Genomic DNA, 60,948 nt, shown 5'->3' with positions numbered 1-60,948 from the left:
CTATCCCAGGACCCTGGGTTCACAACCCAAGCTGAAGGCAACCGCTTAACCGACTAAGCCACCGAAGCACCCCTGGAGAAGTTTTTCTAGAAGTGTAATGTCAGGATCCAAAGGAATACGTATTAAAGAAAAAACAAACAAATTGGATTTCATGATCTTTTTGAAGATTTTTAAAGTAATCTCTACACCCAACATGAGGCTCAAACTCACAACCCTGAGATCAAGAGTCCCACATTCTTCCAGCCAGGCGCCCCAGGGATCCAAAATTTAAGAGCATGCATATGTACATAGGGGGAACTCACACACAGATATGGAAATTCCCTGGTATTGCTAATCTTTTTCATCTTTGTTGATTTGGCAGGCAAAAAATAGTATTCCACTTTATTAATGAAATGGGCATCATTTCATGTTTGTAGCCATTTGTATTTCTTGTATTAATTGCCTATTTGTGTCATTAGCCTTAGCTTCCGAGTTATTCACCTGTTTCTTATTAATTTGGAAATGACTGTTTCATGTATTAGTGAGGTTGGTGCTTTCCCACATTTGTTGGATATTTTCTTCCAATTAAAACAAGGTTTTTTTTTTTTTTTTTTTTAAAGATTTTATTTATTCATGACAGACACAGAGAGAGAGGTAGACACACAGGCAGAGGGAGAAGCAGGTTCCATGCAGGGAGCCCAATGTGGGACTCAGTCCCGGGTCCCCAGGATCATACCCTGGGCCGAAGGCAGGCGCTTAAACCGCTGAGCCACCCAGGGATCCCCAAAACAAGGTTTTAAATGACTGCATATTTTACCCCAATAGTAATTCCTATTTTGGATATTTTGTTTTCATTTTTCCCATTATAAAAAACACCATGATGAACATCTCTTGTGGACACCCATTTTTTAAGGAAAATTTGCCACAAGTGGAATTTCTTGGGTCAAAGGTATGCACATTGAAGATACTAATACCTAGGTACAAAATATCCTATAAGATGGTACCATTTCACACACACTTTCCTATAGTACATGAGTCCTATATATATTTATATAGAATAGCATTTACAGTATCTCCTGTAGGAGTTTCAAGCCTCATGTTTGCCACCATATGCCTAGCAGCACCGAGTACAGTGCCTCACACAGTGGCCACCCAAATGTTTGTTGAATGAATGACCAGACTATGTTCCTTGAACCTCTCTTCTTCACAGTCCTGCTGCTCCATAGCCTACCGGCAGTCTTCTGGTTCTCCAGGTCCTTAAGCATCCCATGTGTCTCTACCAGCAGTATGTCCATGTGCCAGGATCTGTGACTGTGTTAACTGCATTTAACTCCTTTAATACTCACAAAGAACCCACACAGAAAGCGCTTCCATTATCCCCATGTAACAGACCAGGAAACTGAAGCTCAGAGAGGTCAAGTGCCTTGCCCTTGGTTCACACAGCTAAAACTGGTAGAGTGAGGATTCAAACCCACCAAATAAGCACCATGATAAACCAAACTTATTAGAGAGGGGAACCCTGGCAGGTTGGTCAGAGATTTGGTCCAACTTCGTCATCAGAAGATGCGCTGTGGCCCCAGAGAGGTATGCCAGCTGATGCCAGCATTTAATGGCAGCATAGAGAGGACCCTAGGGGCAGGGAGTGGCCCAAGACCCTTGGGCTAGGGTTTTTCTACCAGCTGAATCCAGGGCTTCCCTATAGTTAAGCCAGTCAGCCTCCCTCTGTATGATTTAAAAATGGAATTAATGGGGTGCCTGGGTGGCTCAATAGGATAAGCATCCACCTTCAGTTCAGGTCATGGTCCCAGGATCCTGGGATCCAGCCCAACATCAAGCAAGGCGCCTGCTTCTGCCCTTCCCCTACCTCTCCCCACCCTATTCATGCACACGGACTCTCTCCCAAATAAATAAATAAAATCTTTTTTAAAAATGGAATTATTGGGGCACCTGGCTGGCTCAGTCAGTAGAGCATGTGACTTTTTTGGATTAAGTAATCTCTACACTCAACGTGGGGCTCAAATTCAACCCAAGATCAAGAGTCGCATGTTCTACTGACTGAGCCAGGCACCCTGAGCATGAGACTCTCGATCTCAGGGTTATGAGTTTGAGCCCCCACGTTGAATGTAGAGCTTACATTCAAAAAGAAAAAAAAAATAGAGAAAGAGTGGAACTACTGATTTAGAAGCTAAAGTGGAAAGTAACACCTTCAATTGTACCTCATGTTTTGTAAACCAGAGTTCTTTGGAAGTTAATGGGGAACCCAAAATAATGGAATCTGCCATTCAGATGTTTGTAGAGGACTCTGAAGTGGTCTCAACCGACAAGTGAAGATCAGGTATAATTAACAAAGCACTAGATGCAGAAGCATGTCTCAGGATAATTTACATTTATTTATTGATGACTCCCAACATACTTCAAATGTGGCAGAAGTCAAAGAGTCTGTCAGGTGAAGCTGTTTCTTGCCAACAGCTAAAGGTGGTTGATGAAGAGTAATCTGAGCATCATCTTCAAGCTGAGGCCCTGGTTCTGGGCAAACAGCTGGTGCGTGGATCTGGTCCTTTCAGCGTGGGTAGGGGTGTCCAAGGAACTACTCCTTATTCTCATACTTGTGCTTGATGTGTTTCCATAGCTTCTGCATTTTAAAGGCAAGAACCACAAACTTTTAGCTTTGTCTCTCATATTTTACAGCTACTCCGACTGTTCTGGTCTCTAAAACAAACTTAAGAGAAACAGGTACCATGTCTGGACAATTGGGGAGGGCAAACTGGAAGCAACACTAGGCTTGATGCATATACTTAACACTTGTAAACTGCTTTGATGTTATCAATCCCATGTAAAGTTAAGTGGAAAAGGATGATCTTTCTTTTATGGGAAACTGAGGTAAAGAGACTGAGGTAATTACTCAAAAGTTCACAATCATTAGGGAACAGAGCCTCGAAGAGGTTGTCAACTTCCAGGTATTACTCAAGAGGTCCTAAATGCATAGCCCCAAATAATTCACATTGAACCATTTTTTATTTCCTTAAATCAATGATCCTTGGGTCAGGGATTAGTTGGATTCTCATCCCCACCCCCTTTTTAAAGATTTTTTTTTTTTTTTAAATAATCTCTACACCCAACATGAGGCTCACAGGGAAGTGATATCAAGAGTTGAGCACTCTACTACTAAGCCAGCCAGGTGCCCTTAATTCTCATTCCTAAAAGCACAGATTGGTAAGCTGACAGCATACTTAAAGCCCTTTCCCGAAGACTGGGAATGGCAAGCGGAACTGCTTGCAAGAGATTGAACAGTAGTAGCAACACTTTCATGGCAGCAAGTGGTCCTGGCCACAGGCCGAACAGCATTAGTGGACAGGGTCGGCCTGGGCTGTAAGGTCAGAGAGCTTCAAATTAAAAACACAAGTGAATGGTGAAACAAGGTTATCTGCAGGAGACCTTCCCTAGTATGAGCCACAAGTGTAATAATAAAAAGCATGTACAACAGCTAGCAGTGTCTGCACACAGTGAGTCTAAAAGGTGTGGTTATTCCCTATCTTCCGCTTTCACTTTCTCCTAAGGAATGTAACAAATGTTATTTTTTTGAGTACATCACCAACCAGGTACTGAGGCACCTTGCCTGCATCTCATACAATCCCCACAGTAGTTCCCTACTCTAGTTACCATTATCTCTAGATCACAGATAAAAATGAAGTTCAGAGAGGTTAAGAAACTCGCCCAACTGAAAGCCACAGTTACCAAGGTGACAAGACCCAGTATCCTCATGCAGAGCTCTCGGATTTTATATTGTCTCCTAATCGTTGTTACTACCACAATGTCTGCGTGGGAATCCTTGGAAAGTGAAGACTGCTGTATCTGAAAAGGCCAACCACAGTACCTAAGAAGCTTTCCTTTTCATGACCCCTGCCCTTTCAAATCTGCCCTTGAAACCCTCAGAGGAGACTGGGTCCGGGTTCCAGCCCAGACTCACCCTGATGGTGTAGCCCTAATCAGTCCTTTCACTGGCCTTTAGTTTTTGCTTCCGCAAATGGACAAGTGGGTATATGGGGTGTGAGATATCAATACTTAGAACCCACCTACCCACCCCCCATAGTGGGATCATTCAATGTTTTGGGATTCACATCCTGCGGAGAGGACATATGCCAGTCGACTAACAAAGACGCCCAACGTTTTCCCTCCTCTTAGTAAAGGTAGACTGGGTCCCACCCCACCTCCACTCCCACTGTCACCCCTCAGGCAGGCCCAAGGTCAGGGATGGCCCAGTCCCTCACCCCCTGGTTGATGTGTTCGTAGATCGCATCCGCGCCTTGATCGAAGGCGCGCTCGAAGAACAAGGCGCCCACGGCGATGGTGAGGGCGAAGGTGGAGGTCCTGCGGAACAGCAGCGAGTACAACCTCGCAGTAAACGTCGGGCCCGCCATGTTTCTCCGCTGTCAAGCCTGCGCCTGCGCCGCGGCCGACCATGCGCTCCAAAAGTCCTCCACGTGCAACACTCTATGGGATTTGTAGTTTTTCTGAATCTCAGTGCTTATCGTTCTGAAAGACAGAGGTAAGTGATGGCTTGCGGGGGTAAAAGTCTCATAGGATTCAGATCAGGACAGCCCAAATAGTGTGGTAAGACTTGTTACCCAGTGTTTCTCCTCAATAATTTCTTGCTGAGTGGACCAACCCAGAACTACAACACCCAGAAGGCCACGCGCTTCCCTTACCCGCCCCCCACCTCCCGCGCCGTCTCCCCCCGCGTCGTCTCAGCTACTTTGATTCCCAAAGGTTTCTGGGAAGGTCGGGCTGATACTCAAGGAAGGACTACGAACCCCAGCAAGCAGTTCGCGACACGAGGGCGCAGAAGGAGGAGGAGCTCGAGCCGTGGGGCCCTACGGAAGCAGGTACTCTACTCTCTCTTTGGCTGGACGTCGAGGGGCTGCGAGTGTTAGTCGTCTTCTCTCCACGGGAGAATAGGGGCTCTTCTTTCCAAGCCCCTGCCCCACTCTGTGGACCGCACCATTTAACGGAACGGGGAGTGAATAAAAGGGCGCCCAGGCCCCCGGCTCCTTCTCTGCGAGTCTTTTCTGTTATCCTCGAAGTCCAGGCCTAGAGTTGGAGCCTTTGGCAAAGTTGGGCCCAGGAACATTAACAGGCCTCTGGGGCAGGAGCGGTTCTGCACACGCTTTGCCCCCTAAAACTCTGGCCTAGAAGGGGCAGATCTGGGAACCACTCATTCTTTCTTGGGAATAGAAATAGGGGCTTTGGTATACTAGCGCCGTTCAACTGATGTTTTCGGAGCGCCACCTCTGGGCCATGCCCTGGGGACCTAGCGGTAAGCAAGTCCCTGCAGTCATGGAGCGCTCACCCAGTGTGTGGATAGATGCGGAGATGTGGTAACCACAAACAAGTAATACTCTAAAAAGCAAAAGACGGGTTGAGGAGAGTCTGGCGGTGCAGTTTTAGAGTGCCGAGGGAGACACTTTAACCAGAGACGGGAATGAATGGAAGTCGGCCAAACAGGAAAAGGTTGGTGCAAAGAAAAGGCTGCAGGAGTCCTGGAGTGCTTTAGGGGAGGTGGTAGGGCTGACTGTGAAGAGGTGGGCTTGGGTCAGCTCATATATGGCCTTGTAACTCATACTAAGGAGTCTTACTTATTTTTAATTGCTCTAGGAAGCCCCTGAAGGGTTTTTTTTTTTTTTTTTTTTTTTTTTTTTTTTTTTATGATAGTCACAGAGAGAGAGAGAGGCAGAGACACAGGCGGAGGGAGAAGCAGGCTCCATGCACCGGGAGCCTGATGTGGGATTCGATCCCGGGTCTCCAGGATCGCGCCCTGGGCCAAAGGCAGGCGCCAAACCACTGCGCCACCCAGGGATCCCAAAAGCAACAGAAATGCCTGATTGGGGAAGAAAAATGTGAAAAGCCCTAAAACCAGGATGAGTTAAACATAGCTGGGGTTATTTTCTATTTGCAAAGCATCCTGGTAGCTCCTTGGGGCAGAACGTTGTGAAGCTTCTAGGAAAGGATATCTATGCTGTGCTAACAACAAATCTGGCCGATGGGAAGTTCAGAGAAAGGAGGAATTACTTTAATAAGGATGAATTAGGAAAGACCACAGGGAGTTAAGTTACTTTATCGTTTTTTTTAGTTAATTTTCATTTTGGAGCAACAATTTTGAAATACCAAAATTTTCTTTAAGCCACTTACTCAACTTAGAAATTACTCTATACATATCATAAATCTAGAAAAATAAGAAAAATGATCTTTACTTTTCCTTTGATGTTTGAACTCAAGTTGAACTAACCTTAAATTCTTTTAAACAGCCCATCTACAGCTTAATTACATTCCCTTACACATTTATTTCACTTATAAATTTGATTTTCTTTTTCAGTACTTAAGATACATAACCTAACAAGTATGATTTCCTAAGAATATTTAAACATTACTAGAAAATCTAATAAATTAAACTTACAAACATAATGGATTTCAAGTTCTTGTAAACAGTTCAGTACTTTTAACAGAGACTTAAATTATTTTATGTCACTGGTTCTCAGTCTGGGAAGCTAAAAATATATATATACACGGGTGTCATCTCTGACACGAAATGAGGATATGGGGGGGGCGCCATCAGTAGCTTTCACAGCACTCCAGATGATTCTAATATGCAGCCAGTGTTTTTAATCATTGCTGACCATTCAACTTGAAATGATGGATCTAATATTAATTACTGATACATATTTTATCAATTGCCTAACTACATATATATATATATTTTGTCCATTCCTGAGTTTATTTTATTTAAATATTTTATTTATTCATGAGAGACAGAGAGAGAGATAGAGAGGCAGAGACACAGGCAGGGGGAGAAGCAGGCTCCATGCAGGAAGCCTGATGTGGGACTCGATCCCACGTCTCCAGGATCCTGCCCTGGGCTGAAGGCAGTGAGTGCTAAACTGCTGAGCCACCGGGGCTGCCCTACATATATATTTTTTAAACATCTTTTTTCTTTCTTTCTTTTTTTTTTTTTTAAACATTTTATTTATTCATTCATGAGAGACACACACAGAGAGAGAGAGAGAGGCAGAGATAGAGGCAGAGGGATAAGCAGGCTCCATGCAGGGAGCCCGATGCAGGACTTGATCCCAGGACTCCAGAATCACGCCTGGGCTGGAGGCAGGCGCTAAACCACTGGGACACTCAGGGATTCCCCCAACATCTTTTTTTCTTAGAGATTGTATATATTTATTTGAGAGAGAGACAGTACAAGCAGGAGGAGGGGCAAAGGGAGAGGAAAAGGGACAAGCAGACTCCCTGCTGAGTGCAGAACTCCTCCCAGGACCCTGAAATCATGATCTGAACTGAAGTCACACACTTAACGGACTGAGTCCCACAGGTGCCCCCCAACTATATATTTGAACCTCTGTATTTTTTTAAGTAAGCTCTGTAGGGTATGAACTCAAAACCCCAAGATCAAGAGTCCCATGCTCTACTGACTGAGCCAGCCAGGCACCCCTAACTTCTGTATTTTACTTTATATTTTTCTTAAGACTTTACTTTTAAGTAATCTCTACAGTCAACATGGGCCTCAAACTTAAAACCCCAAGATCAAGAGTCACATGCTCTACCAACTGAGCCAACCAGGCACCCCAATATATTTCTCAATTCCTAACTATGTATTTTATTTTATTTTATTTTATTTTATATTTTATTTTATTTTATTTTATTTTATTAAGATTTTGTTTATTCATGAGAGACACAGAGAGAGAGAGAGAGGCAGAGACACAGGCAGAGGGAGAAGCAGGCTCCATGCAAGGAGCCCTACATGGGACCCGATCCTGGGTCTCCAGGATCAGGCCCTGGGCTGAAGGCAGCGTTAAACCGCTGAGCCACCCAGGCTGCCCATAATTAATTATTTTATTTTTTTTTATTTTTTATTTTTATTTATTTATTTATTATAGTCACAGAGAGAGAGAGAGAGAGAGGCAGAGACATAGGCAGAGGGAGAAGCAGGCTCCATGCACCGGGAGCCCGATGTGGGATTCGATCCCGGGTCTCCAGGATTGCGCCCTGGGCCAAAGGCAAGCGCCGAACCACTGCGCCACCCAGGGATCCCAACTAATGTATTTTAAATTGGAATCACAATGCTTATCTGTCATACTCAACATGTCAGATTATCTTCAGTGTTATACTTTTAAATACGAAGTATTTAAAGCCACCTGGGTGGCTCAGTGGTTGGGCATCTGCCTTCGGCTCAGGGCATGGTCCCAGAGTCCCAGGATGGAGTCCCACATCAGGCTCCCCTTGAGGAGCCTGCTTCTCCCTCTGCCTGTGTCTCTGCTTCTCTCTCTGTGTCTCATGAATAAAATCTTTTAAATAAATAAATACCAAGTATATGCTGATTATTACTAAACTTAGGTTAGGAACATCAATACAATATGTTTGATTTATTTTACTACCTCTATTTTCAATTTAAACTTACCTGGAGCATGACAGGATATCTAACCAGTAAGAAAACAGCTTTATCCATTCTAATGAATTGTGTTTAGCATTCCAATCGAGTTGGGTTTACCCTTTCAGTGAGCTGAAGTTATTTATAATCAGACAGATTTCTGACTGAGACAATCCAAGAGTTGTGTCTACCTAGAGTGACTGTCCCCATCAGAGGCTGTCTTTGGGATACAGGGAATAGAGAGGTCGATGAGCAGGAGAAGTTTGTTCCCCCAGGCTTTGTGTCTTAAGGGCTACCTACTAGAGAGCACTAGATTCACTGATTAAAATGCAGATTTCTGGGCCTTGCTCCAGATCTGCTGAGTCTGAATTCCTGGAGATCTGACCCAGGAGACTTCATTTGTATGAAGCTCCTTACCAGAAGTCCTGAAAATCTTGAGCAGGAATCATTCTAAAAGGGTTGATCTGATTCTGCTGCTCAGGGTGGGGTGAACTGAAGAGGCTTGTTCAGATGCCAGGAGATGAGACCTAACTTGCCCAGAAGTGAGGGTGGTGACAGGACCAGACTGTGGGTAGAAGAAGGGGGAGGTAGAGGCAGTTCTGAGTCCAGGTTTCTGGTTCAGAAGTCTCAGACTATTTTTAACTTTCCTATTTGGAAGCTCTGGCCTCCTGGGACTTGTAACTATCTGATGAGAAACTCTGTCTCCGGCCTGCAATTCCCTAGAGCCCAGATTTGGGTTTAGCCACCCTGTGCTGACCCAGGTCTGCTTGGAATCATGGTGCGTTCTATCAGCCTTCAGCCAGGGATTGAGGGTGATGTCTATTGTAGATCTCTTTCAACACCACCCCTGACTGGTCCATCCAGGTGAATCAGGTCATTGGCACCATCCACAGCAGCCTCCTAAGGGAGAAGGAATAGTATTTATCCTTGCTTGGCAAATTTCCCACTTTTTTGAAGGGGATTTTTTGAGAAAATTTAAAACAATACACACTAAATGTAGAAACTTAGAAAAACACAAAGTGAGAAAAAATTTTGTACATAATCCTATTATCCAGACATAATCATAATACTCTGTGTCTGCCTAGCATTGTGTGTGTGTGTGAGGTGGGTGTGTTGGGCAGGAAGTTCTTTCTCCTTAAAAAGTGGTATCATATGGTATAAACTATTGTGATAAGGAGCCATTTTTAAATTTAGCTGTATAGGGAATGGTCTCTTTTGATTTGATTTTTTTTTAAAGATTTTATTTATCCATTCATGAGAGACACAGAGAGGCAGAGGCATAGGCAGAGGGAGAAGCAGGCTCCATGCAGGGAGTCCAATGCGGGACTCGATCCTGGGACTCCAGGATCATGACCTGAGCTGAAGGCAGATGTTCTTAACCGCTGAGCCACCCAGGCATCCCTCTTTTTCTTTTTTTAAAGATTTATCTATTATTTTGAGAGAGATAGAGGCAGGGGCAGAGGGAGAGAGAGAATCTCAAGCAGACTCCCCATTGAGCATGGAACCTGATATGGGGCTTGATCCTATAATCCTGAGATCATGACCTGAGTCAAAACCAAGAGTTGGACATTCAACCAACTGAACCACCAAAGCACCTCTCCTTTGACTTGATTTTTAATGGCTATGTGGTAGTGCATTGCACAGATGTGGCTCATGCCTTACTCTTGATCCTTGCAAGCTGTGGGCTCCTTCTGTCCAGTCGTTTTAGGATAAGATGAGGATAATGGGCTTTGTGAGTCATGTCATTGAACCCCTCACTCCTACCCTGTAGGGGAAACTGAGCAGCCTACCTATATTAGGCAATGTTTAACTGTCAACTGTTCTTACTGTTGGACATTTAGATATCAGTTTTAGGACAAGCTACATTGCACTGACCACCTTAGTACCTAGGTCTTTGAGGTCATCTCTGATCATTTCCTTGGAGGAATTCCTATTAGATGTAGGTGCCTCTCCTTGGTGCTCTCTGGCACACAGCTTATCACCTGGTATTTTTACTAGGGGCACAACTGTCAGCCATCCCAGCATATATTCACTGCCCCTTCTTGATGAGAGTAGAGACTTTGTGTCATGAGGTGTGAACCCATCTGGCAGAGAGAAAGTGTTCAGCAAATGTTCGGCTAGTGAATAAATAGCTGAAGGGAACCATTGAACTCAAAAGTTATGCCTGTGTGGGATGGCTCTTTTGACTCAACTCAGGAGTATTTTGGGATATGGGGCACTATGGAGCTGTGACCATCACATATTTTAAAGTGATTTAGTTTTTCCATTTATTTCACTGTATCAGTAAGCTATTGCTGCATAACAGAGTGCCCCAAAACCTAGCAACTTAACACGACAAATCTCTCATACAGTTTCTGAGGGTCAAGAATTTGGAGTGGGAGTATGGCTGGCTCAGTCAGTGGAGCATATGACTCTTGACCTCAGGGTTGTGAATTCAAGCCCACATTGGGTGTACTGCTTACTTTAAAAAAAAAAAAAGAATTTGGGGAGTGGCTTAGCTGGGTAGTTCTGGCTCAGAGATCCCATAAAGTGTCAGTCAAGCTATCTGCTGGGGCTGTACTCATCAGAAGGCTTGACTGGGCCAGAGAGTCCACTTCTAAGCTTATGCACATGGCTGTTAGCAGGAGGTTTTAGTTCCTTGCCACATGGGCCTTCCCATAGGGCTGCCTACAATATGACAGCTGGCTTCCCCCAGAGTAAGTGATCAGAGAAAGAGGCACCAAGATGGAAAGCATATTGTCTTATCACCTGATTTTGGAAGTGACATATCCGCATGTCTACTATGATGTTCTTTTAGTCACACAGTCCTGATATAGTATAGTTTGGGAGCAGACAACACAAAGCGCAAAGCCCTGAAGATGGCCACAGAGGCTAGCTACCACATCCAAATGTGTACTGAGCACCATCAGCATGCCAGCATCTAGTATCCATGATTTAATCTTCATAGTAATCATATGGAATAGGATTATTACTCCTACTTGCCAGGTGAGGCCCAGGGAGTAAGTAGTTTGCTGAGAGTGTCACAACCTAGAAATGGCAGGGATGAGATGCAGACGTGGGTTGAATGATTAGAGTAAGGACTGGCTTAGGTAGTCTGTGTGACGATGGGCAAGTTCTCACCCCCTCTGTTCTACAGTCCATCATCTTCCTTAGACCAGCATTTCTCTGAGTGTGGTCTGTGATCTGTGGACTGTACATCAGTTTTCTTAGATCCTGGCCCTAGCCCAGACCTGCCAAGTTAGGATTGCTGGGGGAGGGGAGGTGGCGGGCACTGCCTTATAGTGCTGGGAGTATGATGATATACATGCCTTACCCCAGGGGGTAAGGTCAGGATGAGAGACGTGTGTGGTCGCTCCTAAGCACTGAGGCATCTGAGGGAGACCTCTAACATAACGGGACTCCTATTAGGGAAGGCATCTGGAGCTTCCTGGCTCTTCTGTTGGAGTTGTGTTCTGAGTGGGTAGCTTGCCGGCCACCCCCACAGGCAGTTCCGATGCCATCCACTCCAGACGGCAGGCATATGTGGCTCTGGGACATTGCTGTGCTCCTAGCGGGTGTGCAATAAAGCCATCCTCTGGCTGCCGTTTACTGTTTACCTGGGGTCTGGCAGTGCCATAATTAGAAGAAATGACAGGTGAGCTTCAGGGCAGCATGTGGTGAGCACAAGTCCTGGATAATTATTACAGTGCACATCCCAGCCCTTGGCCACGGCCGAGCTGTTGGCTTATTTTAGCCTTGTGCCAAAGACAGCTCTGTACCAGAGACACACACAATGAAGGGAACCAAGAATATCAATGAAGCACAAATCTCTGCCCCACGACAGCAGACCAGTGGAATGGAAAGAGAAAGCGTTTGAGGCTCAATCAGACCCCAGAGGCAGTGCTGGCTCTCCACGCCTTGGCTGTGGGGTGTCAGCATATAGCTTCACAGCGTCAGGGTGGGGTCTCTCCAAGAGGGTGTGTGGTGGTCCTCTGTGCCACTGGCCACCAGCAGCACTCAGGCTGATAAGAAATGACTGTTACTGGTGTGTCTCCCAGTCTTGGCTTTGAGCAAATTAGGAGTTTTTTTTTTTTTTTTTTTTTTAATTAGGAGTATTTTTGAACCCGTGTCCTCATCTGTGAAATGGACACCTTGCTATCTACTCAGAGGGTCTCTGTGAGAGAACAAAAGCCAGGTGCCTAGCATGCAGGGATCCCATGCTATCTTCCCTCACTCCATCCCACTGCCGTTCTCTTTTCTTCCCTCTTCCACCCCAGATGTCTCAACTAGTAGGTAATCTTTTCGTTGAGCTCAGAAGACTGAAGTCAGGTGCCACAGGATGGCAGTGGTTTTAAGTCCGTAGAGCAGGGCTCTGCTGGAGACAGAAGTCCTGCGGGGAGGGCAGTGGTGGCAGCGAGAGACCCATATTTGGGGTCTTATGTGTCTTTCTTCTCTTCCATCCTTATCCTGGTCCCTAGATCCACCCTTGAGAGGAGGGCCTGGGTCTGGAAGCTGTAGGTGAGCAGAGGGTGAGAGGCCTCGGGTTCTGCGGGCTGCTCCTTCCACAAGCAATTGCATGCGTGAGGCCCTGTTCCTGGTGCTGGGATGCAGCAGGATGGACAGAATTCTTGGTCGCGGACAGTTCTCTGCCTTCATGGAGCCTGTAGTCTAGTGGGGAGGCGGTGCACATGACAGTACACCAGCAGGTGAGGTGAGACGAGCTATGGAAAACAGTGGGTTGTAAGAGGGCGTGAAAGTACCTGCAGCTGCCACTTTGGCCACAATTTTAAGTCCGATGGTCAGGGCAGGCTCACCAGGAGGGCGAGGGAGTGAGCCACCTGGATGGTCATAGTACCAGCAGTTATAACCTCTGTTTTTTGAGCACTAATTATGTGGTAGGCATCCTAATATACTACTGCCTTGGTCAATCCACAGTAGCAGTGGGATCCCTATTTTATAGTTAAGGACATATGCAGGGAGATGAAATAACTTTCTAGAGGTCACCTAGCTGATAAGTGGCAGAGCTGGGATTCAAACCCACACCTGTGTGACCCCAGAGGGCCATCCCACTAGCCTTGCCTGCTGCCCTTTGGCCATGAGGAGCCACCTTGTCACCTGGTGAAGCTCCAGGGAGCCAGCAGATGCTGTTGCAAACATGGACCTGGTCCTTAAGAGTGGGTGGGTGGCACTGCCTGTGTTCCCAGCAAGGGAGTGCGGCTTGATGGTTCTGTATTGGACAGGGCCTTGCTTACGTGCTGCCCAGTGCACCAGCCTCAGAGGATGAGGATGAATCATGGCAGAGCGGGCCAGCTTAGTCAGCACCCCATGCTGGTGTCTGGGCGCCATCAGAGATGTCCAGCTGTCTCCACCCCCCTTCCCTGACCTCCCACTCAGGGCTGCCAAGTGTGGTGATGCAGGCTGTGCCTTGTGCAAGGACACCTGGCTGAGGGGTGAGTCGGAGTGAAATACGCCCTGCTTGCCAAATTGCCAAATAAACTCTGGCAGGGCACTGTATCTGTCTGAAGGATTCTGCACCCACACCTTTTCCTAATGTGCATCAAGGCACTAGAGAGGGAAGCAGCTGGGTCAGGAGCTCTGGAAGTTCACACATGGCTGCTGCCTGGGTGAGATCACTCACTTTGCTAAAGCCCAGCTCCTGCCCAGGACCTCTACCTCCATGGGGATAGTCCCGTTAGGTGGGTAGGAAGCACTGGCTGCCCTGGAGCTTATCTGCTCTCCAGACACCATCCCCAGGAAGTATGGGCTCGGCAGAGCTGCTGTTCAGGGCAGGCATCCAGGTCCATTGTGAAGGCTAACGTTCCAGTCCCACCCCTGCCTTGTGCTATGTACTTTGGGCAACTCACTTCCCCTTTCCTGGCCTCACATTTCTCCTCTGTATATGGACCACCTGACCCCAGTGGTCACTTGGACACCGACATCCTGTTCCTTGTTCTGAGCCTCAGTTTTCTGGGCCTTTTGGAGACCAATAATAATGATGGTGATGGTGACTATTGTTTCTTGAGGGGCTCCTGGGGGCCATATGTGGATGATCTGATTCTCAGAACAATCCCTGAAGTGGGCACTGTTACTACCCCAGTTTTCATAGGAGGAAACTGAAGCCAGAAGTTAAGTAATTGCCCAAGATCACAGAATTTAAAAGAAGTGGCACCTGAATTTAAATCTGGATCTGGAGAGGCCCTTAGAGATCACCTTGTCTAGCTGCCTGCCTCCTGCTTCACATGTGGGGAGACTGAGGCCAAGAGTGGGCAAGTGACAGAGCCATAGCTTTACCTAGCAGAGCTGGGACTAGGGTGTGGGGTCCATTGAGCCAGCCTAGACAGCTGAGCACCTCCGCTCTGCCCGATGCAAAAGGGTGGTACTGCCACTGCACCTCTCCGCTGAGGCTGGTTTGTCCTCTGCAGTTTGTGCATGTGAGAGAGAAGGGGAAATGTGAACATACACAGAATCCGCTGCCGAGGGGCTCCTTATTTAGCTTCATGGAGGCTTTCCCAGATGATGGAAGTGTGGACACCATGAGACCTACCCGGTCTTTCCTGGAAGTGTGACCTGGGACACCCCACAGCATCCCTCTGAGCCTCAGCCTTCTTCGCAAATGGGATTATAATCCATATGTCTTGGGTTTTGAAGGGGCCATGTGGTCTGAGGGGTTTAGTGAGTGATTCAAAAGGAGAGCAGTTAGCAGTATGATTTGTTAGGAGGAGACTTTTGTAAGTGATTAGGGGTGTGGGCTCTAGAGCCATCCTGCCTGGATTCTGAACCCAGCTTGGCTGCCTTCCAGCAAGCATTGTGATCTCAGCAAAATCATTTTGCTTCTTAGAGCCTCAGTGCCCTCATCTGAAAAGGTGTAGTAGGTCCTACCTTACAGGTTCTCCTGAGGATTAAATGAGATAATGCATTATAAAGCTTTTAGCCTTGTGCCAGCACGTAGTAGGTACTCGGTAAATCAAATAGTAGGAAACATTTATTAAGCACTTGCTCAGTGCTGGACATGATTTGTGCCATTTGTATTTGCATTACTCTTTCATTAACAGTTCATTTGGATTAGCAAACTTCTGTGTACTGCTCCCCCTGCAATCAGCAAACCTGTCAGACCCATTGTCTCACCTTCCGGCAGTGAGAAGAGAGGCCTAGAGAGTTCCAAGGTCACAAGGCTGGCTTCCCAGGCCCTGTGTGGTTTTGTCCAGCTAAGTCTGCTGCAGAGCCACCGCTCCATCTCTCCCTCCGGGAGGGACACCCTCCCCTCCCCATTACTCTCCAGAGCCAGCAGCTCCTCAGAGCTTCAGGCTTCGTGAATGGCTTGGTTAAGCACTCGGCCGTTAAACGTTCATCTCTTACAATTTCAATCCAATTCCTATAAGTTTATTGGCAAGACGGGGTGTATTAGAGCTGCCAAATTTAATATATCAAGTCCGTGTGTCTGGGATGCGGTTTCTCAGCAGTAATAGGAGAAGAGAGGTTTTATACGTTTTCATTTTGAATGACTGTCTGTTCCTGATCCCATTACAGCCCTTGACTTAATGGCTGCTGTCCCTGGTGCCACAGGAACAGCCTTCTCCATCGGCCCACCTGGCTGCCTGAACTGTCCAGGAGGCTTGTTTGTCTCTGTCTCTCTCCCCCTTCTCCTCTTGCAAGATGCATTCTCCCATCCGTCTGCCCTGTGGTCAGGTCATGGCCATATCTTTAATTTGCCAAGTCCCGGGAGTCAGGCTTTTGCTGCTAGTGTTGCTTGGGGAAGTCACTTCCCTTCCTCTTCTGAGCCTCAAGAACCTGCTCTGGGAAGTGGGGAATCAGATTATAGGATCTGAAGGGTGAAGGGGCTGGTCTGGGCTCAGCCTTTGCAGATCCCACTTAACAGCCCAGTGTTGACCCATTCATCTTCTGGTCTTGTGTCAGCAAACTGGGGACCCCAGGGCTGTCCCTGACACTCATAGAATTGCCCCCTGCCTATGGCTGGAGAGCTCCTGGGTCAGGTATGGCAGCTGTGGTCACCATGGCTGAAGGGTCTTCAGAGGCTTAACACCCTGACACATTCTCATTTCCCTCTCTGATTGGTGGGGACCTGCCACCTAAGAGTTTAGCTAATCTCCTTGGGAACCTGTTTGCATTTCTGCCTGAGCCCTCTGGCTTCTGTAAGCTTTGAGCTCACTATGGAAGAGAGGACACCCAGCAGTGGGATTTTTAGGGCATCTAAGTTTGCCTTCTGCTTATCAGCTGTGTGACCTTGGGCAAATCACTTTCTTTCTCTGAACCTCAGTTGTCAGAGAAAAATTGGGAATAGGAGAATGGGAATTAATCCATTTACACAACAAGTAATGGTTACCTACTCTGTACCCTGCACCACTTTGAGTACTTGAAGCTTCAGCAGTAAACAAAACAAAAATATCCCCACCCGCATGGATTTATATTCCTGTTGGGAGAAAAAAGTAATAAACATATCAAGTGACTTATTACTTCAAAGGTGATAAAAATGAAGCAGGGAATGGGGAAAGCTAAGTACAGCATTCTGCAATTTTACATAAAGCCGTCAGAGGAGATTACTAAGAAGATAGTATTTAAATGAAGATTGAAGGAATCAGGTGAGCTGGGGTGGCAAGGAAGAGCATCCAGGCAGAGGGACCAGCAGGTGCAAACACAGAAGGTGGCTGTGTGCCTGGTGTGTATGAGGAGCAGGAATGAGACTGATGTGGCCAGATTGGAGAGATGAGGAGAGAAGAAACCAGAAGTGGAGTGGGGGCTGGGGGGAAGTGGCCAGTAAAGCTGTGGTTCCCCAGCCTCGCTGCATATGAGAATTCCCTGAGGAGCTTTGCAAAAATGCTGATGCCTTGGTCTCACCCACTGAGGTTCTGGGTCACTGCCTTTGGTGAGCATCTGCCTTTGGCTCAGGGCATGATCCCATGGCCTCAGGATGGAGTCCAGCATCCGGCTCCCCATGGGGATCCTGCTTCTCCCTCTGCCTGAGTCTCTGTGTCTCTCATGAATAAATAAGTAAAATCATTAAAAAAAAAAAAAAGAATTCTATTTCCTTATAAATCACTAAGATATTTGTAAACTGATGGAGACTCGGGTCCTACAGGACTATGATCTCCATCAATTCACCGCTTGTTTTTCCCTTCCCTTAGTTGTAGGGCAGCCACAAGGGCCCACGGCATGTCACATGTATCCCACCCGGGATTAGGGGGAGTGGACATTGTGGGATGTCAGCCTGTGCTTTGTCCTCAGCTTGCCTTCTGCTCACTCATCACCATGGGCATTGGTGTGGGGCATTTCCTCCATACCTTTGACTGAGTGTTTTGGGGTTCCCAGGCAGCTGCAGCACCTGATGTAGGTGGCCATGGGGAAGCATTACTTCTGTGACTACTGCAACCGCTCCTTCCAGGACAACCTCCACAACCGCAAGAAGCACCTAAATGGGCTACAGCACCTCAAGGCCAAGAAGGTCTGGTATGACATGTTTCGAGGTGAGTGCTGGCTGGCTAGGAAGCAGGGCCAGTGGAGGGCAGGTCTCCAATCTTTCTTATTGTCAGACAAGGAAATGCCATGGGCCAGTGCCAGTCTTGGTCTGGGCTCTTTGAGGAGCAAAAAAGAGAAGGGTGGGGCCACTGGCCCCTAGGGGCAGATGGGCCCTCGGAGGGGCAAGCTGGAATGTGAGCTCCTGCCCCAGTAATCTTGGCCCAGGTGAGGGTGCTGTTCTGCCATCCCCTGGGGATACTGTGGCCAGGAAGAAGGCTTTTCCAAGGAGATGTTGTTTGATCCAACAGTTGGAAAGATAGGGAAGAGCCAGCCACACCATTTGGGGCAGAGGGTATGCAGAAGCAGGCGGCCATGAGCAAAGTATCAGGTGCTCTTCCAGAAGAGGAGAGAAGGTATGGCTGGATACAGCAGGAGAGGAGAGTGGTAGGGGCTGAAGGCGGTGGCAGGGCTGGGGCCAGATTGTTAAGTCTGCAGAGGCCACACTAAGGAGGGTAGTTTGTCCCTGGAGTGAGGGCTGAGGACAGTCTTTGAAGGGCTTTAGGCAGTGGCCAACATGACCAGAGCTACATTTGACAGTGATGACTGCCTGCTGTGTGCGTGTGGGGTGCAGTAAGTGGCTGTTGAATGACTGGCTGGCCAGGTGAATAATGGAGCTGCCGGAGGGAGGACTTTTCCGGGAAAGGCTTCTCAGAGGAGGTGCTACCAAAGCAAATGAGCTCAGGCCATAAGCACCTAGCACAGAGCCTGGCATCTTCGAGGTGCTCACTACAAAGGAGCTGCTGCTGCTGCTGCCCTGCTGTTATCAGACATAGACATTGAAGAACAGCCAGGGAAATGTTGGCTGGCCAGCCAGGAGCCAGTGAAACAGAAAGGAAGCTTGGTGGTTGGGTCAGGGTGGGCCTGGAGCTTCTAGAATGAACTGGGGCAGGGCCAATGCTTCATGAGTTGGGGAGCAGGATTCCCAGAGCAAAAGGAAAGAGCTGAGTCTCAGCAGCCAAGAGGGGAGGAAAAGGGGAGACAGAGTCACCTGGTCTGAGACTCAGAATTCACCAGAAGGGAGTGGACATTTATAGAGTGCCTGCTGCATGCTGGGAGACTTTTGTGGTTTGTCATTTGCTTTATCAGCAGTTCTCTAAAGCAGAGCTCCACCCTTCAAGTTAGGATCACCTGGAAACCTTGAAATAAAAAACACTGGTCACCTGACCTGACCCCATCACTAGAGGCAAGTTTGGATGGGGCCTTGGCACAGTATTTTCAGAGCTCTCCCAGACTCCTTTCTGAGGAGGAAGCTGAGGCTCAGAGGCTTGGGTGTGGAGGATGGCCAGGCTGCTCAGCAAGCCAGGCATGGCTGAGGTCGCAAGGGACTGAGAGCGGGGACAGAAGGGAATTCAGTGGCGGAAGCGTCTCCTAGGTGCCTGGGAGGCCTCTGTCTCTGGTTTCAGGCAAAGGCTCCTTGCACGTCAAGTCCAGTAGGGACTGTGATTTGGCAGGAGCTAGGCCCCAAGATTACCTTGGTGTTCGCCCCCAGCCCCAGATTCTCAGGTGAGGACAGGTGGTCTTTGGGTCGAGGGCTGATTGGTAGAGGCTATCGTATTACTTAAAGGAAAGATGAAAGAGTGGGTACCAAAAGCCCCTTCCCAGGGGCCCTGCATTCCTAGTGTCCTCACACATCCCCAGGCACATTCAGTCCTTAGGGCAGCTCCGCAAAGCAGCTGGGTAGGTGGAGATCCCACTTAAAGGTAGATTTACTGACCCTGGGCCCACAGGTGGCATATGAGCTTTTTCCACTTGACGAGGCTTCCCCAGGGCTCCAGCTTACCTGAGCAAACCGCATAGACTTTGGGGAGGCACGTGGTACCCCAGCCTGGGCTAGGACTCAACACCCACTTTGCTCCCAGCGTCATGGCCTTCGATGAGTCCCCTAACCCCCGAGGGGCTGGCCATGCCTCTGCCATGGCCAGGACAAGCATGAGGCCTGGAACTGGGCTGACTGGCTACCTGTCCCATGGCGTCCCTCACTAACAATGCAGCCCTAATTCTGCCAATTGTAAAACAGCTGCAACAACGGTATCCACCTCCCAGGGAGTGACGGTGGCTCAGTGTTTTCATGATGCTCTGTGGCACCTAAGGAACAATGTGCATCCACAAAAGGATTGGCCTAAGGCCCTTTATTTCAGTGAGCACTTAGCATGTCCTCAGTTCCCAGGCAGGCTCCGAAGACTTACAGGTGAATAAAACAGGGCCCCTCTCCTAGGCAACCTCACCCCCAGTTACAACAGTGTGTTCTGGGCAGAACCCCTGTCTTAGGTAGGCTTCCATGCCCTGCCCACCTCGCCCTCCAAGCTCCATCTGCTCTGGGCATTACAGGTATTGTCCCCTCAGTGGGCATGCCCTTCCAGCTGTCCTCCCTGCCCTCAGCCTTGCCCTTCCATCTCAGAACTCAACCCAGGCAAAGTGTCCTCAGGATGGCCTCTCTAACCCCTGGGTGAGGTCAGGTCATTTGGTGCGTGTTAGCTGTTCCCTGTTTATGTCCACATGGCTTAGTGTGACTGTTGGACCGGAAGGTAGAAGCAGGTCTGACTTATTTGCAACTAAATCCTCATCCTGGCATGGTGCCTGGCATACAGGACGTGCTCAGTAAATGTTTGTTAGATGAATATCTAAATGAGCAAGCAAACAAACACCAGGCACCAGGGTAGCTGTTAATTTTGGGAGATGAAGCAAGAAGGACCAGTGAAGTCAGATCACGAGGAGCCTTGAGTGCTGGGTGGAGGAGCATGCCTTCTTTATGGAGGCCCTGGGTTTGGGGTCTCGGTACTCGGTGCCCTTCAGAGTCATTGAGGAGCTTTGAACAATTTTCATGCTCTCCCTCTCAAATGAATTAGAGCAGAACCTGAGAAAGATGGGCCTGAGGATTCCTGTATTTTAAAAGCTGCCTGGTGATATGTGGTTGGGGTTAAGAACCACCGGCCAGATGCTGGGAAGCCTAGAATTTTTCTGCACACTGAGTCCTCCAGTCAGGGTGCCTTGGTAACAACTCAGGCTCAAACCCCCACCCAGGCTCAGCTGTCCTACCTCTGGGATATGGAGGTGGGGCTGGGTAATGTTCACATGCTCCCCTTCAGCCTGCCTCCCCTGGGAAGGTCTGGCACCAGTTGGACGGGGTGAGTCTGACAGGCCCAGTGCTGACAGTTGGGCACCCCCTACCCTGCTGGTCCCACCCACACTCCACCAGGTCACCTGGACTGAGTCCTCTGATAACCAACTCCTGACCGTAGCAGCCCACCCCCACTGGCTGCCTGGCCTGGGGAAGCGAGGAAGGGAGAAGCTCCCCTAAGAATCAGCCACGTACCTAGCCACCAGGAGACCAGCAACTACGTGGGAAGGAGCAGGGGCTTTAGAGTCACACACCAGGATTCAAACCTGGCACTGGCACTTCCTGACTGTGTGCCATTTCTCCTGTTTGAACTTCTGTTTTCCCCCCTGCAAAATGAGGACATTTGCACTGTGCAGGAGGCTTGTGAGGAGGACACGAAATAAGAACTGCCACTGTTTGTTGCGCATCCATGATAGGTTCTGAGCCCTGACCTCACATTAGTGTCACCTGGGGAATGTGATGCTGAAGCCGCTCCCGGCCCCACTTTCCTGGCAATTCTAACAGGCCATCAGGGTTTGGAATCACTACCCACCGCTGCCAAGTGCTCTGCATCCATTACCTTACTCAGTTTTCACAGCAGTCCTACCAGAGGAGAATTTTCCTCGCATTTTACATATTGGAATAACTAACATGCCCAAGTCTCTGGGCAACAGAGACTTGGAGAGATTAAGCAGCTTGCCTGGGGTCAAGTGTACTTGAACTCTGAAACCCGTGGTATTTCCTTTACTCCAGCAGCCTCTAGAAAAGGCAGTGAACCAATGGGGAATGTGTCCAGCCCAAGCCCCCAGGGTGACATCAGGGCCTCTGAGTCAGGGCACATTCCTGTCTTACAGATTTGTTCCTTACCTACTGAGAAGCACACAAAACTTCAACCATAAATATATGATGAAAATAACGGTCAGAAAAATCAGAGGAAACCAGGGTTAAAGTTTGCATCCAGAAAGATTGCTGGGAAGTCCTGTGGGGTCTGGCGGCTGGCCTGGCTGTGGCTCCGAGAGCCTGCAGCTCGCAGGGGGCAAGGAGAGAGCAGAGAGCAGCCAGTTGCAGCCTTGGCTGTGGAGTGACATCTAAGCCCCGGGGCTTTCTGATGGGCTTCCTGGGCACCAAGAGGGTTTTTCTTAGCTTTCTATATTGACATAATTATAAACTCACAGGAAGTTGCAAAGACAGTATGAAGTTGTCTATGGTACCAGGATTTTAAAAAATGAAAAAACTATCCAGGTGGTTCCATTGTATGGTCAAAGCCAAGAATCTCACACCTAAAACTTGGTTCTTGCCTTTGGCTGGGTCTGGGTGGAATGAGAGGGGTTGAGGCCACCTAAAGCTCAGATGCTTCTGCCCAGCATCCCCACCTGTGGTCATCCCCTCCTACACTCCTCTGTGAATGGGAACTCTTTCCTCTCCTGATCTTGGGGGTAGGAAGTGCCTGTATGCTGCTGAAGTCTGAACCCAGACACTCTGTTCTTGCAGATGCAGCTGCAATCTTGCTAGATGAACAGAACAAGCGGCCCTGCAGGAAGTTTCTACTGACAGGTAAAGTGTTCTACTCAGTTCAGGTTCCTCCAGGAATCAGCATGCCCTATCTGGCCTGCTTGGACCTCTGCGGAGTCTCTGCCCTACCCCAGCCACCATCCTAAGTCTACTTTGTGGTCTTAGTACATTAGCCAACTAATGTCATTTGAGGCCTTCCCAAGGTTTGTGGCTTGGGACTTCCAGGGCCTGGTTCTTCAGCTCTTCAGACCTAGAACGTGATTTTATTGGCCCACCCAAAACAAGTAAACGCTGGGAGATGGCAAATCTAGGAGACACTGATGGGTGTGATCGACTGGCTGATTAAGTTAGCCTGGGAGCCCTTTCTCCACTGTGCCCTACTTCCTAGCAGGCAAGGCTGGAGATGGTAATGGGTTTGACAAGAAGCTTCAGAATTGGAGCCAAGGATGCCAAGTGTTGATTTGACTGCTAAATATCCACCAAATAAAGGTGCATGTAGTTCAAACACGTAAAAACCTCAGTCAGTGAAGGAACCAAGAGCAGATGAAAATAAGGATACAAAAAGTAAGACAAAGCTGAGAGAGTGATTAGTTTCCTCCATGCTTGTTTTGAGTTCCTGTATATTCTCTAAGGATTTGGCCCTGAGCTTCCTGGCAGCCAAGGGAAAGAGGAGACCATGGTGATTAACATGGTATGAAAGAGAGCTTGGCGGTAGAGAGAGGTAGTGCTGTTGGTCAAAGGAAGCCCGGTGACTGGCCATGCCCCCCTCAGGAGATGGGGCTGCCCCTAAACTGGTCATTAGGCCTGCACATCAGGGGCTTCCCCAACAGACTTCACTTGGATGTGAAAACACCACTGGTAGGTGACGCTGGCTTAGGATACCTCTAGTCTTCTGTTATTTTGAGACACATGTTAGTCTCCCAGGCTGAGATTGGGAAAGCCACCCCAGGCTTTGGTGCGTCCTTGGTAAGCTACCGTTAAAGCCTCTCTGGGGAGCAGTCCAGCAGCTCATGCAAGCCAGATGGGCAGGTGGGCACCATGCAGGGGGCACAGCGTGTACAATGACCTGGATTAGAGAGAGGAAGCATGACCCTTTCAGGGACCTACCTGTGGTTTGTTGAGGCTGGGGAACGGGAGGTAGGGGCCAAGAGAGTAGTGACAATGGACAAGCCTACAGAGGCCTATACGCCCCTATCACAGAAGGCTTCAGGATTTGATTCCAGGGTTGAGAGTAGGGCAGAGTGACCAGACAGGCCGCTCTGGCTACTTGTGTGGGTGGGGTCAGAGAGATTCCAAGTTTTTCTCTGGGGATGGGGTTGTTACTTCGTAATTCTAGAGGCTCATACCCTCATCAGGGTGCCCCTCAGCACATGGTGGGAGCTCTTCCAAGCAGTGAGTAACTCTACCTTCCCTGTCTTCTGTTGCAGGCCAGTGTGACTTTGGCTCCAACTGCAGATTTTCCCACATGTCAGAGAGAGACCTGCAGGAACTGAGTATCCAGGTGGAGGGTGTGTTTGGGCAGGGACCCTGGGTGGAGGCATGAAGTGGGCTGCAGGGGGGATAGGGCCGAAAAGCTGCCCTGTGCCTCCCCACCTCCTTCTCTTTGTGGCCACCTTGTGGGGATAAGCTGAGGGCTGCCTCAGGTGATGGGGTGTGTGTCAGGAATGCCTCCAAACCGCTGCAGCACAGGCATAAGAGGAGAAGGAACAGGGGAGCTTCCATCTGTGCTCCCTGCTGGGTTTAAAGTGACATGTGGGGCTTTCCTGTCCAGGAGCCGTGAAGGGTGTGCCTCAGCCTCATCTGTGCCCTTCTCATTCATACATCTCCTCCCTCCTTCCCTCCATCGGGTAACATCTATCTTGAGCCCTTCCTCGGCACCAGGCAGATCCCCTACCGCATTCTGGGGACAAAGGGGAGATGAGGAGGATACCTTCCCTGCCCACAGAATTCTTAGGCCTTGTAACAAGTGTAGCTCCCTGCTGGAAACTGCCATGTCTGCTTTTGGGGACTTCATTTCTCACTTACCTAGTTAGAGAACCAAGGACATTTCCACTTAGATGGTCTTCGCTGATCTCAGGGAGCCCCTCACTGAACAGATGGAGGAACAGAAGCCAGCCTAGAGCAGAAGGGCCTCCCATGAGCCCCCAGCAGGTGAGAGGCCAATTCTGGCCTCCCAGGATGCTGCTGCCCACTCTTCCCTCTGTTCAGGTGGCCTCAGGGCAGCCAGTGGGTGTCCCTTGTCCCCCAGTGGGCCTTACTCCCCTCTGACCAGTCACAACCTTCAGGCCACGCCCTGCCCTACTCTGGGGAGCCGATGGCTATGCGGCCACGGCTCTGGCACAAACACAGGGTTTCCAGGAGCTCTCCCAGGGCAGAAGTGAGGCCCCATTGGCCTCGCCAGCGAGTCCTGGCAGTGGTGGCATCTCCAGTTCTTCACTGGCCGTGGGCTCTCGGGGAATATTTGGCCATGGCAGAGAGAGCATAGGCCAGTGGGCCTGCAGCTGCGGATGATGCCTGGGAGACACAGGGATGGGAGAGGCCCAAGGGGCCTGGGAGCAGAGGTGTACCCCGCCCCCAGCAGCAGCTCTGATCATCTTGGCTTTGCCATATCCCCTGTGACCTTGGCACATGGCTAAACCTCTTGGAGGCAGGATCCTGATTTGACGAACGTGACTGCTTGTAAAGGTGAAGTGGGATGACGTGTGCAGTGCCAGCCCAGGCCCCGGCCCCCTCGTTGGTCTCCAAGGATGATTGTTTTCTTCTGGCCCCAGGCCCCATCCCAGGTCTTCCCGGGGACTCTGACCCATCTCACACCTGGCTTGTTTGAGCTGTTTGCTCACTTTAAAGTGAGCAAAGAGGTTCTTATAGGACATTTTATGAAAAGAAAAACCAGGAAGGCTGAGGCTCCTTCCCCCACCAAGGGTCAGAGAGACCTGGCAAGTGGCAGAGCCAAGATTCAAACCCTGCTCTGCCCTGTTCTGCTGCCCACATTCCCCCCCAGGTTTGAGCCCCTCCTGCGGACCAATCTCTCTACAATGCTTTCTCTTGGGTCCAACTGTGAAAAGCGTGGGAGCCAGCTAGTGTTTTATTTTCACTTAATGAGGGAGCAGAGCGAGGCCCAGAGGGGCAGTCCTAGGAAGGTAGCAGCATGGTAGGGACTGCCCAGAGGCTCTCTGCCCCTTCCCTCCCAACTTGTACCCCCATGCCCAAGAAGGTTCTGGCTGCTTTGTGGGAGGGTGGGGTCGGGCGGTGGTGAATGTGCCTCTCATATGCCTCTGTTTCCCTGTCTCCGCAGAGGAGAGGCGGGCCAGGGAGTGGCCACTAGATGTTGTCGAACTCCCTGAGGGCCATCTGGAAGACTGGTTGGAAAAGAGAGCCAAGCGGCTGAGCTCAGCTCCGAGCAGCAGGTACAGGCCCCTTGGGTCCCTACCTCCTGTGCCCTCTGGGAGAACCAGCCTGCCCTCGCCGGAAGCTGAACTGCCCTGCCCAGGGCCAGACAAGGATGCCCCCCACAGAGCTCCTCAGAGGGGCTTCACTGGGAGTCTTGGGTCCCCAGGCCCTGGCCAGAGGCTGAGGGGCACTCCTTTAAAGGTTCTTGTTCCTAAGCCTCATCCCCTTGCCTTAGTGGTTCCTCCCTTAACTGACATTTGTACTGGCTAAAGGGGAGGCAGGTGGCCAAGCTAACTTGACTCGACATCACCAAGTCTATTGCCAGAGGGAGCAGCCAGATTGTGGTTACTGAAGCCTCAGTGTGCCAGTCACTGCGCTGTCTCCTCTAGGGCCCTGCCAGATAGGCATGGTTACCCCGACCCTGCAGAAGGGGAGGGGAGGCTCATAGGATGATGTGAGTTGCCCACGGGCACAGGGCTAAGAGGCAGAGCTGGGATTGCTCATAGATGTGACCAGCTCACTGCCATTGTCTCACTGCCTCCTTGAGGAGGGGGCTGGGGCTGGGTCAGCCTACCTATTACCTGGGCCCTGCACTAAATATAATATGCTTAGAAGTGGGTAGAGCTTCCTGGGTCAGGGGCCCTCAGGTTTGTTGTTGCCTATTGTCCCAGGGCTCCTGGGCTTCTTCCACCAGGTGCCAAAGGAGGGAGAGGGGAGGAAAGGGACTACTGGATGTGCTTGTGAGCTGACTGTAAAGTTGCCTGTGCTGGGCTGCCTCACTTTGCCTTTTTTTTTTTTTTTTTTTTTGAAGATTTATTTAGTTATTTATTTATGAGAGAGTACTAATGGGATAGAGAAGGGGAGAGAGAGAAGTAGACTCCCCAACTAAGCAGGGAGCCTTATGTGGGGGTCGATCCCAGGACTTTGGGATCATGACATGAGCCAAAGGCAGACGCCCAACCACTGAGCCACCCAGGCAGCCCCTCAGCCCCTCACTTTGCCTGTCTTGCAATGGGGCTTCAGACCTGATTGTCTCTACGGTGTGGTCTCATGCGACAACAGCCTGGCCTGGACCCAGGGAGCCTGGTTGGACAGTTGGGGGTGAGGCCTTGCCTCTGAGCTCTACTGGGAGGTAGAAGCTAAGTTTCCTGCCATCTCTGTGACCCCATGAAGAGAGCTTTTTATTCAACTATTTTAAAATTAACTTTTAGTTTTATTTATTTTTTTGAGAGAGAGAGAGAGTGGGGGTGGAGCATGAGTTGTGAGCTTGGGGTGGGTGGGGTAGAGGGAGAGAGAGAGAGAATCTTAAGGAGACTCCACGTTCAGCACAGAGCCCAGTGCTGGGCTCAATCTCAGGACTCTGAGATCATGACCTTAGCTGAAATCAAGAGTCCGACACTTAACCAACTGAGCCACCTCAGCACCCCAAATTTTAGTTGTTTTTTAGCTTCATTTAAACCTGTGTCATTTTTGTCTCCCTACCTTAAAAAAACACAGTACAGACATACATGTTGGAGAGTTCCATCCTTCCCTTCTGGTCCTGTCTGAGGTGGCTGTGACTTTGGTCAGGAGAGTGCCCCCTTTGAGACTTGTCCAGGGACCGTGTCCCAAGCGCCAGCTTCCCTCAGCCCGTGTGTCACAGGGCTGGGGCTGGCTGGTGGTGCCCAGAGGGCTCTAAGGCTTTCCCCACTCTCCCATGGCTGGGGCCTGGCCACCTGTGGGTCTCAGCTGTGTCCCCTGCTCACCTCCCTGCTCTGACTTGGTGGTTCCTCTGTTGGGAGTGAGCACCAGAAGCCTGGGCAGCTCCTGAGCTTTTCCCAAGGGCTCAGGAGACTCAGTGCCTGGGCTGGCTTGAGTGCAAGAGTGGGTAGAGGTGGGTGACCAGAGGTCCCCACCTAGGGACAGATGTGTCCCAGTGCTATCCAGTGCGGGACACCTGTGACCATGAGACTCAGAGGACTGGGGCATGAGGCGGAGAAACTAAGGCTGAATGACAGGCCCAGAGTCTCAGGTAGAGGTGGTTAGTACATGACGATGAGGTGCGTTTGGCGCTCTGGTGCACCCTGGCCCTTGGCCCTGGGCAGTTATGGGGATTGGTGCCCTTAAATTGGTGTGGCTGAGGAATCTCAACCCCTCCAGGAGATTGTGGCCACCTGCTATCTTCGGTAGCACTGAGCTGTCACTTGAGAGAGAGAGCTTAAGCCCCTGCTTGGTCTAGACCCTGGTCTACCTCTGTCACCAAGGGCCCCATCCAGCTGGAGTCTGCAGTGGTGGTGGCAGTAGCCAGCTGCTGGGATGGCAGTATGTATTTCTGGAAGACAGCCTGCCACTGGGGACCACTGTAGGGAGTCTCAGCCCTGTTTGTGCCCTTCACCCTCTAACCGCCCAAGCTGGCCCCTTCTGGAGTACCTGCTTTTCCCAGCAGCCACTTGTTCTCGGTGCTTGTGTACCTTTCCACCTGCCTCCTGAGGACTCAGAGCCAAAATGAATTGCTCTCTGGGCAGAGTAGGCCTGTCTGGCCTTGAGTAAAAGGTTGTTGGAAGGGAGGTGACCATTTATCATTACTTTGCCATCACTGCTTCCATCTTCCTCGGTCCTCTCTAGTAGGCCAGTCTCACAAAAAATAATCCCTGAACCCCTAGCCCATGGGCTTCGGGCTCTGCCCATCCACCTGTGGCTGCCCCTCCCCTGCAGGGATTCAAGGGGGAGGTGGATTCAAGCTCCAGGGTGGCTTTGTTCTGTTGCCTGAGTCTCTTCCCCTGGAGGCAGCCCTGCGGAAACCATTCCTTCTGTGCCCTGCACCCACTCGGCTTTCCAGAAGGCCACAGCTGCCCGTCTGCCTCCCTAATGCTCCACCCATCCATTCTCAACAGGAGCCCCATCCAGCTTCTAAAACCCTCCCTGGCCCTGAGCCCTGCGCCAACTCTCCTGGGCTTCCTCTGCCTCAGGGGTTCTGGACTCTGCAGCCCAGCTCCACAGACACCAGGGCACTTCCCTGCCACCTCCCCATCCCAGGCAGTCACCTTCTCACCTCTCACATCTGGCCTGTCAGCCCCACTGGACACTGGTGGCTTCTTGGATACAGTGGGCACTGCTGAGTTTTGTACACCACGTACACACTGTTTCTTCTGCCTGGAACTGGAATTGGCTCCCCACCTCTGCCTGGCAGAGTCAGACTCATTCTTCAAGCGTTAGCTAAGATGCCCCCCCACCCCCCCATGGCACTGAGTTCACATTGTTGTCATTCGGGATTGGCGCAGGCTCAGGACATATTGACTGCACCTGAGCATTTGGGGGAGCAGGGTCCCCGGCCTGGAGGACTATTCCCTAGGTATTGGTGCTGTGGACCCCATGTGGGGACCAGTGTGGCAGCTCCTCTTCTCTGGGTATGTCTCCTCCCCGAGGGACAGGGAGAAGATGGCTACCTGGTCCAGTGGGGCCACCTAGACCCAGGGGCTCTAACCCCACAGGCTAAGCAAAGACTTCAGGGTGAGCCAGGCCAACACTCCTTGTAAAAGAGGGAAATGGGGGACTGTGATGCTCCAGCCAGGCACATTGTCCCATCCCCCGCAGCACAGTGACCCTGAGGGATCTGCTGAGAGCAGACAGTGGCAAGAGGGACAGGCTGGACTCAGACACACGGACTAATCCCCCAGCAAGGCCAGTGCTTATCCCTGTTTTCCATTGTTGGCTCTTCAGATTGTGACTTTATCCCTCTTAATCTCCCCTTTTGTACCCCTCTCTGGGCTGGCGCTATTGCTCCGGTCCAGACGCTTCCCTGAGACTTTTCTTGTCATCAGAACCATGGCTGGGGAAAAGCAAAAGAGAGCTGCTCCTGTCCTGGTGCAGGGGGGCAAACAGGTCCCTAGAGAGACCACGCGCAGTGCACCTCGGTGTCCCCTTGTGCTCTGTGCAGGGCTGGAGGGGTGCGCTCCAAGAGCTCAGGGGCCTGGGGAATGTGTCTGTGTCTGAGCGCATGAAGGGGGTGCCCTCATCCTGGTGGGAGGCCCCAGCTGCCCTGGAGTCTGCCCAATCTTCTAGAGAAGGGTCCGAGGCTCACCCTCTCTGCAGAGAATTGCAGTCACCTTAACCCTGCGGGAAGCCCCAGGGCGCTCCCTTCCAGTAACTGCGGAGCTTCCCACACTCCCACCCTTCTCTGGTGGAGTTTATGAAGTCTCCCCAGCGCCATAAATCATGCTGGGAGCTGCCTTCTGCGCTCTCCAGCACACAGCACGCAGCTAAGCAGGGGATTTCCCTGGCCTCCCAGAACGGGAGGCTGTCCGAAGTCCTCCAGTGGGCTCTCTACAGGGCTGAGGGGTCAGGGCCGAGGAGCTGCGCCAGGCACACCCTTGGGGCTCCTGACCCCACCCCCCACCTCTACCTCGGAGGCCCGAGGCCTCTCCAAACCTTTCAGAGGACCCAGGACTTTCCCTCTTGGCAGAGGGCTGGCTATTGGATCCCAGCCTGCCTGGAGCTGCCAGGGCATCACATCCACTGAAAGTTGGGCCTGTGGATTGGGGGGCAATGTCTGGAGCCCCTGTATACGTTGCCTGTTAGCCCCTACCCCCCCAAAACCCCAGACTCTGTCACTTGGGCCTATGACTGACTCTTTGTGCCTCAGTTGTCTCATCTATAAATGGGGTTCATGTGAGGGTGCTTAAGGTTTCTCTGGACTGTGGTGTCTGGCCCAGAGTGGTGTGTCAGTAAGAGTGCTCAGTGTTGCTACTTGTCGTCAGCAGACATTCACTCAACGGCCTCCCTGTATCAAGCCTGGCTCTAGGCACTGGGGGACACATGGATACCACTCCTAACCCCTGGTCTCTTCCATGTGAGAGCTCTAGTCCCATAGGGGAGACATGAGCTCTCAGGTGAGTTCAAAGTGCTCCATAGCCTGTGAGGGGCTACACAGCCCTGGAGCAGCAGACTGAGTAGGGATTAAGTCCAGAAGCATTGGACTGTGGAGCAGTTGGGGGGCAGGAAGCTGCCTCTGTACCCCAGCTGGCTGCCTCAGGACAGGGTGGCCCCTGGCTGGGCACCCAGGTTGCATGCTCCAAACAGGCCCTGGTTCCCAGGTGGCAGCTCCAGGGTGGTAGACCTCAAGGTGAAGGAGAGTGAGGAGCATGAGAAATGAGGCTTTTAAAAAATTTTTAGACAATATTTTTTTCTGATTTCAAAAGTTTGCATGCTTGTAAAACTTCTCTTGAAAAGTATAAAGAAGTAAAAACAAACAAAAACCACCCATAACTACACCACGCAGATAGAACCACTGTTAACATTTTGCTGTGTCTTCCAGGTTTTTTTTTATGCATTTATATATGTTATATATCTTTAAACAAAAATAGTATCATGCTATATACATTATTTTATAAGCTGCTTTTTCTCTCACACAGTATATCATGACACCTTCCTTATCAGTGCATACAAGTCTGCCTTCATTCTTATGCGGGCTGCATAGCATTCTTTGCTGTGGACGTGCATGTGTATTTATTTAATCAGTCCCCCACAGGTGGACACAGGCTTTTTCTGCTTCTTGTAGCTCAGTCTCTGCCCACAACCCTGCTATTTCACTTGGGCTCCTTCTTAGAGGTGAGGTTACTGGCTCAAAGGGTCTGCATGTTTTTGAGGCTCTGCCTTCCAGAAAGGTCGTGCAAGCAGCTGACCTTTCCCGTAGCTGGGGTGGTAGGGATGGGGAGCTGGAGGGAGGTGCCCCAGCCCGGGCCTGGGCAGGGCCCCATTCTAGTTCTCTGACTTTCTCTTTCTCTCTAGGGCCGAACCCATGAGAAGCACCATCTTCCAGTACCCCATAGGCTGGCCACCAGTCCAGGAGCTGCCTCCATCCCTGCGGGCACCCCCACCTGGGGGGTGGCCCCTGCAGCCCAGCGTCCAGTGGGGCTAAGCCCCTCATCCCCACTTTGACCCCCATCTGGTCAGCTTTTGTGTCAGTCACAGTAAAGATAAGGGCTCATACTGGGGATGCCAAGGGCCTCTCCGGTGCCTGCTGCCCCCTGTGGAGCCTCTGAAACCACATGCTGGGCCTGGCTTGACTGAGGCCCCAGAGTCTCCCCAGCAGGTATAGCCCTGGTCCTAGCTCTGCTCCAGACAGCTCCATCCTCCCTCCCTCTTGGGACATCTTGAGAAGATGGGTGATAAAACTTCCTTCTGGATGTTTATAAAGAAAGTCTGTCACCATGGTGGTGTGGCTTCCTCCTTGCCCGGTGCCCTTAGCTCCATGCCCCGGCCCCGGTCAGAGGACGGGCAGGACTGGGGTTGAGATGAGGTCCTCTGCTAGGTGAGAAGTGCTGTTGCCCTTCTCCTCAGAGGGCTGGCAGAGGCTCAGCACGGCTGGGCACAGGGTGCGCCAGTGTGGCTGAGATGGTCACCTCCGTGAAAGGGAGCTCCAGATCTGAGAGAGGAGCTTGAGGACTCCATCTGCTGTCCCAGTCCCTGTGTCTGCCCACACTGAGCTGGTGCCTGAACGTGAGATGGCACAACTGGGGCGTGGTAGGAGCTGTGTCTCTGGCCTGGACAGTGTAGAGAAGTTGGGGGACCCGGAAGGACACGCCCTGGACTTGGGGGAGTGGCCTGGCTGAGCTTCCTCGGCTACACCAGCCCCTTAGCCCAACATGACCCAGGGCCCCTCCCAAGGCTTCTGCCCTGGAGGAGCCCCCTGGCTGATGAGGAGATTGCATGGGCTGCTCAGGCAATGTGCAGCCTCCAGGCCCATGGTCTGCTTCCCTCCTTGCTGTACTCCAGTTCTAGATTCTGTGCTGGATAATGGTGGGCAAGGTGGGCCTCAGGCCAGTGGGCCTCTGGCAGGGGGGCTCAGAGGGTGCAGAGACTGCAGGGCCACCTCAGATGCCCCATCTGCTGTGAGCTTTTGCCCTTCCTGAAAATCCCAGTTGAAGGGGGATACTGAATCTGGGGGCCCTCTGAGCCTCAGGCTCTTCATCTGTGAAATGGGCAAATTCTCTGGCCTCAATGGGCACATGGAGGAAGGCTAGGTTTGAGTCTAAGGAGGGTCAGAGAAAGGGACCCCACAGAAGGCCAAGGGCCTCCTCAGGCTGGGCCAGGGAGTAGGGCCCAGGAGACCTCAGCCTCACCCCCTCTCTAGGAGGAAGCCTTCTGCCCCCATCTCTACCCTGCCCACAGCCCTGGGCAAATCTCAGGGACTAGGGTCAGGTTGGCTGTGTGGCCCTGGGCACAGGGTGCTCCTTCCTGCCTAAGTGACCACAGCAGCTACCAGACCCTGTACAAATGCCTCCTAAGTTTCCCAGGAGCTCCTGGACAGTGGGAGGGAAGAGTTAGTGCTACATACAGGCCAGGGTGGGCAGGGTGCGGGCGGGGCTCGGGGTGACCTCAGCTGTCACCGGGCCCTTGCGGCCGGGCCATGGCTCCATGCAAGGGCCCGCAGGGGTGGGTGGGGTGGGGTTGCCAGACGTCCAGGCCCTGGAGTACACGCAGCGGCGGTGGCCCCGGGAGCTGAGAGGGAGAGGACTGCAGGCAGCCGTGGGTGCGGAGCGGGCCCCAGGCACCGCGTGTGCCTACTTCATGCCGCTGCGCAGCACCTGGTTGGCTGCGATGAGCATGACGCTGATGATGAAGGCGATGGCGAAGGCGCAGATCAGACTCTTGCGCACGCACGTCTGGCGGATCTGCTGGTTGGAGCAGGCTGTGGCCGCCCGCCAGGGAGCACCAGGGAGAGACAGACGGGGACAGCGAAGCATGGAATCAGGAGCCGCCTGCACATCCGCACATGGGCTTGTCCCATGGGACGTGCAGGAACACGAGGCCGGGGCAGGCAAGCAGGCCCCCGCCCCGTCCCCGGCAGACCCTGGTTCCTCCTCCCCTGCCCGAGCAGTTGGCCTGCCCATGGGCCACCAGGGGTCGTTCACTCACTCTCCACGTCCACGGGGCACTCCTCAGCTGTGCCCAGGTGGCTTTCCTCCTCCGTCATGATGATGTTCTCAATGTCCTTCATGGACAGGTGCTCACAGAAGGTGTCGTACAGCAGCCGCTTCAGCTCATCCACGGTCAGCTTCTGCATGTCACACTTGGAGGGGGAGGAGACATGGTGCTTTGGCCACTGCCACCACCACTGCCACCACCCAGTTCCCTGCAGCCACCCAGGCTCAGTGACAGGCCTCCAGATTCTGGAGGACTGGGAACCACTTCTCTTTATCTGGGAGATAAGACATCGGGGGGGGGGGGGCGGAGAGAAGCCTGGGATAGCCAGCCCCCTTTACAGTGTGGCCCTGACCATTCACTGGCCCTATACAACCCTCCACAGTGTGCACATGCCTAAATCCAAACCAGCCAGGGCATACCTTCCAGAAGACGGTGTCAAAGTCAGTGCCATGGAACTTCTCTGGGATCCCCGAGGTGGAAAGCTTGGGTCCCAGGAGGGCCACAAACTCCTCGAAGTCCACTTGGCCATCGCCTAGGGCAGGCACAGGTCCAATCAGGGGGCCAGCCTACAACTGGGCTGGGGCCTGGGCCAGCTTGGGCCACTGGTACCTGGGGCAGGTCCCACCTTCTCCGAGCCTTGAGTTATTTTCAGGGACACCTAACATCTGCCAAGCTCTGGACTGATGCTAAAGCCACCAAATATGACCAAAGCGGTGATGGAGCACAGCAGGTGGGCAGAGCGTCCAGGAGAGCCTCAGATTTTACTCAGAAATGTGGCTCCCCGGCACCCGCTGCCTTCGCCGGGGTGGGGGTGGGGGACTGTGGGGCTGACATTCTCAGTGCACAGACAGGACACAATCTACCCAGACCACTACCTGCTCTCAGGGTGGAGAGGGGCAGGGTGGGAAGCCCACGGTGGGGGGGGGGGCAGGGAATGGAAAAAGGGGACCACACATGACTGGTCTTTTTCTTTTTTTTACTAGGTTTTCCTTAATAAAGTGCCAGGTGGCAAATAAGACTAAATGATTTTTTATTTGGGGTGAGGGGACCTGGGATGTTTAATACATCCTTTCTACTTTTCTGTACTTTAAAAATTGCTCCGGAGGGCAGCTCGCTGGCTCAGTCAGTAGAGCATACAACTCCTGATCTTGGGGTTGTAAGTTTGAACCCCCTGTGGGGTGTAGAGATGACTTAAAATCTTAAAATTGCTCAGAATGCAGAGCGAGAGAGCCAGAGCCTCTGTGTGGGTGTGGTGGCAGCGGCGTACTCTAGCCTCTACTCTCCAGGCTAAGAAATGGGGCCAGACCTGGCTGCATACTGCCTTGGGCTTGGGGTGCCCGCAAGGAGATGCTCAGGGTGGGCTCAGCCTCAGAGGCCCAGGTCAGGGGTGAGGAAACTGAAGCAGAGAGTGGTGCTCACCATCCATGTCCAGCCGCTGGATGATAACTTCCAGCTCCACCTCGTTGGGCATGTAGCCCAGGGAGCGCATGGCCGTGCCCAGCTCCTGCTTAGAGATGAAGCCATTGCCATCGCGATCAAAGACTTTGAAGGCCTCACGGATCTCTGTGGGGGGGAGCAGAGCATGTTGGGACCTTACCTCCATCCCAACACCCCTCTCCCTAGGCCCCCAGGATCCCTGGGCACGGCATTGAGAATCCTCTACAGACCCTGCAGGTCTGGTCAGAGACAAGTGGCAGGTGGCCCAAGTGCCCCCCATAGCGCTGCCTTCCGGGAGGGGAGCTCTGGGCGAGCCAAGGCAGGCAGCAAAGGTGTGCCCAGGCTTGAGTACTGACGAGATCACCCTGGGGAGGGGTCTCCTCTGAGTGCCAAGCTCCCACAACCGCTCAGGACGTGCTCACGACGACCCCGTGTGGCGGGTAAGCATGAGTCCCACTGTGCTGGCTGTTGGCTGGCACCCCAGGCCTCTGTGCCTGCCACAGGCTTCCGGGTCCACCCCTCCCTCCTTCCATCCCCCACTCCCCTGCGTCCCCATCGAAAGCTTTCTCCCCTGGGCTCCGCTTGCAAACTCCAGCCAACATTCCTTAATGGCACCAGGTGAGGCAACCACCAGCTCCAGCTCAGGGCTGACAGGCCGACAGCTCCATGCAGAGACTGCTTCCCCAGCCCAAGGTTTAGGGGAAGGCGGAAGCTGGATGGACGGGACCCAGCAAGCCCAGGCCTGCTCAGATGTGGGGACTGTCCTCTGCACCCTACAGAGGAGGAGACTGAGGCCTGAGGGCCTGGGTGACTTGGGTGGAGAGAAATCAATGCCTGGGCTGGGAGCAGTGAGTGACCTTGGGCCAGACCCCGACCCCTGCAGCAGAATGCTCAGTAGTGATATGCATATGGCAAGGCTTTTACCAAAGGTGTCCAGGAACCACTGAGGGTTCCAAACCTCTCCCTGCTCCCCTTCCCTCTACCTGCTGTCCCTTCGTGGTCACTCAGCCACGGAAGAGCCCTACCGAGCACTTTCCTTTGGCGGAGAAGGAAACCTCACTCCACTCACACCCTCCCTGCTCTGGCATGGAGGTTCCCCTGCCGGCCTCCTGGCCTCCCGGCCTTCGCCTCAGCTGTCCCCGCTGGCTGGGACTTCAGCAAGCACAATCCTGCCCCTGAATGTGGGTGTGGGTGTATTTTGGAAGCAGAGACAGATAAATGCTCCACGCTGCAGGCCTGGAAACTGAGGCCTGGAGAGGCAAAATAGCCAGACCAGGCTCAGTTTGGGGTCAAGGCTGTTTCTGGTGAGAGCAGGAATCTGGCTGGCCCAAGACTGGCCTTAAGGTTGTGTGAATCCCTAAAACTGACCCACGAAGTTATTCCGTGATTCCGCTGGCCCCATTGCAGACTAGGGGGCCATGGCAAGGTGGCTGAGGCTGAGGCCCCAAATTACATCAGGTTCTTCCTACATGGTGTCTGTACCCAAGGCCTGGAGGTTAGACAAGAGGACATGTAGGCCAAGGTAGAGACAGACAGTAGGCTACAGCCGAGTTGCCTAAGCCCCCCCCCCCAGACCCTTGACTCTGGACCTTCTCCAACCATCCTAGACTGGGCCTGAGAATCTGGTCTAACCAGGGGTTCCCAGGCCAGAAAGCAGCTGGCATGCGAGATCTGGGCCAGGCCCCAGGGTTTCTATAAACCCTGGACTCGGCCCTCCAGGCTGACTCCCACCTAGCATTTTCCTGGGCCACTGACAAGGTGGTAAGCTCCCCATCACCGGAAGTATATGAGTGGAGGCCCGGTAGTCATGGAGGCTGCTAAAGGGGTCCTATTGCTGGGAGTCTCTAGGTAGAGACTAAGGCACTGACCATGAGACCAGGCACATGGTCTGCCACTTTTGCCACCACACACACTTAGGTGTGTCGCCAAAACTGTTGCCCTCCTGACCCAGCCCCAGGCTCTGCCCACCTCAGGTGTCCTGAACTCCAGCCCTAGGGGCCCTTTCAGCCGTGGTGAGCACCAGGATTGCTCCATGTCCATGGTTTTGATCATATGGCTTCCCTTGCCTGGAAGTTCTTCCTCTCACCATAGCAAACTGATGCATCTCAGGTTCCCAGCATAGACAGCATCACCTCCCTGGGTATCCTCCCTGCCCCCCAGAACTCTGGCCTTCTTCTGGGATCCCACAGACCCCACTCTTCCTTTGCACTGACCACATTGGACTGTGACCTCGAGTGACATGAGGGAAGGGGCCAGGTAGGTCTTGTTCACAGCTGGGTCCCCACCTGGAATAGTGCCTGTCTGTCAAGCATAAACATCTGCCCAACTAGTGAGTAAATGAATGAATGACTGATTCAGGGAACACGCCCATCTGGAGCACACAGAGGAAAGAGCTGAGCAAAAGTTCATGCACCACTTGGTGTGAGGCCATCATTCAGAGCCCATTTACTCCTAGTTTACAAACAATCCTAGTAAGAGTAAGCATTTGCTTTCTGCTTCGTAAGCAGGCGAGAAGCATGAGGGGAAGCTGAGGATGCTGCTTGTCCCCTTGTCCAGCCCCCAAGGACCCCACACCAACCCAGCCTATGGGCCACCACAGAAGAGGAGAATCAAGCCAAGGGCAGGGTTGAGGATACCTTCCCCAGATTTCTGGGTGAGAGGCTGATTTTGAGAGGAGGAACCCAGGGTCAAGGATCCCATCTTTCTAGGTGCCTCAGTTTCTTCCTCTGTAGAGGTCCACTAGGAGATCTCAAGTTGGGATGGCAAAACTCTTGACCCACAGGCGCCTGCGGTGGATGCTGGTCCCCTTCTCTGCAATGAGCTGGGGTCCAGGCTGTCCCTCCCACCCAGACAGGGGCTGGGTGTGGCCCCAGAGTCCATGCTTGCTTCAGTCGGAGCCCCCGATCCTCTTCTGGAAGCCCTGAGGAAATGTACCGGAGACTGTGGGCAGGTGACAGACCCTGAGGCAGCCCAATAGGCCTCCGGGGGTATCAGCACTCTGGCAGGAGGCTGGAGTCCAGAGAGGGGGTGCACACTCTGGAGGTCACTCGGGAAGGGGGGCAGCGCCTGTCCTCTGCAGCAGCTGCCATTCCCTGCGGCACTGGCCCCGTGCCCCCCCCCCCCTGGCATCCCTGAGTTTCTGGTCTGCGCAGACGCAGCTGCTGGGCTTGCAGGGAAAAGGGGCAGGATGGGGGACTCCCCCACCCCCCATGCTCTGAGTGCCCTATTTGGCCACTCTCAATGCAGGCTCCACTGTCTGACTGAGCAGGCAGGGTGCCAGCCTCAGAACCCTGCCCTGGTGGCTGTCTGCCTGTCTGTCTGTCTGTCTCCTTCCTCTTCTCTCTGGCCAGAAAGGGCTGGGCTAAGGCTTGCAGTCACCCCACTCCTACCCTCAGGTGTTCACGTCTGTTGATGCCACTGGGGCCAGCCTCAGTGCCCCTGCGGACTCTGGGGGGCTCTGCTGGGGATCTATGTTGTGGCGGGGGGGGGGGGGTGAGACAGGAAGAAGCTGGAAAGCCTGTGCTGCTCCTTCTCAGGGGTCAGACAAGCTCCAGGCCAGCTTTGCCCAGCCACGTCTACCCTGCCAACCACCACCCACGGTTCCCCAGGGCCACAGGTCCCCAGGTGCCTTTGCCAGACCTTCAAGGACTCTTCTCCCCAGCCTTTGGCGATCCTGCCTGCTTGGCCCATCCCCCTGCACACCCTGGGTCCCTAACTCAAGAGCTTGACCAATCCTCTCCACACTCCAGGCTCTTACTCCTACAAGAATCCCCTCCTTGGCCTCCCCTGCTGCTGCATCTGGGTCTGCAAGCTCCTGCTGTGTGCCAGGCACCTTGACGAGTACCTCCATTGTACCCTCTGTCACCAGCAGCCCTGGGGAGGGGCAATGCCAGGCCCTTTTTACAGATGGAGAAACAGAGGCAAGAAAGGCAAATGATTGTTCAAGGTCACTCTGTGAGCTGAGGGTGTAGAGATTTGAACCTGGTGCTGCCTGGCTGGGAAGTCCTCATCTACATCTGTGCTCTCCACCTCCCTTACTGGTCCCTCTCCCCCTCAGATTAACAGCCCCCTGGATTTCTGCAGCAGGCACATAATGTCTGCAGCATTTCATCCTGAGCCGCCGGGCATCCTCTTCTCTGCACATGTGGATCCCCCACTGGTGGGTGGGTGTCCTCCCAGCCGAGGGCCTGGGGCCTCTCTACCCCTGGGGCAGGAGCATGAATGTAGGGCACTGGGCAGGGGGGCTGGGGGGCTGGGGGGTTACTTCTTCCATCCGGCCCTGGCACTCAAGGACCACCGGGGCCTGCAGAGACTTGGTGTCCCAGGAGGGCTTTTGGGGTGCCTACAGCCAAGAAGGGGGTCAGTTGTGGAGGACTTCTTGCCCTCATCTACAGTTGCCCACAGGCTGGGAGATAGGCTGGGACCCCCCAGACATTTGCTTGTCTCACGACCCCTACCTGGTCACCCCAAGGAGGGCCTGCCCTTCAGGTTTCCCCTGGGCCAGGATCCCCCTGCTCAGGAGAGAAGCTGGGAGTGCGTTTGGTGTGGCTGGTGACTAACGCTGCTGGGTTCCTGCCAGTGTGTCCGCCAGGCGGCCTGAGAGGAGCCTGCGGCCTCCTACCCCTGCACTGCCCTCCCTGTGCCCACTCACCCCTGCATCCCAGCCTCTTCTCAGCTTCTCAGGGTCTGCACCCTGGGACTAGGAGATCAGGAGAGGAGAGACCCAGCCAGGCTCATAGCTTCGCTGCCAAAGTCATGGTGGGGTGTGAAAGCAAGGGCAGGGAATGAGGTGGAAGCTGCAAGGGTTTTGGGGGGGACACTGTGGCCCCCTGCCCAAGTGGCCAGGAGGAAGGGATAGAGGAGCGCCCATGCAGGAAGACACTGGCAGGAAGTTTGGGGTGGCCCAGGGCAGGAGGAGACAACAGTGAGGAAGACATGGCCTGTGTCCCATCCCCTGCTCTCTTGGTTCCCATTGCATCTCTTCCTTTTCCCAGGCCCTGGACAGACAGGGCAGATGCTAGGGCTTTGGGGTTCAAGGCCAGAGATCCAGCAGCAGCACTCATCTCTCTGTTCTGCCCGTATCCAACACCGGACCCCATCTCTGTGGCTCTGCCAGCCTCTGGAGGCTTTCAGGGGACTTGAGAGGAGCAGGTGGCTCATAGTCTATGGTGCAAGGTGTGTATGTGTGTGTTGGGAGGACAGCTCCCTTCTCCCTCTTAATCTTCCCCTCACCAAGTCTGACTCCCCCAAGATCTACCCTCTCCACGGCTTGGAGATGAGGGAGGACCTCTCTCTATGCCTCCCCCTGTGCTCCCATCAGCATCCCTGACAGCACTGGTATCTCAATTGCACCCCGCTAAGCTCCGATGAGCTCCCGGACCCCAAAGACCCTTGGACCCAAGATAACTGAAGAGAGGCACAGCCTCTGGGTGATCTTAGCCCCTCACCCAACAGCACACAAGTAGATCGCAGGCGTCCAAGACTTCTATCTGCCCAGAACCCCCACTCCACTCCACATGGGGCCCTAGGAGATCTGGGGGATGGAAGGCCGGAGCACCCACCCCCAGCCCAGGAGGGAAAGAGCTTGCAGGCCCTAGGGGTCTCAATGCTCCCCAGAATCTTCCGTCCAGAGCCCCCAGCCCCTGACCTCTGCTCTGATCTTGCCTAGCCCCTTCCCTACCCCATTCACGGTGAGAGGCAGAGTGACTGGGGTGGGGGGTGGGGGGTGGACATAGAATTGGGTCCCAGCCCCTGCCTTTCCCTTCCGGGCTTGGTTATCGCGACCCAGCAGCCCAATCTGGCCACTTGTTGTCGCCACCACCTCCTGGGCCGCCCTCCCAGCGCTCAGGGTTGGGGGTCCCCTCAGGGCTGTGGGGAAGTGGGGAAGGCCGCAGGAGGGACTGGGGACAGCCCCGCAGGCGGCAAGAGCAGGGCAGTCGCCCTCTCCCCTTCTCTGGCTGCCGGAGCAGATTGGATTTTAAAAGCGACACGAGCGGAATGTCAATTCGAGCGCAGAGCAGCAGGCGGGCGCCGCGGAGGGGATCAGGATGCGGGTGCTCCGGCCGGGCCCGCGCGGGGGGCGCAGCTCGGACCCCCGCCCCAAGCGCCGCGTTGCCGCACCGTCACCGCGGTCTGCGCGGCCCCGTGACCCCGCTGCGGGGCTCGGCAAGTTTCCGCAGCGCGGGGGACCCTGCGGGCAGGGGCCCGGCCGCCCTGCGCCTCGGCTGCGCCCACCGCGGCACCCAGAGGTGCGAGTTGGTCCTGACTCCCCGCGCAGCTGCTCGCTGGAGCGCCCACCTGGCAGCCGGCACCTGCGGACGGCCCCCGCCCCCTGCGCCCCTGCTCCGCGCTTCACCTGGGCGCACAGGTAGGAGGGCCAGCGGGCCGGGGGCCGGCGGCGCACTCACCCTCCAGCTCGTCCTCGGGGATGTCCACGGGGCGCTGCTCCGACAGCAGGTTGGGCACGGTGTAGATGCCCCGGTACATCAACGCCGCCGTCACCGGGTGGAACGGCATCTTGGAGGCTCCGCGCCCGCCCGCCCGCCGCAAACTTTGAGGTCGGGGCTCATGGGCCGGCGGCGGCCCCGGGGGCGGCTGGAGCGGGCGGGGCGCGCGGCTGCGGAGGGCGGCCCGGCGGCAGCGGCGGGGGCGAGGCGGGGGCGCCCCTCCGGGGGCCTAGTGCCCCCGCGCCCCGGGCCGCCGGTCCATGCCGCCCCCTCCCTCGTCGGGCTCCCGGCCGGGGCCCCGCAGGGGGGCGGGGGCGGCGGCGCTCGGGCCCTGGGCTCCGGCCGCCCGCGCTGTGCCCGCCGCGCCCGCTCCCCGGTGCCCCGCGCGCCCCGCGCTGCTCGCCGCCCGCTGGTCCGCTCGCCGGCGCGGCCGCCCGGGCGCCGCTCAGGTCTCGCCGCCTCCCCTGCTCGCTCGCTCGCGCGCTCTGTGCCGCGCTGGCTGCGCTCCCCGCCTCCCCCGCCCGCCGCCCGCCCCCTCCGCGCTCTCCACCCCCGCCCCCCGCCGGCCCCTGCGCGGTCGCCCCTAGCCCGCCGCGGGCGCCTTCTCCCCGTCGCCCCGGGCTCCCTGTTCCTCCCGCGGAGGATCACTCGTCTCTCGCCCCAAGTCCGCAGCCACCGGGACCAAGGTGGGGGTGGGGCCCTTCCTTCCTGCCCGGTGGCCCGCCCCTACCCCCCACGAACAGAGCAGGAAACTGAGGACCAGAGACCTGGCAGCGAGGTGAGATGGGCCCCAGGCTCCCGGGTCCTGGAGGAGAATCATACGGTGTTGGTGCCTGGTGAGGCTCCAAGTTGGGGAAACTGAGGCTGAGAAAGCAGGGCGTTGACCAAGGTCATTAGGGTGCTGTGGCAGTCGGGAGTTTGGGACAGGCTTGGGGCAGGCTCCCCCTGCCCTGTAGCCGAGACTTGGCAGCTGACCTTGCCCCCCACAGTGGAGCCCCAGGCCTGGCTCCTTTCCAAGCCCCAACCACTCTGCCTGGGGAGCTGCCAAGGGTCTGTCTCATGCCCCTCCCCACCCCCAGCTCAGGGCACTGAAGATCAGAGAGGTGGCTGGGTGCCTGTAGGGACTGGTGTGAGAGCCTGTCAGTGCACATGCCTGCTTAGACCTAATGTGTGTGCAAGGCTCACCCAGGCCCCAAGGCATGTGTGCGCATCAGGGTGAGGGGGCAGGTGTTTGTGGGAGCAGCATGTGCGTGCATATATCTGTTATCCAGAAGGGTGTGTTCATGTGTTTTTGAGTCCGCACGCAGATGGATGCATGTTGCGAGTGTGTATGGAAACCTGTGTGTGCCAAGGTTGTGAGCTGGCAGGGGAAGGGAGGGCAGGAGCCCATGGGTGGGCAGGGGGCGGTGTACGGGCCCATGGGCAAGGAGCGGCATGGGCATGTGTGCACAGATGTGCATACATATATATGGGGGAGGGGTTGACCCCCTGGCCTCTCCATGGCCCCAGCTTCAGGACCTGCCCCTAGAGGCCCTGTGGAAACCACCTTCAATCAGTCAACAGCCCCAGCAGGAAAGCTGATTGCCACTGCCCTGCCCAGCCCTGCCCTTCCCGAGCTGATTACATTTTTCTGTTTGTTTCTGCTTTTGTCGTTGATTAATCACAGCCCTATCTTGGGGCCTGAGGAGAGGGGGCTCAGGAAGAGATGCCAGCCCTGGCTGAGCTGGGCCTGGCCAGGCCTGGGCTCCGGCACTTCTCAGGGATGGGTCTGGAGGGGGATCCCAACAGCATCCACAACCCGCAGAGGAGGAAAGACCCTAGCTATTTGTCTGTCTCCTCAGCCTCTATGGATCAGCTGAGTGCCTGTTAGAACTGGGGGCCGGGGTGGGAAAGGCCTCCGAAAGCCCTACCCCAAAGCCCTCCTCATCCACCTGTCCCGGTCTGACGATTCACCTTCAGAGCAGAGTGTTTTGAGCTGCCTCGGATCTTCTGGTGCAGCAGAGGAGTGGGGAAGAAAAGAACCCAGAACTCAGAGCCAGGCAGACGTGGGGCTCCTGCATCTACCACCTCCTTGCCATGGGACCTTAGTCACCTTCCTTAACCTCGTGGGCCCGTGGTTTCCCCCTCATGAAGTGAGGGTAGCAATGCCACCTCCTAGGCAGCGGTGAGGATGGAATGATGTAACATGGGAGAGGTGCCTGGCAGTGCATCCCTGTACCTCTTGGGAGTTTCCTATTAGCATGAAAATTCCCCCCAAGGAATATGAATTAATAATAATTATAGCTGCTATGTATTGATTGAGAGCTTGAGCTACAGCAGCTCTCTCTTCTGTCTACTGAGTGGCCAGGCTGCACCAGCCCATGCCATCCAGTCCTAAAACAGGACCCCCAAGCCAAGGGAAGCTGGGCTGGAGCTTGCTAAGGGGCTGATGGGAACCCAGCTCCCAGTGGTGTCTAGAAAGGCTACTGCAGAGCATGTTGGCGCTCGCCTGATAGAGGGGCAGCTTCGGCTGCATCCCCTGTAGCTCCCAGCCAGGGCAGTGGAGAATTTTCAAAGCACAAGGCAGAAATGGTCTGTGAGTAAATTCAACAAAAATTGAGTGAATGGGCCTACCCAACACAGCCAGGCCCTGAGGGTCTGCGCTGAGGGAGGGCATGAGTATCTGTGGAGACACAGGCCTCCCTCCAGTCTGTGGCCAAGGGGTCAGGTTCTACATATTGTGACCAGGCTGCTCCCTGGGACAGGCTCCCACCAGGCCAAAGGGACAAGACCTGATGAGGTTTACAGCCTCAAGGTCACAGTACACCCCACTGCTTGGGCCATCCCTGCCACCCCGTCTCTGGTGACTCAGGCCGGTCCGAGTCTCTCCCCTGATGCAAAGCCATGGCCCATAGAGCTGACTGTGGGCCTAGGGGACTCCCACGTGCCACCGGCTGCACGTGTTCTCGCTTCTCTGTCTGCCTGTCCCTGGGCTGTGCATGTAACCAGAACAGCATCCCCCAAACCTCTAAAAGCAGTTTGTCCTTGCCTCCATTCGTGACTGAGGGGACCCCTGCCTAGGGACCAGGTTGGGTCATGCACCATCGTGAGGCAGGGCTGGGGTTGGAGCCCAAGGCAGGAGCTGGGTTGGGGTCAGGGTGAGGGCTTTAGGAGTCAGGCTCTGGGCCATTCTGATCTTATCCTTCCAGGCTCAGAGGAATGCGGCCTCCTCTGAGAACCATCCTAGACCTCCTCAGCCCTCCACCACTGTGCACCTCAGGCCACTGGGCGGCCCCTGGGTGTGAGGTCCTACGAGCAGGTCAGGCCAGGAGTCAGAGGATGAGAGGTTGCTGCTTGTACCTGGGCCTCACAGAACAAGTACCAGAGAGCTGAGCAGCATGGTTGAGGTGACAGCTCACCGTCTGGTGAAGGGCAGTGTGGGGGAAGCTTTTGTAGAGGAAGGACATGAAACCAGCTTGAAAGACAAGTCTTGGACATGGGGTGGGTGAGGCGGCGCCACAAACTCTGCATGGAGAACCCAGAGCCAGGCATATGCCTTTGGGTGGCTACACTCACCTCTCTGAGCCTCAGCTTACTCACCTGTCAAATGGGCATAGATCTTGCTCCCAGAATGAAGGCTTAGATCCTGCAGTGCACAGGACACGACAGCTCTTACTATGAGTCAAGGGAACTCCAGGAGGAAAAGCCAGGGTAAGCAAAAGCTCAAAAATGTGAGAGGACCACCCCTACCTCTGGAGGGCAGGCTCTGAATCTGTACCCCCAGATTTGGTGCCTGGCACAGGGCTGGGTCGGGCTTGGGAAGTTGGCAGGGGCTGGATGAACATCTCCTGGATGAATGGATGAGAAAATGAATGAATGAATGATCACCCACCAACCCACCAGCCCTTCGGCATTACAGCCCCGTCCTCTCCTCTGCACGTCACAGGGGAGCAGATGGCGTGATTGCAGGGTGTGAATTATGTCTGTCGCTCCCCCATCTGGGGAGGTGCTGACGCCATCACACTATACTCCCTGGGGTGCCATCGGGAGACTCAACTCCAGAGGGGTCTCCACAGACTGCCCACTAGTCCTTGGCTCAGGGTGCTAGAGTCACTGGGAGAGGTGAGCCACCTGTGATTCCAGAAGAATCCACCAAGTGGCAGAAAGCAAGGGGAGAGAAGTGGATACCACCCTGTCCAGAGGCTGGGTGCCTCCCTCCCAGAGCCTGGAGCCCTCTCCTATCAAAACTCACAGGCTTGCCGCCCTCGCTGGCTGGAAACCGCTCCTCCGAGGCCAGCATTCTCCTGCCACCCACATTCAGCACCAGGGAGAGCTCCTGGCAAAGCCCCGGGCCCAGCCCCGCGGGGCGCTGTCGTGGAGGGATGGGGAGCCTGACAAGGCAGTAAATGAACCCACTGTCCAGAAGATGCTATCAAAGTAGAGGGAGGACAAGTGCCAAGCTCAAGGTCAATCTAGGACTGCTAACCATAGCCCTGTCCAAGCTGGGGGGCCTGCTGGGGGAGGAAGGGGGCTGCTAAAGGGAAGGGGGTGTCCAGGAAGGGCAGAGGCTCTGGCCTCTGCTCCTTGGCTAGGGAACCATATTGTTCCAAGAACCCTCTGGGGACAGTGTCTGGAGGTGAATAAAATATTCATCGTCTAGGCAAACTCACACAGTCACTTGATGAATAATGGAATTTATAGACTTGCAGAGGCTGACCCAGCTGGGAGGGTGTATGGGTGGAAACTAGAGGCCCCTATCTGTTCTGATCCCATCTTGCCTTGGGCACCCCCTCTAAGGTCCTGTAGACAGGACAGAGCAGGAGACAGAGTCCATCAGAGGGACATAGAGCAAAGGGGACAGGTCCTTGAGTTTGTTGCTCCTTGAGAAGAAACTTGGTGATGGAAAATGAGCACTGGACTCAGAGTCCGATGTGGCTGGGATGAATCTGACTGCTCTTACCAGTTCTATGTCCTGAGTATGTCAGTTCTGCCTCAGTTTTCTCTCCTGTGAAATGGGGTTGATACAGCCATCGCACAACTAGGGTTGCTGAGATCTGATGAAGTGAAGAAAGTGACAGTACCTGGTGCCTCTGTCCCTGACATACATGGTGCTGAGACATGTTGCTGAAAGGCTGGACCTTTAGAGACTCTTTCTCTGGCCCCCAGACTCTCCTGAGCCCAGGAGTGGTCTAGAAGGGAGAGAGAGGCATGGCCACAGAAGTAGAGAAGTTTCTAGTCCTCAAGGCAGAGTTTGCTGTTAGTAAGTGCAAAAACTTGGCCTGGGAGAGACAGGCACAGGCACTTACCCAGGCCCCCTCTACCCCAGAGTGAGCTCCCTCTTGGCTGGGCTTGGGCCTGGGCAAGGGTATTTTTAAAATGCTCTCCAGGAGCTTCTAAGGTATAGCCAGAGTTAGAACCACTGGTCATGGGAAGAAGGCTTGGAGGGGGAAACAGTCCAAGCAGGGGTAAGAGGACTTGCAGATGTCCCACCCAGGAAATGACCAAGATCCCCACCTCTCATCCCCTTTGGACCTTTGTCTCTCCTCCTGGGAAGTGGGAGCCTATGCCTAGAGTATGACCAGGCTGCTGGCTGGGAGCAGGATCCTGCGTACCTCTGGCCCAGCCCCTGCTCCAGCCCTACTTCCTGAGTGACAGCTGTGGCAGCTGGCAGGAGACAAGGCGCGAGCCAGCTCCTAATTGCTCTGGGCTCCCAGATCCCTGCCTCAGTCTGTTGCCTCTGATGAGACACTTGACTGACCTGCCCAGGGCGGCTGCTTTCCCCAGAAGAGGCCCCATCTCCGGCTAGCCCTGGCATCATGGGAAGCAGGGGGAAGACGCCTCTCCTTGCAAGGTCTTGCCACCTCCAGAGCAGGGTGAGGCCAGGACCCTGGAATCCCCCACAGGCCTGCCCCCTCCTCTCTGCATCTCGCTGCATGACATAAAGAGCTGTGTGTAAACTGCCCTTTGAACAAGCAGCTACACAGGTGCTGAGATGTGTAGACCCTGTGGGCGTGCTCTGCAGCCTCACCTGGCACACCCTGCCCCCTCCAGGGGGCTTGAGTATGTCCTCTGGCGTCAGACCTAAGAGAAGAACTGTGTGACCTCAGGCAAGTCATTGGAACTTGGAGTCTTTTTTTTTTTTTTTAATTTTTATTTACTTATGATAGTCACACACACAGAGAGAGGCAGAGACACAGGCAGAGGGAGAAGCAGGCTCCATGCACCGGGAGCCCGACGTGGGGTTCGATCCTGGGTCTCCAGGATCGCGCCCTGGGCCAAAGGCAGGCGCCAAACCGCTGCGCCACCCAGGGATCCCGGAACTTGGAGTCTTGATCTTGGTGCCTTTGCTTCTGAGGGTGAGCATGAACAGAGGAAGGTATGGAGGGTGTTGAGCCCAGGGCCCAGGGCTCAGCACCACAGTTCCATAGGTATTGGAGGGGGTTCCTCGAAATACTGCAGACTGGCAGCCTTTAAGCACACCCCCTCGGGCTGAGTTTTCAGGTTCCTGCTTGCCTCTCTTTCTGGCTGCCTGGATCCCTCCCAAAGCCCCCTCCCCTGGCCCTCTCATTCTGTAGAGGCGCTTCTAGGGCAAGATGTAGAGAGCTTCTGGAGATTCTCAGACCCTTACATCTCCAATTCTTTCTCAGGAAGACCAAATTATTTACCTGGTTTCAGTGATCTAGCCCAATGCTCATCCTTCCCCATGTGTGAGCTGCTACCTCTACCTGCTGCCACGTGCTAAGTGGTAGCCTGTGTTTGCATACCTCCAGGGACGGGAAGCTCACCCCCCCCAAGGCAAAGCCAACACTTGCCTGTTCCCTGGGCTCTTTGTCCTTTAAGATCTCCCCTGTTCTGAGACAAGGCACTGAGGACCTCCCAAAGGGGCCCCTGCATGTCATCTGGGAGACAGACAGTAGTGACTTATAAGCAGCTCATCAGAGTGATGCTCCACCCCTATAGTGGGGACGTGAAGTAAGAACAGCTCCTCAAGCCTGTGGGCCAAGGAGAGAGCCCTATGATGGCAGAGAGGGGGTAAGGGAAGTGGGAACCAGGCTTTCGGGTGACATTTATGGCTCCTTGTCCCAGGGCTGTGCAGATTAGCTCATTACAGAGACCAGGACATGAAATGGGTACGTTTTGACAAGGGGACTGTGGGAGAGGCCCAGACTGGGGGTGCTGCCCAGGGAGGAGCTGGTCTTCTGAGAGCCCCTCCTGCCCTGGCCACCACCAGTTCTCTATGATCCTTTGGAGTCCCTGACGTTGAGAGACAGGGTTGGGGCAGGGTACCAGGATGCCAGGGGTGGTGAATGGAAGACTTCCTTCTGAGTCTCTGTCCTCCAAGGCTGAGCTAAGCTACTGCCCCAGCCCCAGCCAGCCTCCCACCCAAAGGCCCACATTAACGGGCCTCTGAGGCCCACGGTGCCCTGGTCGTGTTGAGCCTAAGTGATGATAAAATCGACAGCAGTTTAATTGGTAATTTTAATCCTGGACAGAACAGTAATGGCGTTACTAATTGGATCGTTAGAGATTTGTGCTTTATGGCTGTGTAATTAGAGGAGCTGTGGGGGGCCAGGGTGAACCAGGGGGCCATGTGGGGCCAGGGGCAGGAAGCAGCAGGCAGGGCCTCTTCCCAGGCTGGGACTGGGTTGCCCCTGGGACCTACTGCTCACCTACTGCTCCTTCCAAGCCAGGTGCCTGGGGTAACTGAGTGAGGGATCTACACGTGCCCCTCCCAGACCTCGAGTCCCATCATGTCAGGAGGGGGAGGCCTTGGGGACCACAACACAAAAGACCCCAAAACTCATACGCCAGCTCCCTATGGAACAAGGTGGAGGGGTTCCTGTAATCCCAGTCCTTCCTCTCCGCACAAGAAGAGCCACAGCCGTGTGTCCTCCTCGTAGCCTGGCCCCCAGGACTCTGGATAACCACAAAGTGTCCTCATTTAAAATAGGAAATGGTCTTAGGTCCCGTCGCCCTGCTCGTTTCTCCTATGGAGAAGGGGAGAGGACATCCTTGTGTGTTCCATGTGGGTCTCATATGTGCATGTGAGGCTGACCGGCCCCAAACTCCAATATTTGGTAGGTTTTCTGCACACATGCAGCTGCTACTTCACACCCTGGCGAGGGGACACAGGGGCTGACCCGCGGGCCCAGCTGCCACCCCAGGCACATGGGCGCAGACACTGTGAAGTGTGAAGGGAGGCAGGGTAGAGCGTCCTTTGGATTGAATTCACAAAAGGCTAGGACCATGCCTGGCACTCAACAAATATTTGCTGTGTTAATTAATAAAGAAAAGAAAAGAAAACAAAAGAGAGAGAGGGATAGAGGGAGGACAGGGAGATTATGGGCCAGGGGCCTTTGTCACATGCCCTTCTCATGGGTCCCTAACCAACCACTGGTTGTTCTCCTAAACTCAGGCATGATCCCTTCACAGCCCTGGAATGGCATCCACCTTATTCCAAGGGAGAGTCAAAGTCACAAGGGGCCCCTAATCCCTCCCGCCTCACCTCCCCACCCCCACTTGCCCCCCCCTCCAGCGGCTCCAACTGCCTTACCTGGCTGCTCCTGACAGCGTACCAGTCACACTCCCTCCCCCCCCCAACTCTTGTTTGCCAGGAATGCACTCCCCCTAGACATCTTCATCGCTCACTCCTTAATCTCTTTACTCAAAAATCACCTTCCCAGTGGACCTTCCCTGACCACCCTAGCTTAAAATTTTTTTCTTAAACACACACAAAGAGAAAAAACAGTGCCTGTCCTCCCACTGCCTGCTGATCCGGGCTTGCACACACCACAATGTCACATACCGTGGACTCCTCTTTCTTGCCTGATACTGGATTCTTTTCCCCACTGCATCCCTAGTGTGACATTTGGTAGGTGCTCATACATAGTTGCTGAGTGAATGAATGGATAAAGAATGGGAGGCTCCCTATACTGAGGTGGCCCTGGAAGGTGAGGGCAGGCTGTGGAAGTGTGCATGTTGAGGGGGCAGGAGGCTGATGCCAGGCAGGGCCGGTGGCTGAGGGGCCGTAGCCGTGAGTCCTTGGCCCTGGCTGACCTGGCTCCCACCGCCTCTGCAGCTCAGCTAGGAAAGCGCCCCAGCACATCAGCCAGTTAGGCAGGTGGGGGCGGGAGGAGATAAAAATCTCTGTCCTCCTGCCAGATGCTCCACCTTGGTGCCCTCCACCTGATGGCCATCAGCCCAACCTCTGCTCCCCTTTTTCCAGGCCATCCTGTGGCCTCTGACCGCCTCTGTCCTGCTCCCCCCACAAGAGGTGGCTACCTCTGGGGCGGACTTAGGGACCCCAAGGAGACCCCTCCTCTACTGGCCCCAGCACCCTGTTCCCAGGCAGGAGACAGTGTCTGAAGTGCCACCACCAGCACCGAGGTGGCTCACACTGGGGCCGAGCACCGGGGTCCAGGGCTCTCAGCAATGTCCTGCCCACCTGCCTGGCCCGACTGCCTCAGGCTTTGTCAGGTGATGTATGGCCCACTGGCCCTGCCAGGAAGTGACAGCAGATGGATGGGCAGTGCCGAAGGGTGGGCTCAGAGCCAGGAGCAGGGAGCAGGGAGGGGGAGGTGCCTGGCTCCAGAGAAAGCCATTCCCGGAATGCCACCCTCCCTGACCCAGGGCAGGACGGGAGTACGGGAGTTGTCTCAGGCATGGCTCCCACATGGGGGCCCTTAGTGTGAGGAAGTGCAGGGAGCTGAGGGGGCTCTTGGCTCCTCAGGGCATCTCCACAGGCCTCAGTTTCCTCATCTGTATAATGCAATGAAGCACCGACCGGGAGGTGGCAGGAAGGATCAACCCAGAGAATGCACACCAAGCACGGTCCTGGACTCAGGGGCTCTCCAATCACTAACCACCAACCTTGTTAGGCTTGGTGCTGGGCCGGGGAGGGATTGCCCCTACCACTCTGCTTCCTTCTCCCTGTGTCTCCCCACCCAACCCCCGACACCATCTTCTCTCTCCTGGCCTTTGGGAGAATCACACAGCCAGAGGCGGACAGGATCTTGGAAATTTCTAATTTGACTTCCCTCCCATTTTCCAGAGGGGAAAACTGAGGTGTTGAGAGAAGAAAAACCTCTCAAGGTCAATTAGGAGGGCTTTGTAAGATGCCCTGTGGTGATTTCTGAAAGAAGTGCCTTCCCCATCATGGACCCAGGAGGGTGGGAGTGGGGGGGCACCGGCAGCTGCCCAGCAGTTGGGAAAGGGGAGGCAGGACAGTGCTGGGCACAGGGAAGGGGGCTGGGGGCAGGAGCGCAGTGCAGTTGCTTCGGCCAAGTCAGGATGCGCCAGACGCCGCCATGGGCTCTGTCTGCGTCCAAGGAGACCAGGACATTGGGCGGGCGGACGGCTTGTCCTTGCTGGCTGGTCCTGGAGGAGGGATGGGGAGTGGGGGGGGGGGGGTCATTCTGGGAACTGGGGCTGCCTGCAGGGCCAGGCGGCGTCTCCCGGCATCTGTTCACCTGCCCTGCTCCCCAGAGGAGCCTGAACCTCACGTGGGTCTCCGACGGTTGCGGGCATGTGACACAGATGTACACGGGCAGGTCTGGTGGACGTGTGAGGGGGTGTGGGCGAGCATGGGCGCGTGTGCATCTGTGGCTGGGTTTGTGCACATGTATGGGGGTTGGTATGCACGTGCAGGGGGCTTAATGCCTGGGCCCCAAGAACCCAGGGCCGGGGCAGAGCTGTGTGGGCACCACACGCATCTATGTGGGCATTGCACTGTGCACGTGCAGCCTCCCCGTACACTCAGGTGTGGATGAGATGATGACATATATCAGTGGGTATGAGGAAAGACATGTGCTCAGTCAACACCACCAGGTCCTGTTCAAGCTCAGCTTCAGCTTCAGTGAAAAGGAGCAGTGAGGCCCCCCCCATCGTCACTGGGAAAACCAGGGACAGTGGCCTGCCTAAGGCCACCAGGGTTCTTGCCTGTGAATTCAGGAGAAAACCCCTGGACAGACAAGAAATATCCAACCCAGGTGGGACATGGGCTTGGCTCCAAAGAAAAGCTCTGCCCAGATCACAAGCCCTATTCTGGAATGTGAGTGGGGCTTCCTTTGCACTTGTTCTGAGCAGGGACAGGGCAGGGAGGACAGGGGGCATGGAATCCCAGGGTTGGCTGGGTCTTTGGGGTCACTTGGGGCAACCCTCTGCTGCTGATGTGGGGGCTCATGGCCAGGACCCTTGCAGAGGAGGGAGCCCCAGCTGGAGGGCCTCATCCCCCTCCTCCTTGGAGACTGCTTCCTAACCTGTAGAATGGAGCCCCACCCCCACTCCTCTGGGGGAGGGGAGGGTACTGCCAGAGGACTGAGACCCAAGGTCATCTCAGGGACAGGGGGTGGTCCCAGCCTGCTCTCCTGCCAGTCTGGGAGGGGAGATGAGCCCAGAACTAGGGGGTGACCAGGAGGGGGGTGAGGGAGAAGGAAACTGAAGGGATCTGAGGCAGGGAGGCAGGCCTTCCAGTTCAGTTAGTGAAGGGATTTGTCATTTTAATGATGTGATATTTCTTGCCTGGCTCTGGTCCATGGCAGCAGGAAGGGGACAGCTGCCTCCTCGAATGAGGTGATGCCTGTACTGGTGGAGGGTGTCCTCGGGCTCCAGTGCTCCACCAGGCTGAGTCTGGGGACGAGGCCTGGGTGCTGGGGGGATTTGGGGACCATTGGCCATCACGCAACTGCATCTCCAGTCCAGCTCTGCTTCTCCCTCCCTGGGTGACCTTGGGCGAGTCCTTCCCCATTTCCAAGTCTCAGTTTCCTCATCTATGAAATGGGGCTAGTACCAGCACCGCGGCTTCTGGCATCGACCACCGCTGGCTCTAGCAGCTTTCACATCCTCCCCTTTGCTGTCTCTTCTGGTCCCACCACCAGGACCTTCTCTGCTGCTCCTGAATTTCTACAGACCTTCAGTAGGACTCCTCCCCCGAGGCCAAAAGGTCTTTTGGAAATACTGACCTGGCTTGGCTCCCTCTCCCACTGGCCCCCTACCCACATCCCAGCTCCAGGCCGCAGGCATCCCAAACTTGTTCCAGCGGCCTGAGCATGCCTCACCCTTCCTTGTTTCCAGTCTTTGTATAAGCTGCTGCCTCTGCCATCACGCTGGTCCGTCAGATGTGGTCAGTGGCCTCCTCTGGCTCTCACAGTGACTGTCTATTTGCCCCTTGGCCACATCTGTCACATTGGAGGGTGACAGCTGGTTTCCCAGTCTGTCTTGCTTGCTCTGTGTTCTAGCGCATAGTAGGCACTAGATAAACGTGTTTTTGTTGAACTGCTGGAGGGGCTGCAGAGCTGCCCTCCTGCCCCTGAGGTGCAGCAGCGAGGGTACGAGGGTGCGGGTGGTGACTGCAGTGAGCTTGGCCCAGTGGGTGGCCTATCCATCAGCCTGGCTCTTCGCCTGACCAGATGGAGGGAGCCCCTGGGGAGAGGAGAGGAAGAAAAGATCCATCACCCAGCCGGTTGGTCTGCGGGTGTGTGGGTGTGTCACACTTGCCCCCTACGAGATCCCCATTCATCATGCTGTCCCTGGGATGCTGGGATGGGATGAGCAGTCGGCACCTCCTCTGGCAGGTTCTGTGGGGCCTGAACCTTCGGAGAGTCAGTAGCTCTCTCGTGCACAGGGGAAATTGAGGTCTGTAGGAAGGTGGCTGCCATTAAAAGTGGGGGGTCTGGGGCCAGACCCAGCAGTGTTTGAATGACAGCTCTGGGACTCACTCTTGGGACCCTGGGTAAGTCTCTGGCCTCTCAGAGGCAATGTCTTCATCCTTAAGATGGGGACACAACAGTGCTTCCTCACCCAGAGGAAGAGAGGATTCATGGAGGTGAGGCCCGTGCCTGCCTGCCTCTTGCCCCTTACCTGGTCCCAGCTCCTCCAGCAGACGGCAGAGGAGGAGGCAGGGCGGCTGCAAGTGGTGGGGCCCGCAGATTCAGGTGGGACTGGCTCATTGGGCATCAGGGAGAAGGAGACATTGATGGATGCTCCTCTGGGCCAGAGGGGGTGGGGGAGGGGGGTGGCTGAGTGATGACCAGGTCCCTGGTGATTACAGCTCAGCTGACCCAACCAGCTGGCCAGGGGGCATCATGCCCCAGCCTCTCTCCCAGCCCCCCAGCTGGTTTGCTGGGAAGTCACAGGCTCCCTCCTCCTCAGCATTTTAATTATAAAAGCCAACGCTTTCTGAGCTAGCATCTCACCTGAATTGCACAACGGCCTAGGGAGTGGGGATCAGGATCCTCATTCCACAGATGGGGAAACTGAGACCCCTTCCTTCACTCAGCAAATATGTACTGAGCACCTACTCAGTGCCAGGCTCTGGACAAGGGCAAGGGGAAAAGCACACAAGGTTTTGGCTACCTGCTTACCCCAGCTGTTCTGGAGGTTACAGGTGGATCAGGATTGAGTTTTGCATCCCACGTGCTACATAAGTGAGGCTGTGGCAGCACAGACAGCATCCTCCGGGTAGCGTGTACTCCCCGGCAGCCACAGGGCACACTTGGGGCCAGGTGCAGTGCTGAGCACTTAAGGTAGATTGTCTCATTTCCTCATCCAAGGCGGACATCAGTGACCCTGTTTTCCAGCTTTAAGAACTGGAGCTCAAAGTGCTGATGTGACCTGCTTGGAGATCCCCAGCTGGGGTGAGGTGGAGCCCAGGTGTGCACCCAGGACTCGTGTTCTCTCCACCCTCGGGGCCACATGTCCCAGTCAATTACGAGCTGTTAAGTGGGAGACTCAGGAATGAACAAGTGTATGTACTCCAGCAAGGCTAAGCCCAACCTGGAATCCTCAATTCCACCTGTACTGTGGGGACGAGGGCCAGGGCTAGAGCCTCTCTTCCCAGAATCTGATCCCACCCCCAGACAGTCCATCCCACACCTGTCCTGCCTTGGGCTTGGCCCCTCTGCTGACCCCCTTCAGAAAGTGCATGGCCACTCGCAGATAAAAGGGATATAGGATACTGTGTTCCATCCATGCTGAGCTGGGCCAGAGGGAGGAACTCTCCTCTGAAGCTGAGAAGCAGAAGGATCCCAGGCTGGAGGCGGAGGTAGGATGGGCACCCTGAGCTTCAGTCTCCTCCCATCTTCCACAGGGGCAGTGGAACTGCACAGGTCTCTCATGAGGCCTCATGATGCCACCAGGTAGGGACCTACCTGGGAGCTGCCGCCATGAACTGAGCCCTGGTGTGTACAGTGGTGAACGTGGCCCTCCTGGCGCCACTGGGGAATAAAGAGAGAGACCAAGTATGCCGAGGCAAACACAGATCCATGCTATTGTTTTCACACTCCTTGGTGCCTGGCTGGAGCAGGTACTAAGGGGACCCAGTGGCCCTGACCCCAGACATACAGGGTTGCCCCACTAGAGTGGGTTTTAGAGCCTGCTCTCCTGAGCCAGGCCTGGTGCTGGACTGGCCAGAAGATGCTGGGGGGCTCTGGGAGGGGGCTTATGCTTGGCCTGTACTGACCTACCCAGTGGAGCAGAGCCGGCTGTAATGAAGTGGGCTAGCCCCAGGCTGGCACTGATTTCACATCTCAGTGGCTACTTCCCAACTGGTAAATGTCACTGGAGAGAACGGCCATGGCACCTGGCATGGGCCCAGTTGACAAGGGTAGGGGTGGGAAGGCTGCCAGAGGGGCCGGGGATGCCCATGGAATGCTGATGCTGGCGCAGGGTTTCCAGACCCTCCAGACACCCCTTCAGGTCCCAAGAGACTGTGCCAACCAGCTGCAGCTGTTGACCCACTCAGGGACATTTGCCACTATCAGCCTCTGTCCTGCTGTCAATCTACAAAGAGTCTGAGCCCCAGTGCTGGGAGGGCTCCCCTAATCCCGCCCCACCATCGGCCACAGTCCCCTCCCCCCTTCATTGGGGGTAAGCTCAGGGAGGTCTGGAGAGAGGCACAGCTGCCCCAGGCACACAAGCAGGCGGCTGACCTCTGGGAGATCCCCTCCTTGCCCACGAAAGCTCCTGCTGCCCTGAGCTGTCTCCTTTGATAACTGAGTCCAGAACAAGCTAAGAGTAAATAGCTATAACCACACAGTGGCCGATCTTGTTTAATAAACTCTTGCTGCGACAGGCACTGGCTCAGAATCTGGTATCTGTGACCCTGTGGTCACTGGGAACCGATTCCATCGCGCAGGGAAGGAGTGTGAGGGTTGAGAGGCCAAGCCCTCTCCACAGAGCAGCACTGGAAGCAGGAACCCCGCCCCCCTTTGCCCTGCTCTGCTATGCCACCTAGAGTCCTCAAGGGACCCTGCCTCTGCTCATCTTCCCACCCCAAAGGAGATGGGGGGCCCACCTGTCTTCCCTGTATCTTCCTCCCCTTCCTTGTCTCCTGGGACTGCCAGGAAGCAGGAGGTAGGATAGGGGGGTAGGCTGGGGGTGTGTGGCTATTGTACTGCTCATCTTGGACTCTCAGCAGCCCTCAGCCTTCAAATCCTGGCTCTGGCCAATGAGTGCTGTGTGGAGGGAGACGGGGTGCAAGTCCCCTCCAGGTTTGGACCTGGAGAGGAGCTGGGCATCCTGCAAGACTAGAAAGCAAGAAGGACTGAGGGCAGGTGTGTCACTGCTTACTGTTCCTCCCTATCCCGTACCCCCTTTCTCTCCTTCTAGAACTTCCTTTGAAAACCAAGATCTGTCCAACCCACACCCAACCTAGACTCGACATTTCCCAGGTGCAACACCCCTAAGTCACACGAAGGAGTTACTGGCTGACAGCATGTGAGGGTGGCTGACATCAGGCCTGCTGCTGGAGGGTCTGGGGCCAGCATCCCTGGGGCAGACACACAGGAGCTCCTGAGTCAGGCCTGCCTATAATGCTGTGACTTCCACATGGTGCCTGCTGGGGCCCCTCAGCCCCGTGGGAGCTATCCCCAAGTTATCAGCATCTCCTGGCTCCCCTCACTGCCCAAGGAGGTCCTTGCGGTGGGTGGTGTCTACTCAGTCACTGCCTTACCGGACCTCGGGCCTCTCTACCCTACGCCCAGCACAGCACAGACTGGCCCCAGCACAGGTTGGGCGGATGGGAGTCCTGGGTTGGGCCTGGGGCAGGGGCTGTCCCTGGAGCCGAATGGCCTCTCAGAGAGCAGGGGACCAGCTCACAGGCCTGCCTTGTCGGGAAACAGTGCCCCTCCACCTGGCACCTGCTCCCTGCCCCCCTTTCCCGAGTTTCCCTGGATGGTTCTACGTGGGGCGGGGAGCCCTGGCATCCCCAGCAGCTCTCTCTCTTCCATGGGAAAGAGGACAGAGGAGAGAAAAGCCGTATTAATAAAAGAATAGGATACTGCAACTAACTCCGCAGCGTGTGCAGCCCAGAATAGCAATGTGCTTTCTCAAGGCAAACAGAACTCCCCAGGTGTTAATGCAAATTCACTCCAGTTAAGATGAAAGAGGGTTGTTTCCCCCTTTGCTGGCTAATATGAAGGACTTAATAGATTCAGCTTCAGGAACTTCAGGCTGGGAGCAGAAGGCTGGGGGAGGGATGTAGGCGTGGGCAAAGAAGGGAAGTCCCCATGGGCTTCAGGGCACAGCAACTGCCACAGTGCAGCGGCGCAGCTACCGCCACCTCATCCTCTTCCAGAGGTTGCCAGGAGCCGGGGCGCTGCTCAGGAGGAGGCGGTGGGAAAGCCCAGGGTGGCGATGGCAGCCCCCTGGCCCGGTGCCCACTGCCCTGCATGTTAACTTGGGGGCCGACTCCACAATCGCCAGTCCCTCATTTGTGCCAGAGGAGCGTGGAGCCCGAAGGGACCGGGGCGAGCCTGGCTATCTGTGCAGGGCACCCCATTCTTGTCCAGCTCTTGGCTGTGATTGATCCTGTGGGATACCAGGGGGGTCACTCACTTCCTATTGGGCTCCCTGGGAGAGTGAAACTGGCTTGACAGGGCCTGGGGAGATCAGCTGAGGAATTCCTTTAGAAATATGATATCCGAAGACTATTGGAATAAGAAAGCGAGTGTGAGTTCCTCTGGTTCAAACCTGACCTTATAGCCAAGGACTGGAAGCCCAGAGAGAAAAGGGACTTATTCAAGGCCATATAGCGGCAAGCAGAGAGCCTCTAATGGACCATGCTCCAAGGCTTGCTCTCCTGAAGTGCAGGCTGGAAGCCTGAGTTGCCCTCTGTGGGACACAGTCTGGATGGTTCTGCCAGCCACAGGCCCTTTTATCCTGTGGCAGAGAGAGGGACAGGGAGGGTGTTCTCCTCGGGCCTGGGGTCCCTGGGCTAAGCTGCATATCCCAGACCAAGCAGATTTGGCACACATATTTCTCCCAGAATTATCCTCCATTGAAAATTGCCAGGGGTCCCAGCTGGGCCAGTCTAGGGAGGGGGAGGGGGACACCATACATGGGCTGGCCTGCAGCTGGAACCCTGGAAAGGTGTCTCTAGGCTCAGCGGGGGACAAAGGGAGATCCAGGGGTGGGGGTAGTGGCGGGAGGCTGCCCCGCCCCCATCCACTTCACTTGCCTGTGTTTAACTCCTTTCTCTCAGGGCAAATGGCACCGCAGGTGCCCATAAGGAGACACCTCCGCAGCCTCTTCCCTTTTGTTTACTGACTTAATTCCTTCAGATCAAAGACTGCCCCTTCCTCCCCTAGCAGGCAGGCGGGGGAATTACATTATTTATATTAGAAATGGGCAAGACTCCATGGGGACTTCTTCCTTATGCCTGATAAGAGAAAATTAGGTCACTGGCGTGCCTCCCTGGTGTCTGTGGTTGGGTTTTCTACAGCCCGGGCACCCACAGGCTCAGGAAGGGCTCCAGGTGCAGAGCCAGCACTGCCCACCCAGCCCCTCTCTCCCCCTGAGCCTCCGGTAAATTATTGACCGGAGCAGCGGGTATTAATGTGACAAAACCAGAACATCCTTTCCATGCAGCCCCAGCCGGGTTATCTATCATCTCCGGGGCTTTGCAGCTGGCACTGGGCAAACACAGCGAGGACAAACAGGCCAGATGCAGGTTCATTAAGCTCCCCGTGCAGGTGGAGAGATGAGGCCCACGTGGGGGCCACTGGTGGGCTTGACCCTTCAGAGCCAGGGCTTCCTCTGGGTCACTACTGCTCTTTTCTCTGCTTCTCCCTGCATGCCCACCCCTACCCCCACAAAGGAGCATCCAGGTAAAGAGCCACCCTCACCAAGTGGCACTGTGCTTGGAGCTCTCTTATGAATCCCCATAAAACCCTGTAACTTGGCTTGGGATCACACGGCTGGCAAGTCGCTGAGGAGGGATTTGAACCCAGGTCTGAGTTCCAGGTCAGAAGGGGCTGAGAGCTTCAGCTAGTGGTTTCTTTAGCCCTCTCCATGGCTGGGTGTAAAGAAAAAAAAAAGGTTTCTTCATGAGTACCGCTCCCCTATTACTTGTAAATAATGATGATAATTGCCACATATCCTCACTCTTTTTCTTAGAAATCTGAGTATTTTTTTTGCGTCTGGTCTTCCACGTTATTCTGACAACATGCCAGAGGTGCCCAAAGATGTCATCGCCAACCTTCTTTTCAGAGGGGGAAACGGGATTGGGGAAGCAGAGCCCCTGGCCCAGCAGGAAGGGGGCAGCCAGGAGCAAGGGCTTCTCGGAGGGAGGGTGAGGCAGGCTCCCCGCTCTGACTGCGGCACTCTTCAGGAGATGTCTTGATTTCTTCGGCTCGGAGGCAGCATGCCAGGTGCTATTCTGAGGCTGCCACCCCAGTGAGATGGGCATCAAGTGGGCACCAGGAGAGGACGAGGCGAGGGTTCCGCTCTGAGTCAGCTCAGCAGGTCTCGGGGCTGATGAACCGAGCCGTCTCCCTGTAAGCGAGCTCCTGACTCCCCACCAGAGCCGAGACTGCGGCCGCAGCAACCTGCCATAATGCAGCAATGACAGGCTGCCAGGGAGCCCCATCGCCACGGAGAGGGGAAAGGAGCCCTTGGCCTCTTGCTGGCCTGGGCTGGCTGAGAGGGGGACAGAGGGAGATGGGGCAGCTCAACTTTCTCCTCCCCAGACGTGCAAGAAATGAGATTTGACATGGTTGCACCCATACCTTTGCACCCAGAGTCCTGCTGCCAGGATTCATCATTGTACGTGGGTGGCTTCCTATCCATTCCTCCAACGCAAAGGCTTCTTGGGGTGGGCAGCCCTGGGAACAGCCACAGGCACTCAACTGTCAGGTGAGGACCAAATGCAACGGACCAAGTGCTGGCACGGAGGTTGGAGGGAGCCTCTCCGGGACCCCGTGGGACCGGGCTGCAAGCGCTACTATTAAGCACAGTCTGGCCAGCAGCCTTGGGTTTATAGCACCGTC

At 54.5% G+C, this 60,948-nt stretch overlaps 3 protein-coding genes across 5 annotated transcripts; 1 reads left to right on the top strand and 2 right to left on the bottom strand.

Moving 5' to 3' along the window:
• Window positions 1-2,350: 2,350 nt before the first annotated feature.
• Window positions 2,351-4,433, bottom strand: UQCR10 (ubiquinol-cytochrome c reductase, complex III subunit X). The gene is made up of 2 exons (XM_025986009.2): window positions 4,248-4,433; window positions 2,351-2,611 (listed from the first exon to the last, which is right to left on the bottom strand). The coding sequence occupies exons 1-2, from the start codon at window positions 4,395-4,397 to the stop codon at window positions 2,567-2,569; spliced, it is 195 nt and encodes a 64-aa protein (XP_025841794.1). The 5' UTR covers window positions 4,398-4,433; the 3' UTR covers window positions 2,351-2,566.
• A 313-nt stretch (window positions 4,434-4,746) lies between these two features.
• Window positions 4,747-32,107, top strand: ZMAT5 (zinc finger matrin-type 5). Of its 3 annotated transcripts, none has more exons than XM_025985931.2 (6): window positions 4,747-4,862; window positions 17,711-17,865; window positions 22,506-22,568; window positions 23,954-24,034; window positions 25,822-25,933; window positions 31,683-32,107. In XM_025985931.2, exons 2-6 carry the CDS (start codon window positions 17,739-17,741, stop codon window positions 31,810-31,812), a joined length of 513 nt encoding a protein of 170 aa, XP_025841716.1. In that variant the 5' UTR covers window positions 4,747-4,862; window positions 17,711-17,738; the 3' UTR covers window positions 31,813-32,107. The 3 variants fall into 3 exon arrangements, with proteins under 3 accessions (XP_025841716.1, XP_025841719.1, XP_025841717.1); XM_025985934.2 differs by having other exon boundaries at window positions 4,756-4,862; window positions 17,715-17,865; XM_025985932.2 differs by having other exon boundaries at window positions 4,801-5,487.
• Window positions 31,198-41,908, bottom strand: CABP7 (calcium binding protein 7). Its single transcript, XM_025985930.2, has 5 exons — window positions 41,666-41,908; window positions 35,241-35,384; window positions 34,241-34,353; window positions 33,813-33,966; window positions 31,198-33,585 (listed from the first exon to the last, which is right to left on the bottom strand). The coding sequence occupies exons 1-5, from the start codon at window positions 41,772-41,774 to the stop codon at window positions 33,458-33,460; spliced, it is 648 nt and encodes a 215-aa protein (XP_025841715.2). The 5' UTR covers window positions 41,775-41,908; the 3' UTR covers window positions 31,198-33,457.
• Window positions 41,909-60,948: the final 19,040 nt, after the last annotated feature.

This window comes from Vulpes vulpes, chromosome 10, assembly GCF_048418805.1.
Source record: "Vulpes vulpes isolate BD-2025 chromosome 10, VulVul3, whole genome shotgun sequence".
Classification (NCBI taxonomy): domain Eukaryota; kingdom Metazoa; phylum Chordata; class Mammalia; order Carnivora; family Canidae; genus Vulpes; species Vulpes vulpes.
The sequence above is the reverse complement of the archived record's forward strand: the minus strand, read 5'-3'. Positions and strand labels throughout refer to the sequence as shown.

Bases quoted from the DNA above. Each gene is read 5' to 3' on its own strand.
- UQCR10 (XM_025986009.2), bottom strand. From the start codon at position 4,397: ATGGCGGGCCCGACGTTTACTGCGAGGTTGTACTCGCTGCTGTTCCGC. The intron at 2,612-4,247 runs GTGAGGGACTGG...TTTAAAATGCAG, and splicing joins ACGAACACATCAACCAGGGG to AAGCTATGGAAACACATCAA.
- ZMAT5 (XM_025985931.2), top strand. From the start codon at position 17,739: ATGGGGAAGCATTACTTCTGTGACTACTGCAACCGCTCCTTCCAGGAC. The intron at 17,866-22,505 runs GTGAGTGCTGGC...CTGTTCTTGCAG, and splicing joins CTGGTATGACATGTTTCGAG to ATGCAGCTGCAATCTTGCTA. The intron at 24,035-25,821 runs GTGTGTTTGGGC...CTGTCTCCGCAG, and splicing joins ACTGAGTATCCAGGTGGAGG to AGGAGAGGCGGGCCAGGGAG.
- CABP7 (XM_025985930.2), bottom strand. From the start codon at position 41,774: ATGCCGTTCCACCCGGTGACGGCGGCGTTGATGTACCGGGGCATCTAC. The intron at 34,354-35,240 runs GTGAGCACCACT...TGCCTGCCCTAG, and splicing joins CCAGCGGCTGGACATGGATG to GCGATGGCCAAGTGGACTTC. The intron at 33,586-33,812 runs GTGAGTGAACGA...GGGCGGCCACAG, and splicing joins GTGCCCCGTGGACGTGGAGA to CCTGCTCCAACCAGCAGATC.